Genomic DNA, 70,457 nt, shown 5'->3' with positions numbered 1-70,457 from the left:
CTTCAACTACAGAGAGCATAATACACCATAATGACCAAGCTGCTCACTCTGAAATACATTACCATGTTTGCTCCAAGGTCATGTCCCATGGGCTCATCCCAGCCCATGACTGAGAGCATCAGGGCTACTAAGGCAGGCCTGTTCCTAGGAGACATGGAACTCCTCTGATGGCAGATTTTGGCTCAAGGACTCTTTGCCAAACTTTCCTTAGACTGTATGGCAGCCCAGGACACTTCTCCCCAACCTTGCTTCCCTCTCTCCTTCACTCAGTGTCAGACTTGCATCATTCTGATGGCTCTCCCAGCCTTTTCAGGCTTCCTCCCCATTTTCCCATATAGGCATTTCTCCAAATAAAATCCTTACATGTTTAAACCTGTCTTGGTATCTACTTTTTGGAGGACCTAGATTAACTTTCTCTCAGACTGTCTCTTTCTCTCTCTCTCTCTCTCTCACACACACACACACACACACACATACACTCTACATACATATATCATATGTATTATATGTGTGGTATATGCATTATTATGTATTATATACACATACATATATATTACATATACATATATTTTTTTTTCTGAACCATTTGAAGGGAAATTACATTCAGCACGATACTTCACTCCTAAATACTTGGGCTTTCATCTGAAGTATGTATTGGAATGTTCCATAAATAAAAATTATAAATTTATCATAGACAAGGTATTTATTCAAAATTTCATTCTTCCATTTCATGACCACTGAGAAATTTCATATAGGATTGTGTAGTTCTGAATTAATGGTCCAAGAAGGGAGCACCTGGGCAGTCCTGAGGAGGAAGCATCCCTGGAGGTAGGTCCTGGAGGGTGAGTAAGATGTAAAGGGGAGCAAAAAGGGAAGGATGACACCATGAGTAGAGGCTCAGAGGCTGGTGAGATGGGGGCAGAGAAAGAAGGTAGCCCTGTGAGCAGATGGTCTAAATCACATCCTGGGAAACTTGTTTGGAGGGGAGATGGGGTTGGACTGTCAGGCAGAGGAGGCCACACTGGGTGAGGTGCTGATGGGAGGTTTGGTTTCCTTTTGCTTGAGAAGATTTTGGTAGAGGCATTATTCTGGGGAGCACCATGTTCCATGGCCTGAACTTGGGCAAGTCCCTGCTGCTCCAGTGTTCTGACAGGCATCGGTGGCTATGCTCCTTGCTCCCTGGTCACCCGTGATGTTGAGAAGGAGTGGGAAAGACTGGGAGTGGTTCTTGCCACCAATGGGGAAGTGAGGAGTACAGCCAAGGACTATGGTAGAGGCAGGTGGCCTGAGGTGGGGCAGGTGGCCTTTCACCTGAGCTGTTGAAAGAGGAGTTGGAAGTCAGATTCTTCAACTTGTGTCCTGGAAGGTCAGGTTGGGATGCTGAACCCAAATAGTGGTCCATCAAAGAGGCACAGAAGCCAAATTGAGAGGATGGAGGAATCAGGAAAGATGAGCAGGAGGGGAGCAGGCCAAGGAAGAGTGGGCCCCGGTGCACAGTCCTGATTGAGTGAGCAAGGTCCATTTAAAGAGATGATAATGGGATGGAGCAGATTGGGCTCAAGAAAGCTAATAAAGCCTGAGAAGGGTGAGGGGCTTTGAGGCCATGTTTGCATCAGGAAGAATTGGGTAAGATATGTCCTGAGCAGAGCATGGTAAGAGCAATGGCTTCATAAAGCAGAGGGATGAAGGTAAAAGATCCTCCTTGACTTCCTTCCGTCTTCTCTGTCCAGAAGAAAGGCCTTAATTTGGAATGGATAGAATTGACTTCACAGAGAGACTAGTCCAGAATTCGGATGAGCCAGGAGGTTGTCCCAGGTCTCTGTTCTCTGCTTTAAGTGAGCATGTGGAAGACCAGCTCTATACATTGTCAATAAGGCAAAGCTGGGAAGGAGAATTAATGTGATGATTGATCAAATGTACCCTCAAAGAAGTTATGAGAAGCCAGAGAGAAGGACTAAACTTATTAAGATGATATTTACCAGGGACAGGAGCATGAGAGAGACATAGTTTATCAACAACACACATGAACAAGATTGAGGCAGGTTTAGCTCAACATAAGCCAAGGCATAATTCAGCCAGGGGCAGCATTTAAAGAAAGTTCTCAGCCCAGCACTGTGGTCGCTGTCAGGCTTGACAATCCTGTGAGCTTCTCACTTCTGTCTCCTACCTTCCCTACCCACCCGGTCATTCCCGCCAGGTTGCATGCACAGCACTTAGCTGCCTGGTAAATCAAGCTATTTTGTCCCCTTCATCTCTTCCCTCACTTGCTTGAGACCTAGAGGGACTGGTTTGCCCTCTCATGAAGCTTCTGCCTGTAAGGGCTGTGCTTCCCTTGATTAGGTGTGTCTTCCCCTATCAGTGTGATGTGGGGCAAAGCAGTGTGGGTATAAATGCTCTGCTGATGAGATATGTATGTGTGTGTGACTGGAGATGGCTGGGAGTGACTAAAGGGGGACTTGACATCTCCTGGGTGCTCAGCAGTTGCCTGAAAGGGAAAGGCATCAGGCCCATTAAGATATAGGACAAAATCAGGTCCCCAGGTTGGTGGGCAGCTTCGTAGAAGAATACCAGGCAATGCAAAATGATTGATGAAAACTAGACTCTTCTGAGGAAGCAACTGTGGCTGTGATTCTCAGTGTCCACTTCAGCTTCTAGGGAGAAACAGGTCCCAAGGCTCCAAGTCCCAGAATCTGAGTGAGCTTGAAGGCAAGTGACCTCTGGTGAGCACAGGAAATATCAGGAAGTAGACCCTTTGTGCTCCTCTTCCTCTGTCTCTGTCTTCTCACTCTGCCTACACAATGCATGGGATCTTTCTCATCTCTACAGCTTCAATTGCCACATGATGGCCCCTGAATGAGACATCCTGGCTGTTTCTGACCAGCTTCCCTTCCCCCTTCTTCTGGTTTTCTATATGCATCACTCCTTCTCTGGTTGGATATAATCTTGGTGGAACCATTTGCCAAGATGCCTACCCTCCCCTGGTGAAAGGGTGAGCACATGACTCCAGTTGGGCAAATCTGAATTTTGAGATGTTTCATCTGGGCAACAGTGTCCTGATGAGACTGACCACTAGTTCTTGCTATCTGAATCCCCAGAGCTCCCTTGAGTCTTCTCATTTCTGAACTGATACAGCTTCCAAAACTTTATTGCTGCTCCAGGCTCCCCACCCTGTGTTAAAGCCTTGAGGAATGTACATCTCCATGGGGAGCCCAGAGGTACCTCATATTCATTGGCCAGTTCTGATCATATCATCTCTCATCCCTTTGCTGCTTCCTTGCCCCTCTTCCCCAAACTTACTTCTCTCTCAGCATTTCCATCTACCCAGATGCTCAGGTTAATGATCCGGGAAACATCCCTAATTCTTTCTCTTCATCACCTTCAGCTTCTAATCAGTCATTAAAACCAATGGTTTCTTCTTTCTTAATATTTAGTATGCGCTCTCTCAAAATCCTCTCTCTACCCTCAACTATAAACCTGTGAACATCACACCCATCCGTAGCTCCTCTCCCCCAGTTTCAGAGAGTGAGGGGTCCCTCCTCCTGTTTAAGGTCACCCGTTACACGTGCCATAGACTCCATCCTTCCTACCTCTCCCAGACTCGTTTCATTGGTCATCCCCTCTCTCCTCTATTTTCTCTCTTGTTTCTAGCCTATAAGCTTGCCCAAGTCCCTAAAACACCCTTACCTGACACTACATTGCTTCAAGAAACCATCCAAATCTCTGCTCTTTCCTTCTCTTCCATACGCCTTGAAAGAGTTGTCTGCACTCCCTGACTCCTCTTCCATACCAGCATCCTGTAATCATGCTTCCAGCCCCATTATTCCACTGATATGGTGCTTGCCAAGGTCACCAGTGACTTTCTAAATTCCAAATCTCAAGGCTGCTTGTCATCCTTGTGGATTTCTTGGTGGCTTTGGACTCAGTTCTCTTCATCATTTCCTCTTCCATCCAACTAGTATTTACTAAGTGAGGGGAGATAACAGTGTGAGAAGACAGTCATGGTTTCTCCCTTTGTGGAGTTTAAATTGCACTCAGGAGACAGACATTGAACAGGCAAGTGAAAATATGCTGAGAGTCAGGAGACACAAGTGCAAGGCCCCATGGACATATATAGAACAGCTACACCCAGTTTTGTGCAGAAATTCATAGAATGATTCCTGGGGGAAGTGATGTTTAAGCTGAAAGATGATTAAAACTTAGCAAAGAGAGGGGAAAGAGGATTCCTGGCTAAGGGAAGAGCATGTGTGAACGTCTGAAGGCAAGAGGGAGCAGAGTGCCCTGGCAGACCTAGAGGGAGGTAGGTGGGCGCTACATGGGAAGGGGACGTGGACAGAGGAAGAAGCTAGGTTGCGGGAACAGGAGCTGGATTGGCAGTTCCATGAGGGCTGCGTTCCAGACTTTATCCTTTAGCTTAAGGGCAATGGGAAGCTGTAGAAGAGTTCTCTCTCGAGAACCCTGCCTAATACAGGCTGTACCTCTGCCATCACATCAGGGGAACTAGATAGTGTTGGAGAAAAAGATAAAACCAAGGGTGGGACTTCCCTGGTGGTCTAATGGTTAAGACTCCATGCTTCTGCTGCAGGGGACGTGGGTTCGATCCCCGGTCAGGGAACTAAGATCCCGCGTGTGGCGTGGTGCGGCCATAAAAAAAAAAAAAAAAGCCAAGAGGGTGGCCAGCCACCGTGACCATCTCTGCTGTGACTCGGCCTCCTATCAGCTTGTGGAGTCAGCCATGTGAACTCTTGCTGGCTCAGGCCCTGTCCTCACCTCCCCACTGTCCTCGCCTCCCCATTGCTTTGTAGAAGCTAGAGGCTTGTCTTTTCCCCTTTAGCCTCAGAGGTTGCACCCTCTGGGGAGACTAGAGAATTAGAGAAAATCCTGGAGTTTGTCCCTAGGACCCCTGTCCTCTGGGCCACGGAGCTCAGGACCCTCTGGCTACTCCCGGTTGCCAAGGACTCTACCCAATGAACTCTGTCTCCTGACTGGACTCCATCCCCGACAAGCTCTCCTCCCTTTTCTGGGAATTTACCCTCAGGGCTGTCCAGCTCTGCCAGAGACTTTCAGTCTCAGAGATTGCACAAATCTAGAGATGAAAGTTCTCCTCCCAGGTCTTTCAGTGACTTGCTGGCCAAGTCAATCTCTTCTCTAGGACTTACTTATCCAGAAACTGAAGGACTTATCGTTAAGGTTCCCAGCTCTGAACTCTGTAGTTCTGATGACAGGAAACCGATAAACTGACCAATAGCCAGAGAGCTGGGGGTAAGGATGGGGATGTTTTCTTGTGTTTTTCTGGTGACAGAGCAAATTTGAGGGAGGTATCTGAGATTCTCAAGGAACTTTAGGGGCTTCATGGCGGAGAGAACTGTCTTCATTCCTCAATGCTGTACCTGGTAACTCTAGGCAACAATCCCACCTCACTGCCAAATTGGAACCTTCCATGATGCTGGGGACTGTGGGATGCTGGGCATTTGCTGAGCTGGCAGTAGTGGGTTAGCTGGGAGCCAGGACTCTGAGCTCTACTCCCAGGACCCTCTGGGTCATCTCAGTAAGAGAAAGTGCTTCTTAGCCTGGGGCCCCAAAGCCGAGAATGGGATCCTCTAGCACTTTCCATTCAGAAAGCAAAATGGAAGTGGCACTACTTTCTTTATATTCCCTTTTAATATTCCAGTGAAGTGGCTGGATTTTCCATCTCCCCAGAATCAGAGAATGCCCTTCGCTCCTCCCTGGCATTCTTGCTACTGTGACTATCTCAGGAAATCCCCAGGAGCTTGCTGGAGTAGGAAGACTACTTCTGGTTGTGTTTAGCTCAGACGGGTCCCCGTGGATCCAGGAGGACATCATAACTACCACTGGAAGCTCAAGAGACCACCTCCTCACTGCACTGCCACGCTGCTGCTGACACCCGTCATGGCATCACGTCCCGTCTGCAGCTGCTCCCCACACAACTCTAATCCCTGCCCTGGAGCTAGTGCATGCAGTACCCGTACCAAGGTAATGTTTCAAATTTAACTTTTAAATTATGAGACAAGATTTCAAACACACTGAAAATATAAAAAATGATATAACAGAAACCTATGAATCTAACTCCCAGGTCTAACTGATGTGAATATTTTGCCATATTTGTTTCAGATGCCTCTTTCTCCTTTAAAAACAATTAAATGCTAGATACAGCTAAAATCCTACCCTGATCACCCCTCTTCCCTCCCTCTCTCCACAAAATCTAACCTGAAATAAGCATATTTTCATACATATTTTCTACTTTAAAAAATGTTATGTGTGTAATACATAGTATTGCTTTTTGTGTGCTAAGATTTTACGTAAATGCTTACTTGCTTTTTCAACTTCCTACTCTCCCCCTGGCTTTGTGTTTGAGATTTAGCCATACTCATATATGTAGACCTGGGTTATTCATTTTAACTGCTATACGGTTTTCCATTGTATGGATTATTCAGTTTGCATATCCATTTTCTTACCAAGGGAAAGTTGGAATGTTTCTACTTTTTTTACCATTTTGTAAGCAGAGCTACAAGGAACATGCTTGCATGGTCTCCAGGTACAAGTGTGGAAATTGGGTACATGCCTAAAGAATTGCTGGGTGATGAGGTGTGCACTTCCGCAACTTTGCCAAGCATTATTACATTGCTCTCAAACTTACACTCTTACTAGAAATATATGAAGGTTTCTATTTCTCTACATCCTCACCGATACCTGGTATTTTCAAACTTGAAAATTTTTGCTCATTTGTTGGATGTGAAATGGAATCTCATTGTAAGATTAAATTTTCATTTCCCTGATTTCTAGTGAGGTTGAACATTTTCCCATGCTTTTGGCCATGGAGGTTTTTTCCATGAATTGCCTTTTCATATCTTTTGTCAGTTATCCTTAGGATGTTTGTCTTTCACTTATTATTTGTAGATTTTTAAATATTTGGGAAGCTAATTTGTTGCTAGTTACATGTTTTGTAAATATCTGATTCAGTCTATGACCTGTCTTTTAATTTGCTTATTATATCTTTTGTATGCACAAACTTCAAATTTTAATGTGGTCCAATTTATCAGTTTTTAATGTGGTCAAATTTATCATTTATCAAAGCTTTATGGTTTGATATTCTTCTAAAAGTTTTAAAGTCTTTTTTAAAGACTTAATGTTCAGGTCTTTGATCCATTTGGATTTTTGTGTATGATATGAGATACGGATCTAATTTTCCCATTTCCATGGGGACAGTCAATAGTCACAGCACCATCTACTGAGTGTTTCATTTACCCTTACTGATTTGTGATGCTACTTTTGTCATATATGATGTTTTGATATTCTTAGTTTTTCTGTTCCATTATATGAGTACATTAAAAAACATTACTAGAGCTTTAAAATGTCTTGATATCTTATGGGGGTAAATCTACTCTTATTCTTTTTCAAATTCCTCTGGCTATACTTAGCCCTTTATTCTTCCATAAGAATTTTAGGATCAGCTCATTAAGTGCTATGGAAATTCCTGTTGGGACTGTTAGGAATGGCATTGCTTTAGGAAGAACTGCCATTTTGTAATATTAAGTCTTGCCATCCTTGAATTTGGTATATTTCTCCATGTATTACCTCTGTACCTCAGTGAGTAGTGAGAAAAATACTAGGTTTCCTTCTTTAATGAGCTCACAGAGTTTTGTGAGAATCAGTGGAGATTATGCTCAGGAAAATACTTCCAAATCTGCAATTCTGAACATATTTGTTGCAGCCTTGGCATGTTATTAAGACCAAACAATTTCTGGCCCCTATCTCCCTGAGATGAAAATTCATAGAAATGGGGGACAGGAAGGGAAGCTCCACATTCACAGGCCTGCAAAGAATAGCACACACTGCTGAAAGGAAACTCAGAGAAGGGAATCACAGAGGAAATTGGCCATGGACCAGATCCCAAGCTTTTCCACGGAAACCTGGGTTCTCCTGGCTACCAGCTTGTTGCTTCTCTATCTACATGGGACTTATTCACATGGGTCTTTTAAGAAGCTGAGGATTCCTGGGCCAACACCTCTGCCTTATTTTGGAAATATTCTGGCCCACCATAAGGGTATTTGGGATTTTAACAATAAAAGTTTTAAAAAGTATGGGAAAATGTGAGGGGTTTATGATGGTCGACAGCCTGTGTTGGCTATCACAGATCCAGACATAACCTAAAATTTAAAAAAAAATCATAGAAATGGGCCACCCCTTTTGCTGACAAATTTCCTGTACTTTTTGTTTTTCTCTCTTAATTAAATCCAGTAAGCACTTCTTATCTACCCAACTGTGGAGCAACTGGTGATCAAGCACTGCAGTATGCCCAGGACTTTCTTGATTTTATCACTGAAAGTTCTGTTCGCTGGGAAACCTCTCAGTCCTGGGCACCCTGGGATGGTTGGTCACTGGGTTCTGTGCTGAGCCATGGGCACCCAGAAAGGTGAATTGGATGTACCCCTGCCTTTGACGAGGGGGGAGGGTTGGAGGGTGAGAGGAGGGAGACTTGTGAATATACACACTTAGATACAACACTCTAAGTGCAGGAAGGGATCACTAACAGCCAAACACAGTAGTGCGGGGGTGGGGGTGGGCTCAGGGAGGGCTTCCTGGAGGAAGTACACTGTGTATAGAGTGCCTGGAACTAGGTAGGCAAAGGTTGGGGGTTAGAGGAGAGAAAGAAACAGTCTTACTTTTCTCCCAGCTGCCTCCAGACTCTCAGCCACAATTTTAGGCTAACTCTGCTCTCTTTCCAGGCATCAAACTCTTTCAAATATGATGTCTTAGAGTGAGATGGGACCTTGTCCAACCCTCCCATTGAACAAATGGGCAGATTGAGGACCTGAGAAAGAACCCACTTACCCAGCATCACATAGTGAGGCCATGGTGGAGGTTGGCCCAGAATTCAGCTCCCAGCACAAAAGGCTGCCTGGCACACCCCAAACTCTTTATTCCGGAAACCCGATCCTGGCCCCTTAGCCAAAGACCTTCGAGGCAGAATCCTGGCTTGCCGTATGAGGTTGTGCCTGAAGGGAACATGGCCAGCTTGCAGGCCTCCTGATCCTGCTCTGCCCTGCCCACAAGCCATAGCCCGAGCCATCTCCCTCCACCTTGCACGTACCTAGGCCTGGGCACTAGCCAGGGGCGGCTGGGATTACTCTGAGGCAACTCTATCTCAGTGAGACAAGCTGTCTGGAAGACAGAGAAACCCCAGAATCCAAGCTAAAGGTTGTCTCACCCATTCTCCTTTTATTGATCACCACCCGCCCCCAAACAACTACAAGAATATTAAGCTTAAATGTACTGAGCACTCAGCGTGAGAGGTGGGTGCTATACACATATCCTCTCATTTAATCTTTCAAACAACCTGATGAGGAGGCGACTATAATAACCACTGTGTTACAGATTAGCAACCTGAGATTTAGAGAGGTTAAGGAACTTGCCCAGGGTTGGATGTGCACCTCAGGCCAGTCAGAAACCCAAGCTGGCGCTCTTAACTGGAGCTCTTGGCTGCCCCAGGCAGCTAGTGTGTCTGATGAGGAGGTAGCGGGGGCCAGGCAAGGCTTGGTCGGTGTGTGGCTTGAACACCAGGTGAGGGCTTGCCCTTCTCCTGGCTGCCTCAGCCAGACCCCTGAGGGCAGAAAGTATTGGGAACTTACATCCGGAAAATGCCAAGAGGGGTGGAGCTGGACAGGGCCTGAGGGGAGAGCTATAAGAGTCCACCCTCGTGCGGAAACATGCCCTCCTACCTGGGTTCCTCCAGAGGGGAACAGAAGCCCTGTTTACCTGAGGTCACACTGCCAATGGGTCTAGCTGAGGGAAGGCACTGAGTCATCATCCCTAGTAGGAGAGGGAAGGGAAAAGTAGGAAAGAAGAGAAGGAAGGAGAGAGGGTGAGAGACAAGGAAACTGGTCTTTTTGGAATGTCAGATGGAGTTTTCTCTGATGTGCCAAACACACCCCTCCCCCCATGTGCTCTAAAGCAATTGAGAACTACTCATATCTCTTTTCTTGGTACCTGGGAAACTGGGTATTTACGCAGGGTTCCCAATTTTCCTGACTCCCCAGGACCAGGCTGGTAGAGCTGACCATTGACTCAGGGTCCACTGAACTAATTAGGGCAATAAAATGGGAGTAACACATACATTTATTATTTATTTATTTATTTATTTATTTATTTATTTATTTATTGGCTGTGTTGGGTTTTCGTTGCTGCGCGTGGGCTTTCTCTAGTTGCGGTGAGCAGGGGCTACTCTTCCTTGCTGTGTGTGGGCTTCTCCCTGTGGTGGCTTCTCTTGCTGTGAAGCACAGGCCCTAGGCACGTGGGCATCAGTAGCTGTGGCACACGGGCTTCAGTAGTTGTGGCTTGCAGGCCCTAGAGCACAGGCTCAGTACTTGTGGTGCACGGGCTTAGTTGCTCCACGGCATGTGGGATCTTCCCTGACCAGGGCTCGAACCCGTGTCCCCTGCATTGGCAGGCAGATTCTTTTTTCTTTTTTTTTTTTTTGCGGAGAAGGTAAACTTGTATTTTATTTTGCCCAGAGAGGGGAACAGAAATCACCTTAATATAACATTGCCTTTCCTGTTGTCGCAGTCACAGTCACATCAGCAGGGCAGAAAAGCCATCCCATTCCTGCGGTAGGCACTTGTGAATGGGGAAAGGGGGCCAATCTTGTGGCTGTAGCGTTGAACGGCCTCTCTGATGTGACAGGACTGGATGGCATTGCTGTAAGCCTCAACACCACAGGCCGCGATGCTCTTTTTTCTTTTCCTTTGTTTAGCTGAGTCTTGTCTAGCACTCCCATTCCCTAGGGATCCTGATGTGGTTCTCCCTGAGAGCTGTGATGCAGATGATGGAGCGCTTGGTGTAGGAGGAGGTGTGTTCTCAGGAGAGTCTGGGTAGGACCTCAGGCAAGATCCCTCAGCAGAGCTGTGATACTGAATGAAGGTGGCAGAAATGGCATGGCTGAAGGGGTCTCCTGCCTTGGTTACCACGTCCTGCCTCATGAGAAGAGCCAGATCCACTAACTGTGCCACAGTTTCGTACGCTAAATACGCTAAAATTTCCATAGCGACAACATTGGGCTTTATCTCCATACTGCTGCAGTCCAACCAGTCTCGAAATTTGGAGGCTTTTCTGGAGAAACAATTGTCGACTTTCACAGAATTCTGCATATTGAGCTGAATCCGTAATTCGAGTTTGTCTTTCTGCTCTCTCCATTCTTTCTTGTTTAACTTCATCAATTTCATCATCTTCAAACATTGCCAAGAGTTCTCCTGTTTGGTCAACAGAGTTGAGAAAGTCTTGAGCGATTTTTCGTCTTTTGTTCACATTATTACTGCCACTCAATTTGTCTTCCAGAAGATCATCCTTGTTGATGCCTTTGACAATCTTTGATTTGTAGTCTCGGAAAAACATGTACTTTAGCAGTCTTCTAAGTTTTTTCTTATCTTTGTGCATCAAAAACAGAAGATCTTCAGCAGAGATTACCCTTGCTGCCCGAAGCTGAGAAACTTCAGCAGCTTGCTGTAACAGGTTAATTAACTGAGTGTGTACTACATCTTCTACCAAAACTGCTGTTTCATGAACAGGCCTCCTAGAATCACCTAAAGAAAACCCATATATTTTGGCAAGATGCACTTTCTCCAACCACAGCTAGATTCATCCAAATGCAGTGGCACTGGAGAGCCTCTGTCTCGCATCATACTCTGCAATTCTGCTGCAAAGCTTATAGACTTCCCTGTTCTTCTTCCACTACCTGAAGTGGCAGTAGACATTGGGCTGGCTGCAGTGTTATTCATCTGTGGCTTAAATGGACAGGTCACTTGCTGGCCTTATTCCAGATAGCTCATCTCTGTTCTAGGAACGCTTGTAGACCCGGCTGCGCGTCGCGCGTGGAGAATGTGGGGTTAGAGATGGTTCGGTTTCGGCGGCGGCGGCCGGGGACACGCTTGGAAAGGGGCGGGGGGGGAGGGGAGCTGAGCGTGTCTAATGGGAAAGGGTGGCTGGGCGCGGGCGGGGGGACAAGATGGCGTGAGCCCGACTCTCTCTGTGGGGCGGGGCTGGCGGAGGTGGAGGAGGGAGGGCTACGAACGCCCCCACCGCTCTCCCCGGCAGGAGGATTCTTAACCACTGCGCAACCAGGGATGTAGAATTAACATGTAGGCCCCCCCCCCCGCCTTCCGACCCCTGTCATCTCAGCCCTGCCCATGCACTCAGTTACATAACCAGGAGGCACAGAGCCCTAGGTCTTAGCTTGGGTCTCCCCAGAATGCAGAGAGTGACCAGGGGAGGACGCAAAGCCAATCGGAGGTGTATTATTGAGCTGGTTGCCACTGGGGGCAAAGGGCTCAGCCCTGCCGGGGACCCTCTGAGGGACTGTTTACACCTCAGTATTGCTTGCCTGGGGCATGGGAGGGGAGGGTATTTGTTTATCCACTAGCTCCTGTTCTTCATTGGTCATGTTGGGGTCCAGGGCAGCCCACCCCAGAACATGCCTCAGTGGCATACTGATTATTTTGAATTGAAGTTATTTAAGAAACAGTCTGTATGTAAGGGGGCCACTTTGACTCTCCTCTCTGTCTCCCTGAGAGCAGGAAATAAATCTCCCATGTGAAACTTGCCCTCCCTGTACGAGGAGGTAGAAGGATGCCCTTTTCCCCAGAGATAGAGAATTCAGGGCTGAGAGTTCACCTCTTTACTGATTTGCTACCTAAGCCCAAACTTGGCTTAAATCCTTTGTTAATAAAGCACCCAAACCTAAGTTTCTTTGTCCTGTCAATTCCTCTCAAATTCACTGTCTCTTTGTCTAAAAAGCATAAAAGCTTTGGCTTGCTTTGGCCACTTCTCAGGCCCTATTTCTATGAGACCTCTGTATGCACGCACGAATCATATTTGTTTCTTTTTCTCTTGTTAATCTGTCTTGCATCAATTTTATTATTAGTCTAGCCACAAAAACTCAAGATGGGTAGGGGGGGAAATTCCCCTTCGCCGACAGTCAAACGTTGCCTCAGAGGTGTCAGCTGTCTGGTCCAACCTGGTGTGTGCACCTGTGCTGGCAGGGCTGTGCACACCCCTCCGGGTGTCCCACATGGCAGCTGCAGGGACGTCCTAGGGCAGAAAACTGAGAGATATGAGAGAGGTGAGGTGCCAACAGGCTACACCTGTGTGCAACTGGCTGCTGTAGAAACGGTCAGAGCACAAAGGTGGGCAGAGAGGCAGTGAGATGGGGCATAAATGCTGCTGGAGCCGAGGTACCATCATTTGCCCCCTGGAGAGCACAGAGCATTGCCATGATCTCAGGATCCTCACCAAAGCCCCGTGAACCCCCAGACACCATCTGATTCACTGACAGGGGACAAACGGAGGCACCAAGGGCAGCAGGGTTTCATCTGAGGTCACCCAGTGAACCACAGAATTGAAACCAGAACCCACATTTTCTGACTCTCACCCAAGGGTCTTCAGTCTACTGGGCTTACACAGAAGTGATCTTCCCAGGAACAGGGTCACCTGGCAGGCAGGGGAGTGCCTGAGTTCTGGACCCAGGCTCCTGGGAATACTGGGAGAAATCTTTGGGGGGGGGGGGCAGAACAATGTTAGGATGTGAGCTCCTTGTCTGTCTTGCTTATCGTTTTATTTCAAGTACCCAGTGAAACATCTGGCACATAGTAGGTGCTCAATACATGCATGTTGGTGAATGAATGAATCAGTTTGATGACTGATAGGAGAAAATTGGCACCACTGCTGGCTCCTCTTCTCTTGTACACAGGTCTCCTCTTTGATGTTTATCTTCTCAGGCACTGACAGATCTTTATTCACTTGCTGTATGTAACTTAGGTCTGCTGGGTTTCATCTGTTCTGCTCCCTCACCTCTTTTTCTCCTCCCATTTGCCAAGACTATCCCCATATTTCCCAGGGATGCGTCTCTTACTCATTTCTTTCAGAGTGTTACACAGCTCACTGTTTTACCCAGAACCTAAAGTACCACACCATCCCAGGTGGAAGGGCTGGGGTCTGGCGTCCTTGGAAGATCAGAGATTCTAAGACAAGTCCTCCTCCATTATGCTGCATCCTTAGCTGTCCTTGTGGCAAAGCCATCCTTAGGGTGGATCAGAACACCTTGGAAGAAGGCCCCTCCTCTCTCTGGTCAGAGCCTGCAGAATAACCAACTTCAGTCCAGCCTAGCCCCTTCGCATTCCTCCTGCCCTCCCCATCTACACACTCCATACTTCCCTCCCCTACTTCTCACACTTTCAGGACCAAGGTACTCAGCCAAAGCAGGTTGGGATGGCCCGTGAGCAAATACAGCCCAGGTGGAAGGAGCGGGGCTGACAAAGATCAGGAAGCCCCGGATGCCAGGGTGAGGAGCCATCTCCCCTGCCTCCCCCAACTCACTTTGGGCACTGACTGTAGCCCAAAGTGAGTAGCAGTGAAAACCGGCAACGTGCACAGAGCATTGCCATGCTCTCAGGAACCCTACCACCACCCCATGAAGAGGGCCATGTGAACAGGAGACAGAGGTGGGCAAGCTCAGAGGAAGGGATGCGTCGAGGACATCAGATGTTTCTGAAACTTTCTCAGTGATTCCAGTGTGCAGCCAAGATGGAGAACTATGGTTCTAGAGACAACTTTTCTTCCCATGAACGTAATCTGATCCCTCCTCTCCCCTATCACGAATTCACACTTACCACTCACTCTATTTGCCTGACATCCCCGGGAAACTGAGGTAAGTGTCAGGGTGAGGATGGGGTGAGCTCTGGGCTCCCCACTAGGCAGCGGCCACTGGGACCCAGCCACAAGAGGGGCCAAATTCACTGTCCAGAGGGGCACCTGTATGGTATTTCCAATATAGTTTGCCTTTGGTCAATCAACCTTTTCCCCCTTTCTCTTCCCCACATCCCCTACAATAATAGCCAATCCCTTCAAAGTCCATTCAACAAACAATTATTTATTAAGTGCCTACTGTATGCTGGGTGCTGGGGAAGAGGAGAGAACCCTGATACAGAGCCTCCCTTGAAGATTTACAGAGCTATGGGTAAGAGTGGGGCAGTGAGGTGGGTGCACGTTGCCAATATTCTCCTAACTCCAGCAAAACTCGGTGCCTGCAGAACCCTCCAGGGTATCCATCCTTTCACTCATCCACCTGAGCATGGGTTCACTGAGTGCTTGTGTCTTGTCTGCCTCTGCTCAGCCATGCAAACGAGGGAAAAGACTAGCTCAGTCTCTGGCTTGCAGCAGAATGGGTAGATCTGAGGCTAAGGCAAGCATTCTTGATAAAACAAGACAACTGCTGCAAGGGAAAAAGTGAACAAATCCAAGAAGAGCTGCAGACTCAGTAAGAAGACTGGCTCTCATTTGTGTTTCTGAAGTGGAGGAAGGGTGTGGAGGAAGGCTTTCTGGAGGAGAAGAGCTATTGTAAAACATTTGGATAAAGGCAGAGGCTCAATGTCTCCATCCCCTTAACACACATACTATTGGATAGGGGGTTATCTCCAAGCTTTTCTTTACAGTTGACATTTTCTACTGGGCCCTTGAGGACAGAGCCAGTGGGAGCTCCACGGAGGCACATTTTGTCTTCCAAGAATCACACTGCCAAGGTAGCCCGAGGGGTAGCTGGTAGGAGCAGGGCTTGGGAATTGACTGCTGTCCAGTCTCTGATTCTGGCAACATGGTGACCTCTCTTTGGCTCTAGAAGTGTGGGTGGCTGCCAGATTTCAGCCAGGGAGTGGACAGCAGGGTGTGTGACAAATAGACCATGAGTGCTGGGTCGTGCTTCTAGCAGGAGAAGGTATGCAGCACCTCTAAGGCCATAATCAACATCCACCCTGCTGGTCCTCCCTCTGATTTCCTCCTCCTGATTGCCCACCCGGGCTCCAGGCCCCTTCCATGCCAGGCCGGCTCAGAGCCACTGCACACACATGGAGGGGGAGATCTTCCTGGAACACACCTCCAACCACCCTTTTTCCTCACCCACTCTGTGGCTTGGAGCACAGAACACAAAGTTCAGTCCACTTTCTCCTCTGTCCAAGGCTCCATGTTAACACTTGACATTCCGGTTTCCCAGCATGCTCCTCCTTGTGGTTTCGGCTTCACAATACCCCTGATGTTTTCTTCTCCTCCAAGCCATGCCCTTCACCATAATCAGATTGTTTCTTGTTCCCTCTTATGGAGCTCTGCCCAAGCTAACCTCACTTGTAATTCCTTCATGAGCCCTGGCTTGGGGAATTAAGAGCTGCTGCTGCCTTGCTATGAGCCTTTGGACAATTCCCTGCCCCTCTCTGGGACCAAGTGCCTCACTCCATCAGTCCAGGGGTCATTGAGCTTGATGATCTCTCCTCATCACCCTGAAAATAATGTTCCCAAGTTCAAGTTTGTACTATGATCTTGGGAGTGGATTTGGCATTTTTCTGACACAAGCTCTCCCTTCTGGGGCTAGAATCTTGCCCCTGAAGGTGCCTCACAAAAAAGGACTTAAGCATCATGAGGCTGGCCTAAATGCAAGCTCTCCCAGTGGTCCATGTTGAAGGGGACAGTGGAAACTCTCTTGCAAGAAAGCACAGGCAAGTTGAGCCTCAGTTTCATTATCTGGAAAATGAGTTTAAAGAGTGAGTACCTATGACCTCCTTGTTGGGGTTAAATGAGATAGTGTGTAGAGAGTGCCTGAAACATCCAAGGTAGCTTATATGAAAAGGTGGTCATTATTATGCTGATGATTACACCAAGAATTGCCTTCTGGTTGCTCCTCTAAGGAACCAAATAGGGAAACCCATTGCCTCATTTCTTTGAAGCCCACCGTCTAGTTTTTCTTCAGTTGAGTTTTGGTAGAAATCAGCCAGGCTGTCTCCTCTGTTGTCTGTGAATTTGAGGGCTGTTGTCTCTGCCCTGTGCAGCTCAGACTAGCCTGAGCTGCTGCCGACAGCAGGGCGTGGTTGGAGTGGGAGCTGGCACGGTGCCTGGGTTCATAGCATAAGGGAACTTGAGGGCATCAGGAGGCAGGTGGGAACCTGGGTGGCTGTGACTCAAGCCGCGGTGCCTGTTTTGCTCTCCCCGAGCCTCTCCCAGCTGAGCCTGTGGGCTTTTGGACTGATCTTGGTCTTAGGCTTCCTCAAGCTCATTTGTCTGCTGCTGGGGAGGCAGATGCTGGCCAGGGCTATGGACAGCTTCCCAGGGCCCCCCACCCACTGGCTCTTCGGGCATGCCCTCGACATAAGTGACCAGGAGGAGGAAGGAGGAAGAAAACAGCCTCCTTACCTTCAGGGAAACTGGCCTAAACCCCTGGGGGTCATGGAGGGAGGCCTTATGCTTGGGCAGAACAATGGAGTCCTTGGAGCCGTGGTTCCCATTCATCTTTCCCACTGGGTCTCCCCCTCACGCTTGTATTCCAAGCTGGCATCAGGTGGGGGTGGGGGATGGGGGCACTTGAAAGCTGGGACCCAAGCGGGCCATCATTCTGTCCCATCATTCTGAGGCCCAAGGTTCAGACAGAGCTCTGCTAAGGACTCAGGGATAACATGGGAAAAATACCCCTGGATAGTCTGATACAACTAGGCAATCTTGTTTAGAGCTTAATCAGTGTTCTCTTTGTTCTGTGCAGTATAAAGGTTCCTTTTTTTAGGGCAGAAAATGGAAGTGAAGGCAGGGATGAGTAGTCTCACCTGAGAGACCTACGGACCATTTAAACAGTTGGTGACCCCAGAGGTGGGGTCCTCCCTGCCATGCCTATGGACTGGGTCGGGAGCCAGGCATCTTCCTGGGTTCAGATTCTGACTCATCCTTCCCAGTTATCTCAGGGCAGTGGGGACCACTTTAGCACACATTGTCAGGAACAGCTCTTAGTTTTCTGCCTTCATGGGGATGTAGACCAGAGTTTTCTGAACACAGGGCAAGGGACAGCTGCATTGGAATCAACTGTGAGAAGCAGATTCCTTGGCCCTCAAGCTCTGAAGACCCTAATTAACATATTGGAAGTAGGAGTCTGAATTTAAAAACACCCCCAAGTGTTTTGATCTGCAGCCAGGGTTGGGAACTCAGGTATAACTGCCAGAGATCAAGGCTCAGAGAGAGGAATAATGACTTCTACTACCTCCTGAGTACACTTTTCCCACAAGCAGTCTAGAGAATTGCCTTTCCTCCATGATTGACACTAGTGGTGAGCTTTACCGCTGGGTGAGGACTGCCCAGGCTTATTCTTGCCCATACAAATAACTACCCTCTCAGGATGGCCTAGTAATCTACCTGCATCCTGGAGACACCCGGGAAAGGACAGGATGGGTCTGGGAGATGAATCAGACCCAGGCTCTGCTCTCAAAGAGCTTACTGTCTAGGGGGGAAAACAGACACCAGAGCCTTCCTTGCCCCCAGGCTGCTGGGGTGCCTCACCAGCATTTTTTATCAGCCCCAGGCTTGGTATCTCAGCACTTGTCCCATAGGGTTGTCATCTTCTGTTTACTTGTTCATCTTTCCCACTTGACCATGACCCCTGGAGGATGGAGATCCAGTCTGATTCTTTCCTCTGTCCAGCACAGGGCCTGCCCAGAGTAGGCATCACTGGATGAACAGACAGTGAACGCTAGAGAATAGGGTGGGGTACCGATAGAGGAGACAGTGATGGAGAAGACAAGTGGAGGGGCCAGGAGGTGTTTGGGGCAACTGTGCTAAGTACAGGGAAGTTCCCTTCCTGGGAAGGTTGAGGTCTGACCCTAATGTGGGCATGAGAGGCATTTAGGAGAACTTCAATCCCTTTCCTCTCATGTCCCCTCCACTTCTCCTTGCCCCCATCAAAGTGGGATTTGCCATCAGCCTGTGGGCTTCCCTGGGACAGAGACCTTGCTCCCCCACCCTCATATCAGAGCCAGCTGCCCTCTTCCCCCCAAATGCTCCTGTCCCCACCTCGAGAGTGCGTGGAGGACCTGGAACACAGCTTAGCTCTGGCTTCTTGGCTCTAACACAAGTTAGAGGGCCTTGGCACCAGGAAGGGTGGGCAAGTCCTGGAGGGGTGGTTTCTCTCAGACACTACAAAGGTTTCCTGGGGAACCATGGTGGGCCCAACACCCCTGCGTTCCTCCAGGGATTGGCACGTCTGTTCTCAGCTGTATGGACTTGTGCCGTTTCATTCAGGACGTGATCAGTCCGTACAGAGTAACTGCAAGTTTGATTCTCAGGCCTAGTGGTGATGGAAATAGGAAAGGAAGGGCCCCGGGGGCCAGGAAGAACTGTCTATCAGGATTAACTTCTCCCTTCTTGGCCTCCAGTTACAGTCTGTCCTCTACCTGTCAGTCTCCTCAATTCTTAGAATGTGTCACCTTGAGGCAGGGTCATGTCCTAGTCTTCCAGGGCCCGCATCATTCCACTCTGGGGCCCAGGGAGGACCTTGCACATAGTAGGGGCTTAGCCATACTGTTGGCCAGAAGATGGGGCCCCTGGGAGGGGCCTGTGACTCTGGCCTGTGTTGGAAAGGGGGAAGGGAGAATGCCAACTTCAAGCCCAGGAAAGGTGATCCCCTGAGACTGTAAAGCCCTCTTCCCCGGCCCTGCTCATTGCTGGGACAGTTCCCTTGACCTTGCGCTAGGTAGTGAAGAGCACTGGTCTGGGGTGTGGCTTATTTTCACTCAGCAGACATTGATCATGGGCCTTCACTGTGCTTCCTCTCTGTGTTTCCCTTTCCTTGTCAATAACGTGGAGAAAAGCATTTTTACCTTGCTGGGTTAGAAAAGGATCAAAAGAGATAAAGTTACAGGTACTTTGCAAACTGCTGGGCAGATAGACATCAGGTGCCAGTCACTGTAGAGGGATTCTTGCTGCAAAACACACTGAGGCGTTTGCTTTCTTCATCTTCTTCCTTCCTCCCAAATCAACCTAGTTTTGGGGAGCTAGATAAGGTCTGATCAATTACTCTGGGTCTGGCCCTATGTTGAGGCCAGAGGAGGAAGAAATAAGACTAGAGCGGGCCCTAGAGGCACCCTGTCTGGTAGAGACAGATAGCACAGTGTTCCAGATCCTTGGGCCCAGGGAAGCGTTGCTGAGGTGAGTTCTAGAAGATCTGGATGTAGCAGCCTGCGGAAGTGCAGAAGGAAGGGAGGAAGATGATACCTTTGCAAAGGGAGAGGCTGGAAACAGTGTTGCGTGTTTAAGAAATTAATTTGTTCAACAGATATTTGTTTCTCAAGGTCTAGTATGTGCCTGTGTTAGTAGCTCTGCGCTTCTGGAGGGGTGAGAGGGAGGGCAGAGTGGAGAGGGTAAAGCTGAAGTAGGAGGGGCAGATCACATGGGACCTCGTAGGCAAGGTCAAAGGCTTTACTTTATCCTGAGCACAACAGGGAACCAGGGAAGGGATTCACGCAAGGGAGTGACAAGCTCGGATTTGTGTGGTAGAAAGATCACTTTGACTTTGGGGTGAAGACTAGATTGGCAGAGACTAAATTGGAGGCAGGGAGAGCAGGGTGGAGGCTGAGGCAACGATCTAGGCAGATGCTGATGGAGTGAGCCAGTGAGATGGAGGGAAGTGAGAGGCAGAGCAGGTTGTCTTCGTGTCGTGGGTGTGTGTGGGAGTGGAGGCATTAAGACCTCCATCGTAGTCACATGTGAGGGTATCAGTGAGGCCCCGCTTCATGCACTAGGAAAAGGGGGGCATAGGATTGCTCTGGGAGCTTTGTTAGACTGTGACATCAACATAGCTGGATCAGAACAGAATTTGGCAAAGTCACTTAAAGAGAGAAAAGTACCCCTTGAGTGTCAAGACTGGGTTGTAACCTGGAGGAATCAATTTTTATGTCTAAGGGTAAAAATGTGGGGATCTGAGAGCCAGGAAGAGGAGGCTCTGGGGCTGGCAGCACCTGTCAGTGTCTGGGCACGGGAGCCTTGGATTCTGGATTTGGAGTGTTTCATGGCAGGACCCACACCCCTGGGAACTGCTACATTCGGCTCTCTTTAGTTCCCGTTTGCTGATTCCAATGTAAAAGTCACTTGGTGGATCTGCAGGGGAGAGGGGCAGCTTCCACAGGGCATCCCCCTTAGTATTAGTATAAATCTTGGGGAAATCGTCATTTCATGTTTCTGGCTGGTATCAGTATGGATGGTGTTTCCATCCCCAGGTAGGGGAGGAGGGGCAGATTTGGGGGGCAAACATGCTGTGTTCACGTTCGGAAATGCTGGGTTTGAGGGGCCTCGAGGAAGTCACGCAGAGATGTCCAGGGGGTGGTTGGTCATGTTTCTGGAGCTCAGAGAGAGGTAAGCTGGGATGAGCAGTCCATTTAGGAACCCGTGTCAGGTAGATGGCAAAGGAAGCCCCGGGAGTAGGTGAGAGCCTCCAGGAAGAAGGTGCAGCGTGGGAGGAGGCCAGGGGCTGGATTTGGGGGAGCCTCAGTCTTTGATTAACAAATGATAGGTGAGGAGCTGCTGAGAGGGGGCATCAGGAGAGGTGGGAGGACATCCAGGAGAGAGTTCCAGAAAGAGGGAGGAGTTGACCGTGTCCCAGCAGAGTTGGAGAGGTGGGGGCCGAGGCAGGAGCAAGTGGTAACAGGGAGGCAGCTCTTTTGAAAAGTTAGGTTGTGGAGGGAGGAGGGCAATGGGGTGTTAGCTAGAGGAGGAAGCAGAACCAAAGGAGGTTTTGTTTGGTTTTTGAAGTGTGAGAGACTTGGGCATGTTTTAAATGCAGATCGGAAGGAGCTGGTAGAGAGGGTGGGGTCTGTGTTAGGAGAGAGAGGTGCTAATTGATGGGTGAGGTGCCTGATGGGAGAGTTGGAATCTAAAGGGATTGGCCTTGGACAAGCCCTGGACGCCTCCTCTACTGGAACAGGAGGGAATGTGGGGAGGCTGGGAGGAGGCAGGTGGTTCTTCAGGTCTGGTGGCTGACTTTAAGGGATCTCTTGTCTGATAGCTTCTATTTTCTCTGTGAAGTAGAGCAAGACTAATTTGCCGGGTGCAAGGAGCAGAGGGGTGGAGGGGACAGTTGAGAAAACAGAATTTTTTGAGGAGCAGATAGTGGCCAACGGTATGGGGTTTTCTAGAAGGTGTTTCTGCCAATCTCTGCTCAAATGTCACCTAAGAGAGGGCTTCCCTATATATACTACCAAATGTAAAATAAATGACTAGTGGGAAGCAGCTGCATAGCACAGGGAGATCAGCTCGGTGCTTTGTGACCACCTAGAGGGGTGGGATAGGGAGGGTGGGAGGGAGACGCAAGAGGGAGGAGATATAGGGACATATGTATATGTATAGCTGATTCACTTTGTTATAAAGCAGAAACTAACACACCATTGTAAAGCAATTATACTCCAATAAAGATGTTAAAAAAATAAAATAAAAAATAAAATTCATTGTATAAACAGCAAAAAAAAAAGAGAGAGGGCTTCCCTGATCTCCCAACCTCCTGTCTATAGTAGCAGCCCTGACCCTTATTCTGCTTTATTTTTCTTCCTCGAGTTATCACTACCTGAAATTGTATGACTGATGTATTTGATTCTTGTTTATTTTCTTTCTCCCCACTTGGAATGTAAGTTTGGGGGGGGGCACGGCTTTGTCCTGTTCACACTGTGTCCCCAGGAACAAGCACCATGCCTGGCATTGAGAGTGGGTGCTCCATGCCCATTTGTTGAATGTGTGAATGAATCTCTGGGGGACCCAACTCAGGGCAGTAAAGCCACTCACACAGAGTGAGGACTGATCTCTGCATCCCCCTGGACTCTTGGGCGCTTCTTGGGCCCCTGCCCTTCTGTCTTCCTGGGTGTTTGGATACTTCCCTGTACTCCCCTCCAATCTGGTTATTCCTGGTGCTGGAGTTCATCTTCGGTGCTGAAGACAGGGAGGTGTTGGGGGCAGAGCATACACAGGCTTTGGAACGGAAAAACCTGGACTTGAAAGTTGTGTGACATTGGGCAAGGCCCACCATATTTCCCAGCCAATACATGGTGGCTGGAAGAGTCGCGGTGACCCGTGTCAATCTCACGCGAAGTTTCTAGGGCTCGTTCTGTTGAGCCAGGTGTTGCTTCTGTGAGTTGTGCATTAGCATATGTTCTCATACACGTGTGTAGTGGTACACTTGTCTCTGAACGGGAAGATGGAGGATGAAGTCACCTATTTGTCACTGGAGTTGGGGGGAAATCATTTCTCTGCTTCTTGGGGCATTACTCATAGATCCCCTTCCTCCAGGCTCCCCATGGTTCTCTGCTCAACCTCATAGTTGAATCTCCAAAGAGCTTGTGTGAACTGAGTCCATTTTTTTCCCACTGATTTTTATGGTTATTTCAGAGATGCTGCCTCATCTCAGTTTTTGTTGGTTCTTCTTGGCAGGCACTCCTAACCCTTTAACTTTGATTACACAGATTTGCTGTCCTTGACACTGTCTGGGGCTCATGCATACACTGAATGCCAACCCATCTGGTGTATGTGGAGGCAGTGCCCACGGGGTGGGGGAGACTGAGAGGAGAGCACCCAAGGGCACCTAGAGATGTCCATCCTGGAGGAAATCGGACCCGGGAGGATCTGACCCCCAACTCCCAATGGGCAGTGGGAGCCTATGTGGCCCCAGAAAGCAGACCGGAGACCCATGGGGAAGGTCACAGGCAGGCTGCTTTCAGTTCGGTGACTGTCTTTTTTTTTTAAATTGGAGTATAATTGCTTTACAATGTTGTGTTAGTTTCTGCTGTACAATGAAGTGAATCAGCTATATGTATTTATATCTCCTCCCTCTTGGACCTCCCTCCTACCCCCACGCCCCCAATCCCACCCATCTAGGTCGTCACAGAGCACTGAGCTGAGCTCCCTGTGCTATACAGCAGGTTCCCACTAGCTATCTATTTTACACATGGCAGTGTATTTATGTCAAACCTAATCTTCCAATTCGTCCCACCCGCCTCTTCCCCCCCGTGTCCACATGTCCGTTCTCTACGTCTACATCTCTATTTCTGCCCTGCAAATAAGTTCATCTGTACCATTTTTCTAGATTCCACATGTATGCATTAACACATAATATTTGTTTTTCTCTTTCTGGCTTACTTCACTCTGTATGACTGACTCTAGGTCCATCCACATCTGTACAAATGACCTAATTTCATTCCTTTTTATGGCTGAGTAATATTCCATTGTATATATGTACCACATCTTCTTTGTCCATTCATCTGTCGTTGGACATTTAGGTTGTTTCCATGTCCTGGCTATTGTAAATAGTGCCGCAGTGAACACTGGGGTACATGTTGGTGTCCTTTTGAATTATGGTTTTCTCAGGGTATATGCCCAGTAGTGGGATTGCTGGGTCATATAGTAGTTCTATTTTTAGTTTTTTAAGGAACCTCCATACTGTTCTCCATAGTGGCTGTATTAAGACAGTCCAAAGATGATTAGGCCATTTTGAAAAGTAGTAAGTTTCTTGTCACTAGAGATGTTCGAGCTCTTGGGGCGGGGATTCCCACAGGGTGAAGGAGTTGGGTCCGGCAACTCCAGGTCCTGGGAATCGGAAATCAGCATGACCTGCCTCAAGGGAGCCCCGACATGCTGAGAAAGAGGATAGCTCACCCCCTTCCCTCCCTATCAGTTTGTTTTTCTGAACTGCTATCCCCATTGTGTGGGCAGATTTATTTGTTCCCTGAGGGAGGGAGAGTTGTGGCTGCAGCAGATTGGCTTAGGAGGTATCTTGTTTCTTGAACACTTGCCCACTGAGCTTCAGCTCAACCAGCTGACGGCTTGGGCAGGCTTACTAACAGGAGGGGCAGCAGAAAGGGCCTCAGTCAGGATCCCAGTTGGCCTGACTCATGTGGAACAGTTCTCTTTGTCTTTGGGATGTCCTGTTCCCACCTGTAAAGACGGGGTGAGGTTTGGCAATGTTGAGGTCTCTTTCAGACCTACTCCTCCGAGCAAAACTTCCTCCTGTTCTGGGGAGCAGAGGAGAGTGGGGCCTATGTTTGCTCTTCCCATTCCCTTCTGTTGTTTATTCTTGGCGAGGTCTACAAGGAGTGCAAATGTGAGGATGAGGGCCGTGTGGCTGTGGAGCCAGGGTCAGTGAATTGTCTCCATGACTTGCTCTTTTCCTGCTTCCTTCCTTCTGGAGAAAGACAAGCTGGCCTAAACCTCAGAGCCCTGTAGACGTCCCAGCTTGGGGCATCTGAGGATGGGTCTGAGACATCCAGTTGTGTAACCCAGAGAAGCTACCCAGGCAGCCATATGCCCCTAGAGAGAGGATGCCCCAGTCCTTTTGATGGAGCTGCAGCTCCACTAGTGGGACCAGGTGCCGAGAGCTATCCTCACTCCTGCTAGGTTCCTGGGGCGATCAAGGGCATGGAGGAGAAAGCTGGGCATGAGGAGGCAGGGCTAGCTCAGGCTGGGAATGTGCCAGCCTGAGGTCAGGGTCTCCTGTCCTGGGTGGGGATGCTGCAGGCAGGGGGCACACTCATGGCTGAGGAGGAGGAGAATGAGGCTCGATGAAACCGATCAGCCAAGGGTTCCTTCCAACCCTGAGATCCTGTGAGTCAGGCTGCTTTGTGACTTAAGCCTCTCCTTGTCCCCTGTCAGTTGGGCTCCCTGGACCCGAGAGGGATGGAGAGAAGGGGCACAGCCGTGGTGATCAGAAAGTTGGCAAGGAAAACCCAGGAGGGCAGATGGAAAAATAAGAGAGACACAGGGAGAAGGGGGTACTTCCAGGGACACCAAACAGGAAGGAAACAGGAAAGGGGTTAGGGACACCAGAAGGAAGTTTCCCTTTTACTGATGGGCAGAGATTATATTGATCACTTGTAACCTTTTGGACATTGTGTGCACAAGGGCAATGAAATTCTTACAACACTCCTGGGTTGAACTCAGGATAATGAGTTCAGAGGCAGAGAGGGAAGGGCTCTATGGGGACATTCCACTGGACTCTACAGAACACCTGGAAGGAGAGGAATCCCAGAGAAGCCACAAATGGGTGGCTGGAGACCAAAGTAGCCAAGTCCAGGCCCAGGGACCTTGGGAGAAGTGGCTTAGGCTAGACAAGGATTCCCAGGGCTAAATTTTCAGATGTCCTGTGTCTTTCTTCAAGGTTGTTTCCTGGAAGATAGAATATGGATTAATCGAGTGGGTGAGGCTATGAAAGGGAACTTTACAGGGAGGAAAAGCTGGGCCAGCACTTGCACAGACCTCATCATGAAAGGCACACCCTAGGATTGTGCAGTGCACAGTTTATACAGCTGAACACAGCAACCCTGGCAGGCTTCAATATGCAGAAGAGAATGTGGCCCTCTAACCTGAATTAGAGCACTACTAACCTACAAGCAATGGGCAAGTCAGTTCACATCTCTGAGCCTCAGTTTTCTCATCTGTAAAATGAGAGTAATTGTCTGCTCTGTATTAGGTACATGAAACAATCTATGAATTCACTCACATAGCACCTGACATATAGGAGATACTCAATACACATCTGTCCCCTTCCATTCCCTATGTCAAGAGGAAGAATGTGGAAAGGAGCAGTGATTCTGGACATTAGCCAGAGCAGGCAGGCTAGGGTCATCTGGGAAAAACAAAAAGAAATCTGCAATGCTGTTTATCATACAGGAAGTGCTGGTGGTGGCCTTTATTTGACTCCCCAGATTGAGTGAGACTTTGGGCTGGTTCCTCATGGGACTATCTCTGGCCAATGTTTTTTTAAATTTTTTTATTTTTGGCTGTGTTGGGTCCTCATTACTGTGTGAGGGCTTTCTCTAGTTGCGGCGAGCGGGGCCTACTCTTTGTTGCGGTGCGCGGGCTTCTCATTGCGGTGGCTTCTCTTGTTGCGGAGCACAGGCTCTAGGCACGTGGGCTTCAGTAGTTGTGGCATGTGGGCTCAGTAGTTGTGGCTCACGGGCTCTAGAGCGCAGACTCAGTAGTTGTGGCGCGTGGGCTTAGTTGCTCCACAGCATGTGGGATCTTCCCGGGCCAGGGCTCGATTCCGTGTCCCCTGCATTGGCAGGCAGATTCTTTTTTTTTTTTTTTTTTAACATCTTTATTGGAGTATAATTGCTTTACAATGGTGTGTTAGTTTCTGCTTTATAACAAAGTGAATCAGTTATACATATACCTATACCCCCATATCTCTTCACTCTTGCGTCTCCCTCCGTCCCACCCTCCCTATCCCACCCCTCTGGGTGGTCACAAAGCACGGAGCTGATCTCCCTGTGCTATGTGGCTGCTTCCCACTAGCTTTCTATTTTACATTTGGTAGTGTATATATGTCCATGGGCAGGCAGATTCTTAACCACTGTGCCACCAGGGAAGCCCCACTGAAGGGTTTTAAGTATATCTCTAAAAGGCTCCTTCCACACAGGGAAAAATGGATAAATATATAATGGTACATCCCAGCAGTGGAATACTAGGCAGTTGTTAGAAATACTGAGGGACAGTTAAATGCACTAGTTTGGAAAGAAGGACAAAATATGTTAAATTAAAAAAGGCAGGTTTTGGAAAAGTATTTGTCATATACCCCATTTACATAAAACACCTTTAGGTGAGTAGATGTGGCTAGAAAAACCTCCAAAGAGCACACACCACCCCCTGGACGATCTCTCCAACCACATTACAGGCCACTGTCCCCCTAGTGGCAGCTCCTGGGAGATACCATACTTTTTCCTACTCCAGACTGTGCTTGCTGTTCCCTCTACCTGGAATGCTGTTCCCTTACTCTTCACACGGTCAGCTCCTTATCATCCTTCCGGTTTGACCTTGAATGTCCTCTCCAACAAGAGCCCGTCCTGGGTCACCCTACCTAAGCAGGGCCTCCTGGTTAGTCTCTCTCCCAGCGCTGTGTTTATTTCCTTCTTAGTACTCGCTACTTCCTGCAGTCATTTTACATCGTTGTTTACTTGTTTATTATCAGTCTTTCCCCCATAGAAGGAAAGGGCAGGATCATGTTTAACTCATTTCCCTGAGACAGTGCTCTGCCCATAGCAGGTCCTCAGTAAAAAATGTGTTGCATAACTTAACAGGGGTGGAATCGAGGTGGTTTCTGTATTGAACAACAAGCTGGAATTCTCTTTCTAATGAAAAACTTTGATGCTGAAAAGAAATCTCCTTCTGGCTGCAGTGGAGATAGGGGGTTGGTGGCAGGCACCAGATGGAAGTAGGTTGGCCGAGCTCACCCAGGGGCAATAAGAGGGTAGCTTGGACTTAGAGCAGTGGTTATGGGGCTGGAGAGGGGACTGAGCCCAAAGATGTGTAGGACAGGGTGACTGGCTAGGAGAGGGGGTGCAGGAGGAGGGAGTGGGCGCTCCCTGGGCCTTCCTGGGCAGCTTCCTCTCTTCCCCGCTGGCCTGGCTGTTGACGCTGGGTTCCCGAGTGGCCTGGCCTTCTGTTGCCATTTCAGATCTGGCAGATGGGAAGTCTGGACAAGGTGGTGTCCCTACGCCCACCCAGTCTGGTTGGGACAGTTCCTTGAACTGTTCAGTTCCTGAACATCTATGACCCTGACTACACCAAAGCTGTGTACAGTCGAGGAGGTAAGGGCTCCTGGGAGAAGGTGGAGCTTCCTGAGAGCAAAGGAACCATGTGGGGAGGGGTCCTGGGCCTGTACGCTAAGTCTAGGTAGCTGAGGTCCCCACCCTATTTATCACCAAGCATCCTCTGGAAAACCCCAGTCCCCGCTTGACCCAAGCTTCTCTTTGTCCTGCAGACCCTAAGGCCCCAGATGTGTTTGACTTCTTCCTCCAGTGGATTGGTGAGTGGGCACCTGCCTTTCCTGCCCTTGGTGCTGGGTGAGCAGGCGCCTTCCCTGTCCGGACCTCCCTGCCCAGTGCCCACTCTGGTAGTTATTCCATCCACTGGACCATCCGGCCCCCAACTGCCTATGCTAAGCTCAGCTGCTCAGTAGGAAATGCAGGAGGAAGCAGGAGAGCTCCAGGCTGCCAGGGAGGTGGGTCTCAGGCACCTTCTCCTGCCAGAGTGTCTCTTTCCTAGAGAGGCAGGGCAAAGGCTCTGGACAATGCGTCCCTGTGAGGAACAGCTTCCTGGAGGAGGTGGCACTAGAGGTGATCCAGGAGATTTTATTGGTGGCGCTGGCTGGGGCCAGGGCCTGAGGAAAGGAGTGGTGGCAGGACCCAGGCTGGTGTTACCAGAGGCTGCAAGGCTGGGTGGCTGGAAGGCAGAGCTGGGTTGGGATGCGAGGCTGGGCAGGGAGGACGGGGGTGGGGTTGGGTGGGTTGGCTGTGCTTGGCCCCGGGGCTGCCAGGGGTGTGGCAGGATTGTGTGACCTGACTGGCCCGCCCTCTCCCATCCCTCCCCCAGGGAAAGGCTTGCTGGTCCTCCAGGGGCCCAAGTGGTTTCAGCATCACAAGCTGCTCACACCTGGCTTCCCTTATGACCTGCTGAAGCCCTACCTGGCCGTGTTCACAGAGTTCACACATGCCATGCTGTGATCTCCCTGTGCCAGGCTCCTGGAGGCTGTGCTGCAGGGCCAGTTTTCCCTGGGGGAGGGCAGTGAGGAGAATTGCTGAGGCCCCGAGGCCCGTTTCTGTGTGCAGTAGCTGTGCGAGCCTTGCCCTGCCTGACACCTGCTGCGGGCTGGGTGCTGACCAGGTGCTGAGGCTCCAAGTGGCCAGGCAGCCCCGGCCCTTGTCTCCACAAGGAGACCCAGTCCTCCCTCTTCCCAGATCAAAGGGCCTCTGTGAGACCCCAGTAAAGCTCCTACTGTAGCAGAATTGAGGGCTGCCTGTACTTGAGAATATTAGGAAGACCTTCCATATCTAAAAAGTGTGTCCTCATTCTCGGCCTAGCACAACTGCCTGAAATAACGTCAAGTGCAACTCACCTCTAAAATGGATGCCGGGGGACGTCCCTGGCGGGCCAGTGGTTATGACTCCGTGCTCCCAGTGCAGGGGGCACGGGTTTGATCCCTGGTCGGGGAACTAAGATCTCGCATGCCACATGGCGTGGCCTAAAACATAAATAAAATTTAAAAAATAAAATAATAAAATAAAATAAATTAAAATAATAAAATAATAAAATAAAATAAAATAAAATAAAATAAAATAAAACAAAATGGATGCCGGGCATCAGGGATCCAGCTCAGAGTCTTAGGCCTGGATAATCCCCAGACGTTACCCAGGCTGGTCTTTCCCTTTGCAGGAGGCTCCTCCCCAGTATCACTGCAGGCCTGACTTACACACAGACTGTGCTGGGGAGCTCACCACCCCTCGGCCCTCCTCTCCCCTTACACACAGCTGCCTGGCTGGGAAGAAGTGTCTGTGTGCGCTGGGCGAGGCTGCCTCCTGGTTCTGCCCTCTGAGCCTGAAGCCTCTTCCCTCCACCACCCCCATAACAGCAGGATGGAGGCCAGGCCAGGGACAGGGGGTGTGTGGGGGGAGGACAGCAGCGGGTCCTGGAGGGCAGGTGTCGGGCACCCAGCCTGGCTGGCCTCTCTCCCTCATCACCTTCCATCTCTGGGTTCTAGGACAAGTGGGAGGAAAAGTCTCGTGAGCATAAGAGCTTTGACATCTTCTGCGATGTGGGCCACGTGGCGCTGGACTCGCTCATGAAGTGCACCTTTGGCAGAGGAAAGAGCGGCCCGGGCCACAGGTCAGGGGGCCCTCAGGGCTGACCGCAGTCTCCACCCAGGCTGGCTTGGCGGGGCGAGCTGGCAGGACTCCCGGGCCCCGGTCTGAGAGGAGATAGGGTCCTGCCCTAGGGAGCCCAGCTCAGGTGGAGCCGGGCCTTTCCCATGGCTTTGGTGGGAGGCTAATGGCAGGGAGAGGACGGGCAGAGAGCGCAGCGGCTGGGGCTGGATTGTGGAATGGAGCCGCTCGGGGGCTCTGCTGGGGGTCAGTGTCTGAGTATCCCTCCCTCCCTCCGCTGTGCAGCGACAGGAGCTACTGCCTGGCGGTCAGCGATCTCTCGCTGCTGATGCAGCAGCGCTTCGAGTCCTTCCAGTACCACAAGGACTCCATCTACTGGCTCACCCCGCAGGGCCGCCACTTCCTGCAGGCCTGCCAGGTGGCCCACGACCACACAGGTGGGACCCTCCTGCACGGCCCACCCACGGGAAGCCCAGGGTCTAGCCTAGCTCCTCCCGGCCCCTGGGGGACCCGTCCCAGTGCAGGACATCCGTTCCCCCTTCGGGCAGAGGGCGGGTCCCCAGTCAGTGACACCCTGTGCTCCCGGCCCAGACCAGGTCATCAGGGAACGGAAGGCAGCCCTGCAGGACAAGAAAGAGTGGGAGAAGATCCAGAGCCGGAGGCACCTGGACTTCCTGGATGTTCTCCTGGGGGCCCGGGTGAGTGCACAGTCGCCCGCCCCGACCTGAGAACTTGTCCCACACGGGTCTTCAGACTGTCCTCCTGGGACAGGGCTCACTGGACAGCAGCAGGGGCTAAGCATTTTCTTCCTCTTTCCCCAGCACCTACGACCTGCTTCTTGCCCCATGATCCATATCAGCAAAGGCTCAGAGGTGGGAAGGGGCTGGCTGTGGCTGGCCGTGGCAATGGGGAGAGATGTAGTGGCAGGGATGCTGGGTCACATGCCTGAAGTCCCATTCCAGACTTCTAAGACTCTGAAGAATCTTAGCACCCGCGAATCTTACAAGCTTAGGCTTTATACATTACTTATTCATTCATTCACTCATTCAGTTGGTCCTTTATTCACTCACTCCACAAACTCACTGAGCCCTACCCTGGCTTAGTGTCCGTGCTAGGGATGGAGATGCTGAGAAAGCCCTGGCCTTGGCCTCCAGACGCTGACGGTCTAGTGCAGGAGACAGGAGGTGGACATTGACAGACCTCTTCCTCCTCCGGGTGGTATTCTGTGTGTCAAGTGAGCCAAGATGACAGGGCTGGTGAAGTCACAGGTCACTTGGCCAGAGGGGTCAAAGAAGGCTTCCTGGAGTAGGAGGCATCCAAGCTGTGCTTGGGAGAACAGATAGGAATCTAGGGGGAGGTCCTCACTCCCAGTCTGAAAAGGAGCTTTCCCTCCCTTCCCCAGACCTTCATTTGACAGCTACTGTTATGAGGCCTTGTTGGAACCTACCTCAGATGCCTTGGGTGGTCGCATTGTGCCTTTCTGACGCAGGATGAAGATGGGATCGAGCTGTCAGATGCAGACCTCTGGGCCGAGGTGGACACGTTCATGTCTGAAGACCATGACACCACCACCAGTGGCATGTCCTGGTTTCTCTACTGCATGGCCCTATACCCCGAGCGCCAGCATCATTGTCGGCAGGAGGTGCGAGAGATTCTTGGGGACCGGGACTCCATCCAGTGGTGAGTGAGGCTGTGGGTGAGCCCCGTCTGTCCTGCTTCCCGGTCCCAGGGAAGAGCTGTGCTTACAGGGCCACCCTGGAAACCAGGTGACGGCAGGTAGCCCTTGTCTTTTTCCCCTTCAGTGCTGTGGCTTTTGGGGGGAGCTATGCGTGGACACAGCCCTGAGCCCTTTCTCTCACGAGGGACCTTTTCAGATGGGAGTCGTGGAGAGAAGGTGGTCAGCAGGAGGCTGACCTCTGCTGGCAGAAGCTGAGTACCCTTCTGGGTTCCTGGATAGAGCAGGGAGCACGGGGAGAGAAAGGTTTGGAAACGGAGGATGCACACAGCTGGGGTAGCCGGGGGAGCGGATTCCCTCCCACCTGCCTTTGGAGGGCCGTGTGCAGCCTCTAGACTCCTCTGATGAAGGAGAAAAGACTGTTTCCCAAACTCCATCACTTAAAAACTTGCAACTGTTTTCCGTTTCTTGGTTCAAGCTTGAGCTCACTGACACGACACTGGTTGACGCTGACCTCCCTATGCAGAACGAGCTTTGGCGATCTCCCACGGGCCCCTCTCCCGTCTGTGCCCTCCACCCCCTCTCCCTTCCTCCCCTCAGGCCTTCGAGTCCTGTCACCTTTCTCTCTTACTCACAGGGCTAGGCACACAGCAGGGGCTCCGAAAACGCTCAGTGGAGGGGAGACACTTTAGATTCACTGAGGGAGACTGACTGAGAACTCCAGGATCCGGGTGAAGGATGTGTGGTTTCATTGGTCGGACGCTGGAAACCTCCCAGGGTGTCCGGCCGTGTGCCAGGCGCTCTCCCGGGTGTGGGTGAGGAGGGGGAGGAGCCAAGATACTGCCCTCGGGGAGTTTTTAGAAAGACAGACTCACAGAACCAAAAAGCTAGAGAAAAACCACAGAATGGGGTAAGACTGAGTGGCCCCGTGTTGAGAGCGGAGGAATCAAAAGGGGTGGGCCTGAGTTGGCTTCCTAAGGAGGCGTGAAACTCAGATAGTCAAAGGGGGAGAGCTGGGCCCTCCAGGTCGGGGAACAATGTGAACACAGCCTGGGGGCAGGGAGTTGAAACATTTATTTAATTTTCATTTCATTCCATTTCAAACTTGAAGCAACTTAAAGGACACCTATTCAATGAAATGTAGAACACACATGAACAACGAAGACCAGGGGGAATAAACGCTAGAGCTGGGGCTCTGTAATAAGGTGTTGCACAGTAGTTATAGTTGGACCACATTTGGGTCTGAGCTTCCCAGTGTCAATCTATTCCTATATATAGAAAATTACTCACCCCCCTCTGAGCTTGTCACTGTTTATGCATTTCTTGCTTCATTTGACCAGTGTATATCAGCCCCTGTTCCTCTCCATTCCAGCTCCCCAGAGAAACCAAGCAGAACCTAAAGAACTGTCCCTTGTGGGGTTTCTGTGGCGCCCTGAGAGACACAGGAGTGACCTTTTCTTTGATGGCCAGGAGCACATACACCCCTAGGGTCCTGTGCTTTCCCTTCCTAGCAGTGCAGGTGAGGGAGGGATGGAGAAAAGTGAAGCTAGACCCCTGGGTCTGAGTGGCCAGCCTATGTCCAGCCTGGCCTGGACACTTGGAGCACTCGTGTCCCTCTGACTCTCGGGTGTGTGATGGTGGTGAAGGGAGGAGCTGGGGCTGGGCCCACCTTCCCGCAGGACCGTGTTGCTCGCAGCCCGGAAAGGCCTGGCTGTGTTGCTGGCAGGGGTGATCTGAGGAAGATGACCTACCTGACCATGTGCCTCAAGGAGAGCTTCCGCCTCTACCCCCCCGTGCCCCAGGTGTACCGCCAGCTCAGCAAGCCCGTCACTTTGTAGATGCTCGCTCTCTACCTGCAGGTGGGATGGGGTGGATTCGGGGTGGAACCGGAGTCCTTGCGGGTGCTCTCTGTACCCTCGCACCAGTGGGGAAGAACCCAGGCTTTGTGTTTGGCCTGCGTTCAAGTCCTAGCTCCATAAGGTAGGGGTAAATCCCTCTACCTCTAAGCCTCTGCTCTCTCTTCTGTAACTGGGGATGAGAAGGGTCCCTGCCTTACTGGGTTGTTGTCAGGAGTCAAGAGACAATATTCGTCAGGGCTGTCATGTACCACTATGCAGGTTGGGCCCTGAACAACTTCAGGAGGCATCATTCACTTAGGGTATGATGCTGTGCAATGTACAACCTGTATAACCGTGTGTGGTAGCTTTGTAAGGAGTGTTTAATGCTGGATCTGACACATAGTAAACACCAGTGAATGGTAGCTGTTACTGCTGATAGCATAATATCATGGACGAGTACCTCCCTTGAGAGTCAGTTAACGGAAAGCAGAAAGTGTGTGATAGTCCTTGCCTGTCCTACCTCGTGGTGGGGTGCATCAGTCCTTTTTTCCTTTTCCATTCTACAAATGTCTGTGGCAAGTGTTGTGCTCAGTGAGGGGGCTACAGGAAGTAGGTGTGATGATGATCAGAAGCACTTTGATGTGTTGAGGGTGGTCACGGACTCTCTGTCACTGGCAGTGCTCAGGGAGGGGCTGGTACCCAGTTAGGGGGACGCTAGGGGATTCTGGCCCTGTGAGGAGGTGGGCCTGGCTGCCTCAGGACCAGCTGGTCACCAGGCCTCTGCTCTGCCCACAGGTAGCCTGATTTCTCTGCACATCTATGCCCACCATAGAAATAGTGCAGTGTGGCTCGACCCTGAGGTACGCCATCCCAGGGCCCAGAGGTCAGATGGGGTGGGTGGCTATGGGGTCAGCCTGCCCTAGGACCTGGCAGGTATTTAAGCAAGGCCTGTCCCCTCAGGTCTTCGACCCCCTGCCCTTTTCCCCTGAGAATGTGGTTGGATTTTTGCCTTCATTCTCTTCTCGGCTGGGCCCAGGTAAGGAGAGCCTAACATTCCTGGTCCTCTGGACCAGGGAGGTGAGGATGGAGGATGTCGTTGGGGAGGCATCCTTTGGGGGAACTCTGGGATGAGGGGGGCCATGCTGGGTGTGCGGTGACCCTGATGCAGGGGAAGTTCCAGAGACCTTCCTCCTACCATTAGCATAGTCTTGTCCTTGGCAGGTGGGGTGGGTGAGTCGTTCCAAAAGAGACCCCCTAAGCCACAACCCACAATGTGAACCTGCCTGGTCTGGGACCCTCACCATACTCCCAGGATCTGTTTCTTAAGCCCAGGTCAATCAATCAATCAGCCAGTTATTCATCCAAAAAGAGTTACTGATTTCTGCTGGTCGCTTGGAGCACTGGTCTCCATCACTCAGGACACCCCGCAGCCTGCTGTCATTTTGTGCTGCTCATCGCAGGAACTGCCTCGCACAGCAGTTTGCCATGAACAAGATGAATGTGGTCACAGCCCTCTGCTTGCTCTGTTTTGAGTTTGCCCTGGACCCCTCAAGGCCACCCATCCAGATACCCTGCGCTCCAAGAATGGCATCCACCTCCACCTGAAGCCACTGGGCCCTGGCTCTGGGAAGTAGATCTGCTGAGAGTAGGGCCCCAGCCAGCCCAGGTTGTGGCCTCTCCCTGGGTGCTGCCGTCTCCAAGCTGGGTTGTAGAGTAGCTGTGTTCCCTTGTCTTCCGCAAGCTTGTGGATTAGAGGGGAATAGGCACCTGCGTATATAGTCACCTCGAGGGCAGTGCCATGTAAACGTGTGTCTATAAATGCTTACTATGCATGTGTTCCAGAGCCCACACATTCATTCAACAAACATATAGTGAACACCTACTTGCCCCTAGACTCTCCATTCATGTCCCGTAATTGTCCATCTTTCTAAAGTTTACACAGCATTCGCAGCGGAAGCTGTGCCTTGGGATTGGTGGTTATGACCAGGCACTCACCCATTCCACCTGATAGATGGATGGCTTTCGGGCCTGCCCCTTCACTGAGATCTGTGTCTTTGTTTAACTTTGTGTGTATGTGTTTGGAATATAACAGACATAAGGAAAAATTGCTTAAACCAAAAATACACAAGACAATGAATTTTTAAAGAAACTCCCTGGTAACCACTGCTGAGGTCAAGGAATATGGACAATGGTTTCATGGGTGTATCTTCTGCCCCTCCTGAGACAGGTCTGTGTGGCACTCCTGCCATCATCAGTGTCTGTGTCACAGTCATCTGGTGCACTGGGCATGCGGGTTTTTGCTGGGGAAGGTGGCAGAGTGGCATCAGAGGGCGGCTTCTCGGAAGAGATGGTGCCTGAATCAGGCCTTGAGGCAGGGTGAGGTATGAAGGTGAAAAGGAGGACTTTTGGAGAGGGACTCAGGCTGGGGCCGCATGGGGAATTAGCACTCCTATCCCAGTAGTCCCTGCAGCAGCTGCCTGATGGCTGGGGGCACGTACACCTCTAGAGGTCAAGTCTAAGGCCATTAGTGCACTCCAATCCAGGAACTAGACAGGTGTGGAAGGGAGGGCACTGGACACTGGGGGGAGGGGCAAGAGAGGGGACTTCTGGCCCTGGGACTTGGGGATGTCTTTATGTTGCCCTGGGGATTGACCATCTGGAGACACATCCTTCCTGCTATTGATGCTTCCCCTCTGGGAAGAAGCTCACAGCCTTGGAAGTTGGGCCATGGGCCACATGTTCACTCCTGCAAAGCCCTGTCAAGACTCAGACCTCCTTGCTCACCTGAGGCTGGGATGCCGAGGCCTCAGCCAGAGTGTCCCCCATGCCACCCACTTTCCCCTCTGTCCTGGCCCTGGACAGACCTTTCTCTGCACAGTTGAAGAAATGGTTTCAATAGGCATCATCAGGGAGCAGAGCCCAGTGTCCCAACCATGTCTGGCCGACGGGTGGCACTCGAGTCTAAGATGTGTCTCTGCCCTGATCTCTGGATCCTCAGGAGGCCAGTGAGGCAGGACTGAGGTGGCTGTTATCCCGCTTAAATACTAAGGGAAGGAACCTGCCGAGATGCTCATCAGGGAGGAGCTTGAGCGGAGGCCTTCTGACTCTGGCCTCTTTTGACTAAGCCTCCATGGGTAGAATTGCTTTTCTCTCTGAGGACACGTGTCTGTGGCAGCTCTGGAGCCAGAGGGAAGGAGGAGGCTCCATGTGAGAGGGGAGCTGGGACCAGCGGGCACCAAAGATGAATTCCACGTAATCCTACCCGCTCGCAAAACAAACCCTGCTGCCTCCTAGGATCCAGGGATTGTGTGCATGTGTGTGAGCAGAGCGTGGAGTGTACGAGGGGCACATATAGGTGAGGCTGCACAGGGGTGACTGTCTATGTGTCCTGGGGGGTGTGCATAGGAGTGTGGACACAGCTGGGGTCCTTCCTACTGCGTGGAGCAAGCAGGGTCTCTTCTTAGTCACTCCCTTCAGCTCCTGTAAAATCCTGTGGTTAGAGCTCACGTCCATGGCTGGCACCCAGAAGACAAAGTTCCCATCGTCCCACGCTCTGAGAGTGACCAGCCCGAGCCCTTCTGCACCACCCGACGCCAGGGGACCTGCCAAGCTTCCTGTCCAGGACGCTCCCAGCTAACTCTCCTGCCCCGCCCCTGGTCAGGCACAGAGTGTCCTCCTGGCCCCTTCTTGGAGCAGAGTGAACTAGCCCTGTGACCTAGGAACGGGGAGGGGACTGGGCCGAAGGTCCCGGCTGCAGGCAGTGGCTGGGAGAGATGTCCCCTTCAGGAGGCACATGGCGGCATCACAGCACAGCACAGGGCTGCAGGGGGGTCTCCTCTGGCATCCGGGGCCCTGGGTTAGGAAGGGCAGGGGTGGGACGGGAGGAGGACCTGTGTGCAGAAGCAGCAAGAGAGCAGGGCTGGTGCAGAGAGGCTGGCGGAGGAGTGCAAGCGTCCTGGCGCTGGTCAGGGCCCAGGGTCAGGAGGACCGGTCCCCGCGAGGTCTCCAGGAGTGCCAAGGTTGAAGAAGCCCGTCCTTGATCAGGGGCTGGGCAGAAATGCCGGGGACTGCAAGGGGCTGTCCTGTGGGGGAGGTGCATGGGCTGCTCCTCTGCTTCGGGTCTGACATCCTCTCCCAGCAGCCAAGCCTTGTGCCCAGCTGGTCCTCCCAGACCCTCCTGCACAGCCGCCCGTTCGGGCCTCTGAGGAGCCTGCAGGCCCTGAGTGTGAGGAAGGGCTGCCGGGGGCTGGTGACATGGCCAGGCTGGGCTCTTCTCAAATCTCATTTGGGGTGAAGGATTGGGTTCCTGAGGCCCTTGTGCTGGGCCAAGTCTGTGGGGCTTCTTTGCTCAGGGCAGGATGGGCTCTGGCTGGGCCCCTCTAAGGATATAGCGAGGAAGCTACCACACAACAGCAGGGAGGCTCCTTCCCTGACAGGTGCCCAGGGTGAGCTTCTTCCCTCTGAGCTTTTGGAGACGAGCCCTTTCTCCTGACTCAGCTGCCGTGGGAGCCTCAGGTGACAGGCGGGTTGTGGGCCGTGAGGGACAACAGAGTGTGAGGCTGCAGGGGCGCTGGGACATGCTTGTCCTGCTGGGGTTCTGGGCCCACAGACCAGGGGTTCTGTCCTCTCCTCGTCTCCTCTGCCATCCCTCCCCTTCTCTCGCGCTTCCATTCCATCCAGCTCCTTTCGAGAGAAGACACACACACTCCATGTGACACTGTGAATTTATCCAGGGAGTGGGAAAGAGGGGAAGCCAGGTGAGTGACAAACGGGCAGACCCATAACACACGGGAGTGATCGGGGGCCCAAGGCGATGGTAGTCACACAGGACTTAGCAGCTACAGTAACGGCTGCCCAGGGTGTCCGTGTCCTAATCCCCGGAACTCAGAGCAAGCCTGTTTTATCTGAGTGGGCCCGTGTAATCACAAAGGGCCTTATGAAAGAGAAGGCGATGTGAAGACAGAAGCAGGGGAACATTTGAAGAAGCTGCTGGATTTGAATATGGAGGAGGGCCCAGGAGCCAAGGAATGCAAGGATTGCAGCTCTAGATGTGGGAAAAGGCAAAGAGAGGGATCCTCTCCTAGATCCCTGCACAGGGGACCTTGCCAACATCTTGGCTGTGCCCAGGGAAACCCACTTCTGGCTTCTGACTCCAGAGCTGTCAGAGAATAACTGTGTTGTTCGAAGTCCCTAAGGCTGTGGTCAATTGTTTTAGCAGCAAAAGGAAGTGAATTCAGGGACAGACAGGCAGGCAGAAGGGCCGAAAGACAAGGAGAGAGTAGACAGACTGGAGGAGGGCAGGCGATCAGGGTTTAGGTGGACAGTCAGAGACACAGGTGGGTCAGAGACAGATGGAGAGATAAGCAGATAGGGAGCCTGGAGAAAGGTGAGAGGAGAAGGGCAGAACGTCTGATGGGCAGGAGGCAGGAGATGAGGTAGGCCGGCAGGTGGGCAGATAGAAGCAGGAAGTGGGCACAGAGGCAAGGACAGGAGAGAGTGACAGCGAGACAGGATGGTAGGCAGGGGCCCTCAGAGCTCGTCCTTGTCCCCAACAAGGATTATAGGAGCTTCCTGAGCTGCAAGTGGATCCCATTCTTGGGCTTCAACACAACTTTTGGAATGGGAACAGGGACCCTGGAGGGATCGGGTGCCAGCTCAAAGCGAAGCAAGGTCAGGGCCACGGCCACCTTCATCTCATTCATGGCAAACTGCTTCCCGATGCAGTTCCTGGGTCAGGGAGGGAGAAGGAAGTGAGCAGAGGCTTCTAACCCCTGCCGGGCACAGGGCATTCAGGGCTCTCCTCCACGTGGCCCAGCCCCGATCCCTTCCTTACGGGTCACACTGAACGTGCCGCCCAAGCCTCGGTCCACCCTCTCCCCCTGACCTTTACAAAGCCCACCTCTCTCCAGGACTAGCTCCTAACTCCTACTTCTGCTCTCAGCAGGAGCAAGTCCTGCTGGGGAGGGTCGGCGCTCTAAGCCGCAGGGTCAAGTCACGTGAATCAGTACATGTGAATTAGTACTCTGTTCACTCGTCCACAGGCAGTTTCTGGTTTCAGGCCAGGCCAGGGCACTGTAGGGGGGTGTGGGCATACTCTCGGGCCCTCACCACCCATGGCAGACAAGCAGGGGCCCCAGTCGCCAGACAGGACAGGACAGAGTTGTGTAAGGAAGTCAGGATGGCAACAGGGAGGCTTCCTGGAGGGGCCACGGGTTAGCGACCCTCAACCTGCTGGACCACTTGCTTCCCAGTTAATGCTCCGGCCTCCTGTCTCCCCTCAGCCCCTCAGTCAACCCGCCCCTGGAGCCTTCCTATTCCACTCCAGCAAGGCCCCTCCTCCCATCCCGTGGGCTCCTCACTGGCCTTTTCAGTCTCCTTGCCTCCCCTCTCTCTACTGAAGCCCCGGCAGCTCGGGGCCTGCTGTGCCCTCCATCACAGGGAGGACACGTCGCAGGGCCGCAGCTGGCGTCACAGCCCTCTCTGGGCTGCTCCTCACTCACCTCACACCTGTCCGGCTCCTCTTCCTCACTCAGCTCCTGTTGAGGTCCCCTCCCCCCGCCTCTGCCGGCCACCTGCTCAAGACTCAGTCTAGTGACCGCCTGGCCTCCCGCCTCTGCCGCCTGCATCTCTTTCTCCCACATCCCCAAGCAGCTTTAGTGTTAACTCAAGGACACATCACCGTTCCGTGACCAGGAGAGTGCCAGAAACATGGAACATTCCACAATCTGCTCAGTGAATGAATGAATGAGTGAAAGAGTGGATGAATGCATGATGTCTGTCTTGTAAGGCAAACGTACTGACCACTACACTATGAAAACATTGCATGTCTGTCTTGAATAGCGGTAGTTGTTTCTTGACTGTCAACTCTTGGAGCAAGGAAAGTTCCTTTCTTCTCTGTGTTCCCATCTTGTAATATATGACTTGGCACACAGAGGCCGGCTTAATAAATAGCTTTCTATTTGAACAAAGTTAATTGAATTGAAAAAAAAAGGGCTGGAGTAAAATTAAATATTAATTCTGACCTAGGAATTGAGTTGCCAGGTACCCCCTGTCCTCTAGTGGCAGCCGCATGACCTGCAGCCAATGTCTACAAGGAAGAACAGGACCCTGGCACAGTCCAAATCCTAGAGCAAATTCTGGGAACGTGTTGCGTCAAGCCTGTTCTGTGTAGGTTGATTCACCAACTGAAAATTTCACAGAATTATAGACTCAGAAAAAACTTGGATTACTAAGTAGTTCCAAAGTTATGGAAGTTACTATTTCGAGGGGGATCTGTAGCCGTAGAAATTTTCATAGCAGTCATTTTGGAGTGTATCATCCAGCTTAACAGCTATTTCATGTGTGCTTTATATTTTACACGGCAGGAACTTCTCAAATGCATATGTCAAACACAAAATAGTGAGTTTTCTCTCAAAAGCACTTGATTGCCTTCAATTTCATCCTTTTTTGCCAAAGTTAAACTCTGTAGATTCTGGGATTATGGTATATAGTCCCCGCTACCTATATAGAATTTTGGCAACCAGAAAAGGTGTCATGTTTATATGAATATGCAGTCACAACTGTTGGGTTTGACTACAGAAATAGAGAAGACACACATGGCTATGTAACTTTCTTCAAACGGCAACTGTAAGCGATCACATACATGGTTTGAAGCCTCAGGACAAGAAAAGCAGCTGGAAATCTAAATCCATGCAAACACGACTGCTGATACAGTGAGAGGTGGATTGGTGAATTAAGTAGAAAAGGCAGTGGGCTGGACTAGGAATGTGTGAAGAGAGAAAACCATCTTTAAAGATGACTAATAATTGTGGAAAGCAAACATCTGAAGTTTACCTTTCATGGAAAATTCTAAAGCTGAAAATTCATACTCCTAAAGTGAGGAAAACCCTGGAATACTTTGGAGTGGCCACAGCCATGGAAATGTGGCTGGTCGTTGTGGAAGTCAGGAGGTCAAGGTCTCTGTGGCGTGCCCTGAAGGCCTTCATGTATATGGGGACACACGCCTCCTTCCCAAAATGCCAACATACAGGGACATAACTGCATACACCACACATGAATGTAGACAGTCACACACATCAGGTAGCACCATGACACCCAGATGCCCCAGGTACAGAAGGCCTCACCTGGATCCTCCTGAGAAGGGCAGGAAAGCATGGCTGTGTTGAGAAGAACCTGGTGCAAACCGGGATGGGTCAAACACCTGCAGAGAGAGCACCAGGGCCAGGGCAGGTGGGGTCAAACTCCTTGCACCAATCCACCAGGGGACAAGAATCCCCGAGGGGGAGCAGGGGAGGTGTTGGTCTGGAGAGAGCGTCCCATCCCCTCCTCCCATGGCCATCATACCTCTGGGTTCGGCCACACCTTCGGGTTGTGGTGAAGCCCATAAAAGGAGAGGGAGAGTGGGATTCCTGTGGGGCAGGGAGGAGAGAAGGAAGACTGATGGTACCCGTGGCAACAGGGGCAATGTGCTGGCACAAAAGGTCTGGGAGCCACCATGAGAGCCACCTTCCATCACTCTGAATGAAATGATGCTATTGCAAGAGAGGTGGGCTGGAGGTGACGAAGCACAGGAGCACAGATTAGGAGTAGGTAACCATGCCCAGAACTGAGAAGGAAAAGAATTGGAGGCTTACATTTAGGGGCAACTCAAGTGACAACTCTCATTTATCAAGTGCCATCATGAGCCCTTGGGGAATGTGCATTAACTCATTTAATCCTCATGGCAGGCCTCAAGGAAGGCACTCCTATCCCCATGTGCAGATGACTCACCTAAGCTTCTGAGAGATTAAGGGATGTGACCATAATCCCACAGTTAGGAGGTGGCAGGGCTGGGATTCAGACCCACTGGGAGGTGAGCCAGTGGGTGGCCTCTAACAATGGCAGGGCTCTCAGACCTGTTCATCAGCTGCTTTCTACCATCCACCTGAGGGCTCCTCAGAGACTGGACCATCTGACCCATGACAATGGATTCCCTGAGCTCCCTCATTTACACAGACCCCTTATGGAAAGAACCACATCTCCACCTGCTTCTCTCTTAAGCCTTGATGTCTCAAGGAATTAGAATTTTCAGGCTCTATTACAAGACCACCTTCAGGGGCTAGCATTTGTTTATTGAGCTTTTGCTGTGTTCAAGTTCTATGTCAAGCATTTTACAAAACTTGTCCAAACTACAGAGCAAACCTTAATTATCTTAAGGTAGAAATGAGTCAGAGCATCCCAGAGCTGGGAAAGCACATGTGTATTTCTGATCTCCCATGTGGTCTTGCAGAGTGCTTAGTTTAGTGGGTGTGGTGAAGCTCATACCTGCAGGTAAGGAGCGTCCATCAGGGAAGGTGATGGGCTTGCTCAGATCTCTGAAAATGAATGGCACTGGTGGATAGAGTCGTAGTGCCTCCTTGATGCACATGGTGGTGTAGGGCATCTGTTCCAGGTGGTCCCTGAAAGGAAGCCCATTTGAGAGCGGCAGAGCCAGACAATCAGGGGTTCTCCACTAGCTGAGGGACAAGGTTCCCCCATCTGCTGGGCACTCACCAGGTGATGGAGGCGCCATCCCCCAGGAGGCTCTGGATCTCTTCCCGGCACCTCTGCTGATGCTCAGGGTGGGAGGCCAGAGCATAGAGGGTCCAGGAGATGCCAGTGGCTGTGGTGTCGTGACCCTCGAACATGAACGTGTCCACTTCGGCACGGAGGTCCACGTCAGACAAGCTGCTCCCATTCTCCATCTGCGGAGGCAGGGAGAGTGCAGGGTTTGCCCTTCCTCTGTGCTTCTGGGCAAAGCCTCAGGCCTCTCCTGCCCACACTCACTCTGGCAAAGAGGAGGATGTCCAGGAAATCCAAGTGCCTCTTGCTCCTCACCTTCTCCAGCTCTCCCTCCTTCTGCAGGTGAGCTTTCCTCAGCTTGATCACTGCATCTGTCCCAGAACAGTGGTTCCCAAACAGAGCTGAGGGCTCCTGGGGGCTCAGATGCACCACCCACCGTACCCCTATCTGCCCCTCAGGCCCAATCTGGGTACCAGGTGGATGAGGACGAGGGTGGGAATGGGTGCACATGTCAGGGCAGAGAGCTCTAGCATCGTCTGATCCAGGTCGGGAATCCCCTCAATAGCACAGCCTGTGGAGGCTCTGCCTGAATGCTGCTGGGAGGGGGTCTCATTCCACCGTCACCAACGTGGTGACACACGTATCTCCCTGCACCTCACCTGACACCCTGACGTCTCGGTTCCCACCCCCTGCACCAGGGAAGTACCCAGCGTGGGTGTGTGCCAGCTCCTGAAAGGGAAGCAGGAGTCTGGGCTCTGTCTGAGGGGTCAAGGCCAGGCCCTTTCACATGTGCATGATGGGGGTGGGTGGGCGGGAGCAGCCCAGAAGAATCAGAAGAACCTGTGTGTTGATGGGTGAGCTGGCAGGCCCGGTGGCTCCAGCGGCCTTCAGGGGTCAGCCTGTAGATGATGTCGTTCTGGTAGAAGAGATTCCTCACCCGGGAAAAACTCAGATTGCTGAGGTCCCTGATGGCCTGGATGTAGGACTGGATTTTCCTGAAGGGAGAGGATGCAGAGGAGACTGGAGTGGAGGGAGCCTCTGACCTGGAGACGGAGTGGGGCTCCGGGTAGGGATTCCTCAGTCAGTGGGGACAGGCAGCACTGAGGCTTTGTCATTTCTGCCTTACAGGCCGGGAGACCCTCAGTCCTTTACAAGTGGCCTGAGCAGCCAGGCTTCTCCCTGTGTAGGAATCAGGGACCTGTGACTGAGTCAAGGTTGGTCTGGGTGGAATTTGACGCTGGTCCATGGCTCTGTGCAGAATGTTGCTTTTTGTGCTGATAAGCATCCACGCTGCCCTAACTGCCTCTCAGGTAAGTCCTCCCCAGCTGGTGAGAACAAGGATCCTGCCATTGAAAGGTTGTCACTGACCTGTCTGTCTGGATGCTGCCCTGGTGGCTGAAGGCGCACTTCATGATGGTGTCCAGGGCCATCAAGGAGACGTGTCCAAGGACCTCCAGATGTGAGTCCAGGCTGACGAGCTCCTCCCACTTGTCCTGTGGTGGGAGGGGGACATTGACCCTGCTCTGCTCCCCCAGAAGGCCTGTGCTGACAAGGCCAGGCTCTCTCTCCTTCTCTCTAAATCTTTGGATGAGATTTCCTCACTTTCTAAGCAGATGTGTTTTAGCAATCACACACGTGTAATGTATCACACACGTGTAATGTATCACACACGTGTAATGTGACGCCTATTTTCTCAGAATCTTTTATTATATAATTAATCATGTTCTCTCATAATATTCTGTATTACTTCCAAATTTTAGGAAAAATTTTTGATGATAACCACCTTGTGGGAGGCCAGAAAGCATAGTTTCTCAGGGAACAAACGTGGTGTCTTTTGTGTCCTGAGATTGGAACCGGACAGGTGATGTCCAACACTAGTATGCAAATATTTCAAGGCAAGGAAAAGCTTATGGGGCTCTATTGGGGCTCCTAGGAAGGGGCATGAGGTACTTCAATTCCTTTTATTCATTCAATGTTAGCTGAGACCGGGTGGTACCCAGTCCGGATAGGCGGTGATGCTTGTGAAGACCCAGCTCTCTGAGTGTAGACCTGGCCTCATTTCCTCCCATGAGCGGCTCAATTCCATGCAGAGGCCCTGGACTCCATGCCAAAGCCTATCTGAGTGACATCCTGCGATGTCCACTCTGCCACTGATGCTGCCATTGTCCAGGGCAGCCAGGGGCAGTTTGCACTGCTGCCCAGGGGAATGACCCTTGCTCTTTCCTTTGTGTTGAAGATGTGGAGATGAGAGGAGAGTGGACCCTGAATACACCATGGCCCTGCTTTCCTTTGCCTCAGATACAAGCTGGTGCTGGGGTACCCCTCTGTCCCATCCAGTTTGGGTGAGCACTGTCTCAGAGTACTTTCTGAATGCATCATTCTGAGGGCTGTGTCTGATGGACATCTGAGGGACACAAGGGTCTGAGAATGGACTTTGTCAGCTGTGCTGGATATGAGTGGGTCCAGGCGATGAGGGATGGACTCACCAGCATCACTCGGACAGAGTCGGCCATGAGACCTACGTAGGGCTTCAGGATGTCATAGTGGAAGGCTGGGGTCAGCATCCGCCGGTGCTGGAACCACGTCTGCCCCTCCAACACGAGCAAACCATTCCCTGGGCCACAGATGGGTGTGTGTGTGGGTCGGAGAGACTGGACCAGAGGGATGACTGGGCACAACTTGGGAAGAACCAAGGGTGTCAGGAAAAGACATATCATGGGCAAAGGTAGGAAAGGCCAGTACAGTTCAGGAATGTGAATTTCCAAAATGGATGGTCCATAGGATGTGATTATGACAGCTGTGAGACAGAGGCTGAAAAAGAGTAGGGGTGCAGTTGATAGAAGAATTAATAGGCTGAGAATATCGCAGAGGACTGAGAAGTGATGAAGAAGAGGCTGAGCTTCAGGAGGGCTGTCAGCACCATTACAAAGGGTGAGAGTTTTACTGGAAGGAGAGAAATGAGGCTTGACTGAGAGACGAGGTGGTGACAGGGTGCCTGGCACCTGTTGTTCTCCATTAACCAAAGAGGTAACTCTTGGTAAACCTAACTGGTGGGTGGACTGCAGTTGTATTTAAATGTACTTACCAATCCAGGGAATCAGCAATCTGTAGGAATCATGAGACTTTGGGTCTGAAAGGTAAGGAAGGAAAGTGGAGGACACCAAACAAGACAGGCAGCCCCCAGAGCAGCTGTGGTACCTTCCATTCCTGATGCTTGTCAGCTGGCAGTCTGTCTCAAGCCACCTCCCTCTCGCTTCCCATCCCTGACTCTCTCTGTCCTGATGGTCACTGTGGGCCCAGGAAGGCAGACTCCGTGTCCCAGCAGCAGAACACCCACAGGACTAAGATGGTGAATCGGCAAGAAAGATAGGCTCTGCTCAGTGCCACAGAGTAAGACAGAAGCCTGTGGTTTTCCTACAGTTTGTGGTGGTTTGGCCATTTCATGACCCAGGACAGGCAACAGTGAGAGGTGCCTAACCTAAATCAGTGTGGACAGGGAATTGTCTTCCGGACGTGGGATCATCTCAATTGGGTTAAAACAAGAAAGAAAGTAAGACAGAAAAGAGAAGTCAGCCCCACCCAGGTGTTTATGCATTCACTATAAGTGAATAATGTTGGCCTTAGTCTGGTTTGTGGGCTGCAAGGATGGCTGGTAGGGAGTCAGGTGTTGATGGCTGAAGTGCCAGTTTCTTCTGGAATTTCACAGATCCAGGGGCATGTACCCAAGAGGGAAGATTTTCTCCTGCTGGGATGTGGGTTTCCCTCTCACCTGATCTCCCCAGGACCACCTTCATGTAGTCAGGGTCATAGACCAACACTAGGGCTTTCGTCCCCCACAGCCAACGAGCACAGGCACTTGGGTATTTCTCTACCCTTTTCAGTAGGGGTCGCAGCTCGGTCTCCTCTTGGAACTGTCACCAAGGGAAAGATAAATCAATAAAACCCTTGTCTGTGTTCCAGTGCTGGAGTGGGGGTGAAGGGCAGGATGGGTACAGGGAGATCGTTCTTAATCGATCAGCAGAACTAGGAGTTTGGAACTATTTCTTATGACCTGGGCTCTGATCCAGACCTTGCTGGCTGTCCAGCTTTGTCCTAAGACCAGATTCTGTCCCCTTGTCAGGTAGAGCCCTGGACCACCACTACAAGCTATCTACAGAAACTTCTATCAGGGATTGGCTCCCTGGTGTACAAAACTTTTGAAGTCATTCGTGCAACATTTGCATGAGCAATTTATGCTAATTCGTATCACTTGGTAAGTAGTTTTGTCATATAATTTTGTTTATTTAGAGAATAAAATAGATTATATTATAAAAATTAAATTTATATATTAATTTCATTTTGCCATACTGGTTGTTATATATTTTCAATAGTATCCCAGCATACATATAAATATTTGTTAATTTGAAAGAGTGTCGGATGTATATGGATAAGTGAGAAAAATTATATACTAAATTGTATGTGTATCATATTATTTTACATATTGAGTGTGTACACAGATTCTGGATGGCTATATGAAAATGGTATTGAACTAAGGTTTTGATATGTGGATTATTTTATCTAATTTTCATTTACCAGTGTCCAGAAACTTGTGTGCACTTTCCACCGCCTAGAGGAATCTCTTGAAACTCCTCAGTGTGGACCACAAAGGCCCTTGCTTTCTGGCTTTACCCTCTCTATTCTTGCCTCCTGCCGGGCTGGCGAGTCCACAGGACCCATTGCTCTGCCTCCAAAGATGCTGCTGCCAGTGGTCCTTGCACTGGCCCCACCTGCTCACACTTCTAGGCCTCTGCCCAGGTTCTTTCCTCTACCTGGTGTGCCCCTCTTCTTTGCCACAGAGCAACTGCCTCTACTCAACTTTGGAGATTCAGCTTCGTTTTATCACCTCTGGATTTCTCGTCGACATTTGGTCCTAGGCATGTTCCATGCAGTCACCTTGTCTTTAATTCAATGGCTTCTGTGTAACTCAAAGCAACCCTCCGCCACTTTGGTATCCAATCTCTGCCTGCATCCTTCTACCATCAGGACTCACCAGCTCTGAGGCAACTTGCCTACTGGAGGACGGGTTCCTTTACTGAGCCCGTATCTACTGAGCACTTACTATGTGCCAGGCACTGGTTTAAGGCACTGAATTAGGATGCGGCTGTAGATGCTTGTCTGTTTGGAGCCTCCAGGAGGAGACAGCGAGATTGAGGACATGACAACCGTAGGGGCTCATGAATGTGTGATGGAGGGAAGACCAAGCCTCTGGGGAAGCTTTGGGGAAGGGGCCCTAACTCAGACCTGGACGTTAGAAAGCTCTTCGTCATGCACGTGCTCATTCATCGAGTCATCATTTACCAAGATGCTTTCAGGTTACAAAGATGAACCAGAGACGAGCTCTCCCGGAAGGAGCTCACAACTATGAGACTGCAACAAAACTAGCTGAATCCGGTTAGCACTGCCTTATGAGAAGGACAGCCAAGGGAAAAAGGGTTGCCCCTCTGCTCCTGGGAGACCCGGAAAGACATCTTGGAGGAGGTGGCTTGGGGTTGGGCCTTGGTAGACAGACATATGAGGGACAAGATCATTCCAGGTAGAGGGCACATGGGAGCAGAGTCCCAGAGGCCAGAATGCCCAGGCAGGCGGGGAGGACGCTGAGTAACCTGGGGTGCAGGAGGTTAGGAAGGAGAGGGGAGAGAGGTACTGGGCCAGCCCACGTGGGGCTCGGGCTGTTTCCGGGTCCCGTCTTTGGCTCCACTCTACTCTAATCACGCTGCAGAGAGAGGGAGGCCTCAGCTCTCCGCAACCCCTGATTTTCTCCCAACGTTTGTTCAGTCCACAAACCCTTGATGAGCCCCTCTCCACGTGGCCCCTGACTTTGCTCTGAGCCCCCCGCCGCACAGGCTAGCGCTGCCAGGGCTGGGTGGGCCGGTGCTGCCCCTCCCCAGCCTGCGAGCTGCTCCTGCCCTCCTTCCTGTCCCTCCACACATTGGGCTGACATCCCTCCGCGCAGGCTCCGTGCAGGGCGCTGGGGGTGAGGGGGATGTCACGCTCGGTCCCAAGAGCTCATAGTCCAGTGAGGGAGGACACCAGGCGGGCGACGTCACCCTGTGGATGGTGCAACTCAAACATCAGTTCTCCTTACCTGGCACCATCCTGGGAACCTCGCTCATGCATGCCAGCAACTTGTCAGGGTTTAAGCACTGAAATCAGGAGACTGGAAAATTCCTCAGTCTTAACAAACCGAGCCACTTTGTCCCTACAGCTGACGTAACCCCCCACCCAGCAGGTGGGTCTCTTTTCCTGTCACCTGACACCTTCCTAGATTCCTGTCTATCATCTCCACGGAAGTGAGCCCACAGGGCAGCATCCATCAGACTGATGTCTGTGCTCCCAGGCAAGCTCAGGGCCAGGCAGAGAGGATGGGATTGAGGGATGGGGCAGGGAAGCATCTAGAAGACTGTTCTGTGAGAACAGCTGAAGCTGCTCAGCCTGGAGACGGGGGAGACTCAGGAAGGAACAGCCACTGTCCTCAAAGTGCAGGGCTGCTAGGACAGCCTGCAGATCCAACTAAGGAAGGAGTGTCTGACAGACCTGAGGACACCAGCACAGGGTCCTGGGAGGGAGGGAGCTCCCCGGACTGGGATGAGGAGCCAAGACCTGAGAGGTAAGCTGGGTCCTTTTGTGAGGCCACGTGCTCGTCCCACAACAAGGCTTTGTCCCATGGGCTTGCTGACCAGGACCATGGTCTGAGAGCCCCGGCCCTCCCTGCCCTCCCACTCCCCCGTCCCACTCCATCCTACCTCCTGCATGTGCCCATAGAGCCAGTGGGAAGGAGGAGACGGGAACTGCTGGAGGGCTTTGAGCAGCCACTGTCTGTGCAGGTAGAGCTGTGCTGCCTTGAGTAGAAGCAGAACCAGGGCGAGCAGGGAGACCACCTGCAGGAGCCCAGAGACACCGCCCAGGGCTCTGGTGGGGCTCAGCACAGAGACACTCATGGTGCAGCAGCTTCTGGATTGCTGACTGTCCCTGAAGGTGGTTGACCTCCCCTGAGCACCCACCTGGTCAGGGAGGCTTGCCCCGCCCACCTGGGGGAGGGTGAAGGTGAGGGCAGAGCTCAGACCTGGGCCTCCAGAGTTGTTTTTTGTTTTTTTTAAAAAATTTAAACCAATATCTCTTTTGTTACAAAATGTAAGTAATATAAAGAGACGATAATATTTATAAATAGAAATGGGAGTTTGGGTTGTAGCAGGATCCTGCAAACTATCACATGCTTACATTTTTAAAAACTTATACAAATGGAAATAAAACAGAAAAATGAATGTTTTTTAAAACTTCCTTGAATAACGTATCACTGTGATATCTTGTTTAACACTGTGATATTGTACAGAACCAGAGTTTAAGTCTGTAGTATCATCTAGCCGTGGACTACCTTGCATGACCACATGAATCATTTTCGTTTGTCCAATGCAACTGAAAATTCCATCTCCCCCGCTATTTTTTTAACTAACCAGTAAGTTAATGAACACTGAGGGTATGGATGCTTAATATTTTCTTAAGTTTGCAGTGATATGTCTGTGTCAATACCCCTGCCTTCCTTCTTAAGAAATGAGAGAATACAAATTTGAAATGTAGTAAAAGATGGCTACTACTGAAATATGATAGTCTTAGTTTTAAAAAAGGTTTAGGATTATGTACTTAATATTTAAATAAATTTTATTCAGATCTCTTGCTTTAGTCATCTTTTGAGGCTTAAAGATTCTTAAAGCAAGATTCCTTTCAGAGTCATTATTTTCACCTTGCTATTTATTAATTATTGACTTAATCTGTGTTTTTCTGCATCTCCCATTCTTTCTCTCTGTACGATCATGCCTTCATCTCTCAGCAAATGTTTATGGAGGTTCTACCTCGTACCAGACACTTTACTAGAAGCTGGAGATACAGTCACAGATAAACAGATACAGTCACTGTCCTTGTGCAGCTGGGTCCAGGCGATGCAGGAGGGAACGTCTACCCTTCTGGGGTTGGCACCTCACCATTCTGCCACCAACATGTCTGAGTGGCACTGCTGAATCCTATTCCAAGAATCTGATTCTAATCTCACAACCAAGGCGTCCACCTGCTACAGTCAGCTGTGGTTGGTGGTGAATAGGGCTTTCGAAGGCCCACCCTTTTTGAGGGAAGAGATCTCAGAGCAGACATCCAACATGTTTCCACTACAGTGAATGTCAAATACAAGAACAAGTAGATGGGTAGAAGGACTCATTTGTTTATCTGGTAACTATGTGTTGAGTACTTACTTTGGGTCAATTGCCATCCTAGGAGCTAGAGATTCAGCAGTGAACAACAAAACTCCCTGCTATTGTGGAGCTCCTGGTCTAGTGGGGGTGTGGGCGGGGCTGACAATCCTGCCCTGAACTGAGACATGTCCTGCTTGAATTCATTCTGGGGGCTGCTCTGTGTTCCCAGGTCACGTCCATCACTGGGACTGCCCTGCTCTGTTGATGCAGTGCAGGGACTGACTGGTGGGAACCTCTTACCTCCCCAGCTGTGTTACCTAGTTTTCTTGGATCGCCTCTTGTTGGCCCAGAGGACCTGGGGGTCTCTGTTTCCGCACAGGAGCATGCCTCCTTTCTGATTGCTTGGTGCCCAAGCCAGCCAGCTGCCTGCAAATCCTTCTTCATTGGCACTGCCTCTGTTCTACCCAATTATGTATGGCATTCTAATTCCTGACTCTGCCAATATTAGAGGTGTTGAAAGAAATCTCAGTATTATAAGAGCTAGAAATATTTGGTTGTGATTGCTATATTAAGCCAGTAGAAATTGAGAGGTGATTAAGCACCACGAGTAATATAATTTACATAAGAGAAATTATCTACTTATTGAATCTATATATTATCTGATGGCCATCAGTATAATGGGAACATCACTGGAGGTGTTTTAGTGGTTCCATCGGTCAACTCTTAACTCAGAAAAGTGGCAACTGCATCAAAAAAAGACCACAATTTCTCAAAATCAAAATAATCTGGAAATCGAATACAACAATTTTCATGAACAATCTGGGCTTTGGCTGACTCTCGGTGGCTGATTCCAATAGGAGCCATCTTAGCTCCACCCTGCTGATAATTGCTCGGCCTCCTTCTCTTGAGAAAAGACTGGATCTCACTGTGTGCCCTCACCCCCTGCATCCCCCCAGGGCTGAGTGCTGGCTCACTCAGTGGGTAGGCACTGCCCTTCCCCAGCCTGCAAGCTGTTCCTTTCTCTCCGTCCTCTCTCACTCCACACACTGGGTGGAGCATCTCTCCAGGTCAGGCTCTGTGCTGGGTACTGGGATACAGGAAGGGGATGATATCTCAGCCCCAGGAAGCTTGCAGTATGGGGTTTGAGGGAAGAGAGCCCAGAGATGAACAGACCCTATTTAATGGCACAGTCAAGTGTCAATACCCTTTGCCTAGAGGCCATCCTTGAGGCCTGATTGATCAGTTTGCCTGGGAATATCACAGTTTTAAGCACTCAGAGTCCTGCATTCCACCAAACCGAGCCAGTTGGCCCCCCTCTGGCTGACATAACCCCCCACCCAGCAGGTGGGCCTCTTCTCCTGTCACCTGACATCTTCTTAGATTCCTGTCCATCATCTCCACGGACTGTGAACCCACAGGGCAGCATCCATCAGACTGATGTCTGTGCTCCCAGGCAAGCTCAGGGTCAGGCAGAGAGGATGGGATTGAGGGATGGGGCAGGGAAGCATCTAGAAACCTGTTCTGTGAGAACAGCTGAAGCTGCTCAGCTTAGAGACGGGGGAGACTCAGGAAGGAACAGCCACTGTCCTCAAAGTGCAGGGCTGCTAGGACAGCCTGCAGATCCACCTAAGGGAGGAGCGTCTGACAGAACTGAGGACACCAGGAACACAGGTTCCTGGGAGGGAGTGAGCTCACCGAACTAGGATGAAGAGCCAAGACCTGAGAGGTAAGCTGGGTTTTCCCCAGGATCCATGTGCTTGTTACACAGCAAGACTTTGTCCTGTGGACTTGCTGACCATGACCATGATCTGAGAGCCCTGGCCCTCCCTACCCTCCCACTCCCCCCGTCCCACCCCTTCCTACCTCCTGGTCGTGCCCATGGCTAATTAGAAGCCCTTCAAGAACATTTTTATAATCACATTGGAGAGATCGGTTTTGCAATATCAATAGCAAACTCATTTCTCCATTCAAATACATGAGAATTTCAAGATTAAGTTTTATCCTTAATCTAAATTATGATATTTTCCTACTAATAAGTTTACTTTGAATTGAAACCAGAAAATGTGTTCAACTGGGACTACATCCCTCACTTCCATCATCCATAGAGGGTCCACCAGTTTCAGTCCTACTTCACTGAAATACTACAGTTGTAGCAGGAGTAGTTTTACTAATTCCCTTTTATCCTATGTTAGAATGGATATTTATTGCGTTGAGGTAGGTTCCCTCTATGCCCACTATCTGGAGAGTTTTTATCATAAATGGGTGTTGAATTTTGTCAAAAGCTTTTTCTGCATCTACTGAGATGATCACATGGTTTTTATTCTTCAGTTTGTTAATATGGTGTATCACATTGATTGTTTTGCGTATATTGAAGAATCTTTGCATCCCTGGGATAAAGCTCACTTGACCATGTTGTATGATCTTTTTAATGTGTTGTTGGTTTCTGTTTGCTACTATTTTGTTGAGGATTTTTGTGTCTATAATCCAGGAGCATGGTATATTTCTCCATCTGTTTATGTTTATGAAGATATTGGTCTGTAATTTTCTTTTTTTGTGATATGCTTGTCTGGTTTTGGTATCAGGGTTATGGTGGCCTTGTAGAACGAATTTGGGAGTGTTTCTCCTCTGCAGTTTTTTTGGAAAAGTTTGAGAAGGATAGTTGTTAACTCTTCTCTAAATATTTGATAGAATTCACCTGTGAAGCCATCTGGTCCTGGGCTTTTGTTTGTTGGAAGATTTTTAATTACAGTTTCAATTTCATTACCTGTGATTGGTCTGTTTATATTTTCTAATTCCTGGTTCAATCTTGGAAAGTTGTACCTTTCCAAGAATTTTTCCCTTTCTTCCAGGTTGTCCATTTTATTGGCATATAGTTGCTTATAGTAGTCCCTTACGATGCTTTGTGTTTCTGCAGTGTCAGTTGTAATCTCTGTATTTTCATTTATAATTTTATTGATTTGAGTCCTCTCCCTTTTTTCTTGATGAGTCTGGCTAAAGGTTTATCAATTTTGTTTATCTTCTCAAAGAACCAACTTTTAATTTTATTGATCTTTGCTATTGTTTTCTTCATTTCTATTTCATTTATTTCTGCTCTGATCTTTATGATTTCTTTCCTTCTACTAGGGTTTTCTTTGTTCTTTCTTTTTCTAGTTGCTTTAGGTGTAAGGTTAGATTGTTTTGACATTTTTCTTGTTTCTTGTGGTGAGCTTGAATTGCTATAAACTTTCCTCTTAGAACTGCTTTTGCTGCATCCCATATGTTGTGGCTTGTCGTGTTTTCATTGTCATTTGTTTCTAGGTTTTTAAAAAAAATTTCTTCTTTGATTTCTTCAGTGATCTCCTGGTTATTTAGCAGTGCACTGTTTAGCCTCCATGTGTTTGTGTTTTTTACAGTTTTTTTCCTGTAATTACCTTCTAATCTCATATGAGATTAGAAGAAAAGATGCTTGCTACAATCTTAATTTTCTTAAATTTTCCAAGGCTTGATTTGTGACCCAAGATGTGATCTATTCTGGAGAATGTTCCATGTGCACTTGAGAAGAAAGTGTATTCTTCTGCTTCCAGCTGGAATGTCCTAAAAATATCAATTAAGTCTATCTGGTCTATTGTGTCATTTAAAGCTTGTGTTTCCTTATTAATTTTCTGTCTGGATGATCTGTTCATTGGTGTAAGTGAGGTGTTAAAGTCCCCCACTATTATTGTGTTACTGTCGATTTCTCCTTTTATGGCTGTTAGCATTTGCCTTATGTATTGAGGTGTGCCTATGTTGGGTGCATAAATATTTACAATTGTTATGTTTTCTTCTTGGATTGATCCCTTGATCATTATGTAGTGTCCTTCCTTATCTCTTGTAACAGACTTTATTTTGAAGTCTATTCTATCTAATATGAGTATTGCTACTCTAGCTTTCTTCAGATTTCCATTTGCATGGAATATCTTTTTCCATCCTCTCACTTTCAGTCTGTATGTGTCCCTAGGTCTGAAGTGGGTTTCTTGTAGACAGCATATATAAGGGTCTTGTTTTTGTATCCATTCAGCCAGTCTGTGTCTTTTGGTTGGAGCATTTAATCCATTTACATTTAAGGTAATTATCAATATGTATGTTTCTATTACCATTTTCTTAATTGATTTGGGTTTGTTTTTGTGGGTCTTTTTCTTGAGTTTCCCACTTAGAGAAGTTCCTTTAGCATTTGTTGTAGAGCTGGTTTGGTGGTGCTGAATTCTCGTAGCTTTTGCTTGTCTGTAAACTTTTGATCTCTCCATTGAATCTGAATGAGGTCTTTGCTGGGTAGAGTAATCTTGGTTGTAGGTTTTTCCCTTTCATCACTTTAAATATGTCCTGCCACTCCCTTCTGGCCTGTAGAGTTTCTGCTGAGAAATCAGCTGATAACCTTATGGGGATTCCCTTGGATGTTATTTTTTGCTTTTCCCTTGCTGCTTTTAATATATTTTTCTTTGAATTTAATTTTTGTTAGTTTGATTAATATGTGTCTTGGAGTGTTTCTCCTAGGGTTTATCCTGTATGGGACTCTCTGTGCTTCCTGGACTTGAGTGGTTATTTTCTTTCCCATGTTAGGGAAGTTTTCATCTATAATCTCTTCACATATTTTCTCAGACCCTTTCTCTTTCTATTCTTCTTCTGGGACCCCTATAATTCAAATGTTGGTGCGTTTAATGTTGTCCCAGAGAATTCTGAGACCGTCCTCAATTCTTTTCATTCTTTTTTCTTTATTTTGCTCCACAGCAGTTATATCCACCATTTTATCTTCCAGCTCACTTATCTGTTCTTCTGCCTCAGTTATTCTGCTATTGATTCCTTCTAGAGTATTTTTAATTTCAGTTATTGTGTTGTTCATCACTGTTTGTTTGCTCTTCAGTTCTTCTAGGTCCTTGTTAAACATTTCTTGTATTTTCTCCATTCTGTTTCTGAAATTTTGGATCATCTTTAGAATCATTACTCTGAACTCTTTTTCAGGTAGTTTACCTATTTCATCTTCATTTATTTGGTCTTGTAGGTTTTTACCTTGCTCCTTCGTCTGTAACATAATTTTTTGTCATTTCATTGGTTTTTTTTTTTTTTTTTGATGGGTGGGGTTGTATTCCTGTCTTACTGGTTGTTTGGCCTGAGGCGTGTAGCACTGGAGTTTGCAGGTGGTTGGTTAGAGCCGGGTCTTGGTGCTGAGATGAGGACCTCCAGGAGGCCTCACTCTAATATTCCCTGAGGTCTGAGGTTCTGTGTTAGTCCAGTGGTTTGGACTCAGCGCTCCCACCACAGGAGCTCAGGCCTGACCTCCGGCCTGGGAACCAAGATCCTACAAGCCATGCAGTACAGCAAAAAAAAAAAAAAAGAAAAAAAAGGAGCTGTACAATAACAAAGAATAAAAAATAAAATAAAATTAGAAAGATAAAAAATACATTAAGAAAAATAAAAATATGATTGAAACGACTGCAACAAGGTAAAACAAAACCACAACAGAAAAAAGAAAAAAAAAGTGTGGGGGCGGGGGGGACAAGCCAAAAGGAGAGAAAAAAAACAAAGAATAAAATTAGAAAAATAAAAGATTTATTAGAAAAATAAAAATATAAATGAATCAACAACAGGGTAAGACAGAACCCCAACCTAAAAGAAGAATAAAAAAGAAAGAAGAAGAAAAAAAAAAGGCCCTGGCTATCGGGGGTGGAGCTTATGCAGGGGTGGGACTTAGGCAGGGGTGGGGTTTAGGTGAGGTGGGGCCTAGGCATGGTGGGGGTGGTTACTTTTAAGCATGGGGCAGGGCCTAGTCTTAGGGCCTGTGTGGAAGGGGAGAGGCAGCACGTCCACAGGGTGGCCTCCGGAGTGTGGCGTTCCAGAGTTTGGAGGTAAGGCCCTCGGTGAGGGTATGTGTGTGAGGTTTAGGCCCAGAGCAGTTGGAGGGGGTCTCAGAGGGGGTCTCCGAGTGTAGAGGTAGGGCCCTGGGTGGGGGTGTAGGTGCGGACCTTGGGCTCTTTGTGGCAAGAGGGAGGTTCTGAGGGCAGAGGATTATGCCTGGGAACCCAACAGCCTCCCCAGTGCCCACGTGGGCAGGGAAAGCACTGGCCACATTCCCTTCCGTTCCTCTGCCTGCCCTGAGGGTCTCCCCCATCGCTGCTGGACCCCTAACCGTGGGTGGGTCCTGCTGGGTGTAGGAACTCCTCCTCTTCCCCAGCCACCCCTCAGGGGTGCTGGTCCCATAGCTCCGGCCTTTACTTTTGCTCCCCCTGCCCTCCCTCCCACTCCCTCAGGACCCACGCAGCTGGAGGGGGGCTCTGTGGGCAGAGAATCAGGCCCGGCATCTCAGCAGGCTCCCCGGGGCCAAGTGGGCAGGGGAAACCCTGGCCACACTCCCTTTTGATCCTGTGGCCTCCCAATTGTGCCCCCCTTTCCCCCGCCAGGCGTGGGATCCCTTCCCCTCCCCCACCCACCCCTAAGGGGCATGGGTCCCGTCCCACCTCCACTTCTCCTCCCCCCTCACTTCCCCCAAAACCTCATGTCCTACGGGTCGCTGGGGTTCCTCCCATCCCCTTAGGTGTCCGTGGTCCCCTTAGGTGTCCGTGGTCCCCTACCGGTGCCTGGTAGGTGTCCTAGTTGTACAGAGACACGAATTGCGCGTCTTCCTAGTCCGCCATTTTGACTCTGCCCAGCAGGCGGATTCTTAACCACTGCGCCACCGGGGAAGTCCTGCAACTCTTCTTCTTAACAATACATTCATTATTAATCACTTGTTACAAGCTATTCCTATTTAATTAGCCATAGCATTCCTAATGTTAATTGTACAAAATGTTTTAGGGTATACACAACTTCAAAAAGGACCTAGTATTATTGTCTTCTATGGGCTACTATAACTAATTGCCAAAGCTGTAAAATTATTAAAGAATCATTATAACCATGAACTTCCTCTATGTTAATATTTATCATTATATCAGTTCTGTTGCTTGCCTTAATGTTAACAAATTGAATGCCCTTACCCATACCATATCCTTTAATTAATATAAAATTAGGGATATGATTTATTATACCAATAGCAAGTTAGCTGTGTACTCCATCCTAAGATCAGGATAGGCTTCAAATTCAAGATATGCCTAAAATTGGTACATAGGAGCAGTTGCACAATTTCATATAAGGTAATTTCAGCAATCATTTTATTATCAGTTATATTAATAAGTGGGTCATGTATACTATGTACTCTTATGATTACTCAAGAATATTTATGATTAAATTTCCCCTCATGGCCACTTACCATAATAGGATTTATTTCAACTTTAAAAGAAATGACTTGAGCTCCATTTGACTCAACTGAGGGAGAATCAGAACCTGTACCTGGCTTTCATGTTAAATATGCAGTTGGACCATTTCCCTATTCTTCTTAGCTGAGTATTAGCTGATTATGCTAATACCATCATGATCAATACTCCTATAAAAATTCAGTTTTTAAAGTTGAAGTATAGTTGATCTACTATGTTGTGTTAGTTTCAGGTGTACAGCAACATGATTTAGTTATACATACATATATATATACATGTATATATATTATTTTTTAGATTCTTTTCCATTATAGGTTATTTAAAGATGTTGAATATAGTTCCCTGTGCTATACAGTAGGATCTTGTTGTTTATCTATTTTCTATATAGTAGTGTGTGTCTGTTAAACCCAAACTCCTAATTTATCCCTCCCCCTCAAAATTCAATTTTTAGGAGCATTTCATAACCTCTGTATTCCAGAAATCTACACATTCAATTTTATTTTTAAGACTTTAACAATTTTATTTCTAAGACTTTAACAATTTTATTTCTCTGAGTGCAAGCATCTTACCCACTATTTTGTTATGGCCAACTATTCATTTCCTATGAAAGAATTTCCTGCCACTAACCTTAGCCCTATTCATGTGACATGTTTCAATCTCCATTATATTATCACTATTCCACCACAAACATAAAAAAAAAAAGAGAGAGAGATACTGTAGTTTTAAGCCAATGATATTTGAAGAGATTTTGGACTGGAGTTACTGTTGTAATGGGTTGAGGCTTTTGGAATGTTAGGATGGGGTGAATGTATTTTGCAAAGGGGATGAACAAGAATGTTTGAGAGCCAGAGGGCAGACTGCAGTAGGCTGAAAAATGACCCCCAAAGATATCAGGTTCTCATCCTGAGAACCTGTGGATGTTATATGATTTGGGAAAAGAGTCTTTGTAGATGTGATAACTTAAGAATCTCAAGCTGTGGAAATTATCATGGGTTATCAAGGTGGGCCCTGAATGCAGGGAGAGATTTGGCACACACAGAGGAGAAGATCATGCATGCCAAGATGCAGAAGAGAAAGACTTGAAGATGTTGGCCTTGGAGAGTGGGGTGATGCAGCCACAGCCAAGGAATGCTGGCAGCATCAGGGAACGGATTCTCCACTAGAGCCTTCGGAGGAAGCACAGCCCTGCTGACACTTTGGCTTTGGTCCAGGATGCTGATTTTGGACTTCAGGCCTCCAGAACTGTGAGAGATTAAATTTCTGTTGTTTTCAGTGACCATGGTTGTGGTAATTTGTTACAGCAGCCCTAGGGTTTTTGTACCAGAGGTGGGGGTGTTGTAACAAATACCTAAAACTGAAAGTGGCTTTGGAATTGAGTAATAGGTAGAGGCTGGAAGAATTTTGAAGCGCATGATAGAAAAAACCTAGACTGCCTTAAACAGATTATTAGTAGACATATGGACATGAAAGAAGCTTTGGTGAAAATTCAGAATGAAGTGGAAGCATGGAAGGAAATGCTTATAGTCTTAGAGAATACACATTTCATCATAACAGACTGTTGGGAGAAATATAAACATTAAAGGCGCTTCTGATGATGGCTCAGAAGGAAATGAGGAACACGTTATTGGAAACTAGAGAAAAGCAAATCTTGTTATATAGTGGCAGGAAATTTAGCCGAATTATATCCTACAGTTGTGTGGAAAGCAGGACTTCTAAGAAATGACCTTGGATATTTAGCTGACAAGATTTCCAAGCAAAATATTGAAAATATAGCCTGGTTTCTTCTTGCTGCTTATAATAAGAAGTGAGAATAAAGAAATAAATTGAGGGAAGAACTGTTAAACAAAAAGAAACCAGTTCTTTATGATTTGGGAAATTGCCAGCCTATCCAGATTGCAAAAATTATGCTAAAATGAAGAGAATCCCTCTTAGGAAATCATGCTGTGCAGAGAAGTTCAAGGGTGTCCTTTGTCGGTTCTGAAGAGGTCAAATGTGTGACACATAGATTCTCTCAAGAAACTCAGAAGGCAGGAATAGAGGTGGGATTATTCAGGAAAGACCTTTGGAGGATCTTCCTGTCTAATGGTGTGAAGCCCTGTGACATACAGGGGAGAGCCACAAGATTTATGATAATGTTTTATTAGCTGAGCTAGCTTGTACTGAAAGGGGTCAAGAGAGGACAAAATGAAGGAAGGCTGCTGGACTCCAAATTCTACAGGAAAGAAACAAGCTAACAAAACTACTCAGCTGCAAATATGTGCTATCCTTCAAGAGAAAGGGAGAATGACTCCAAGACAAAACCTTAGTGTCAGAGGGTACAGTCATGAGCCCAGAGGATGGAACCTCAAGCCACAAAGGATTATTCCCAGGCCTGAAATATAATGACATTTGCCCTGCTGAATTTTGAAATTGCTACAAACCAGAGACTCCTTTCTTCTCTTGTCTTCCTTATGGAATAGACATGTCTATAACTCTTATACTGGGCTTTGTCCCCAATTTACTTTGGGAACAGATAATTGTTTTTTACTTTCACAGGGCCAGATATTTAGGGGAATTTTGTTCAAGGATGGCTTATACCCAGGGTCTCACCCATACCAAAGTGAGATGATTTAGGTAATTAGACTGAGACTTTTGAGCCCATGATATTTCCATGAGACTTTGGACTTGAGTTGATGCTATAAAGGATTGAGGTTTTGGGGATTATAGGATGGAGTAAATGTATTTTGCAAGTGGAATGGACATGAATCTTTGGGAGACAGAGGGCAGACATTCGTAGGCTGAATAATGACTCCCAAATATATCAGATTCTATTGATAATTCTAGGACCGTGTAAATATTACCTTATTAGAAAAAATGCTCTGGGAAGATGTGATTACATTCAGAATTTTGAGACTGGGCGATTATCCTGGATTATAAAGGTGGCTCCCAGATAATATCATTTGTATCCTGGTAAGAGGGAGGCAGAGGTAGATGTAACACACATGGGAGATGATCATGTGAAGACAGAGTGAAAAGAGATTTGAAGATGCTGACTTTGAAGAATGGAGATATGTGGTCATAAGCCAAGGAATTCCAGCAGCCACCAGAAGCTGGAAAAGAAAGAGAATGAATTCACCCTAGAGATTCCAGAGAGAGTGTGGCCCTGCCAATGTCTTGATTTTACCCCAGGGATACTGATTTCACACTATGGCCCCGAGAATGATGACATATTAAATTTATATTGTTTTAAGCCACCAAGTTTCTGGTAAATTGCTACAGTTGCCCCAGGAGACTAATATAGGTAGGATAGTAATCCTTTCCCTGAATACCTCACAGAATTATTCATTCATTCAGTCATTCATTCACTCAAAAATTACTATCATTTGAGTTCACAGTTTAGTGCCTAAAGGCAGAAAAAAAATTAGTACGATAAATTATGATAAAGGATGTCCTGAAGGAACGAATAGTAGGCATAGACCACCTAGAGAAAGAGAAAATTAAAAAATAAAGAGATCTTGGAGGATGGATAGGAGAATACCAGGTGGCAATGCTAGAAAAGATTTTAAAGTATTAGCAAATCCATGGATATCATACATAAAAAAGCCAGGAATGAGGACACTATCTTCAACCCAACACTTCTCTCACTTTTCTCATGATTATCTCCTTCGAGGTCATATCCAAGACCCAAAACACAGAGAGTAAAAAAATATGCATTTCAGGAAGAATTCCTTGGAAGGCTTCCTCCAAGGGGCCCCATTTCCTACAGACCTGCTCTTCCACCTATTTACCTCTTACTCCCAGCACCCTCCTCCTTTGCCCGTCCTCGTGACAGCTGATTCATTACACAACCCATGAGGCCAGAGTTCTTTTCTTTCTCCCCTAAATCCTGGGCTGGGTCCAAACTCCAGGGCATGTAACCACTTACATTTATTCCTCTCCACTTTCCCCCAGCTCTGTGGTTGCCTGATGCTCTGTGGCCCATCCCCCTCTGGGCCCCCCTCTCCCCCACTCAGGGGCTCTTGGACTCCGACTCTTTCCCTTACTTGGCTCAGCACCAGCTTTTCGCCCACAGCATAGGGGCAGTAAGGCAAAGACCTTTGAAGTGGGAGAGCCTGGGTTTGAATTCTGGTTGTACCTCTTTCTTTCCCTCCCTCAGTCCTCGGCTTCTTCTATATAGTTGGGCTCACAATGCTCGGTAATAGTGAACACTGGTGAGCACTTCCTATGTTCTAGGCACTGAGCAAAGCCCAGTATATGGTTTCTCCCACAACAACCCTACAAAACTGATTTTTTTAAAAAAAATCCCCATACTCTGGAGGAGAAAACTAAGGCACAAAGAGGTTAGCTGCTTGCTCAGGGTCACTCTGTTGATAAGAAGTAGAGCCAGGATTCAAACCCAGAGGCTAGCTCCAGAGACTTTGCTGTTAACCATGAACGTGGAGAGATGACTAGAGGGTTGAGCCTCTGTTCCATACATGACAGCCCCCTAATTTTCCACGGGCGTTTCATGTTTGATCTGTTTTCCAGTGTTTCCAAGTAGCAGGAGAGTGTTTCAGGTTATCAACTCCATGTACTGGTATAAATGCAAGCCTCACTATCCAGGGCTGCTTTTGTGAGAAAGGGTTAGGCAAACCATGTGCTTAGATGGAGCAGTCATGAAAAATGATGTTTATGGAGACTTTTCAATGAGCTTATAACAAAGTGATCAAAGCAGACTGTACGACTCTCTGTAGCATATGAGCTGAACTCAAAAAAACTGTGTCATCTGTGGTCAATATTTATTAACCAGTAAATATTTTTCCCATTCATTTGGTACCCACACAACCCAACCAAGGACTCCTTGAAGGTTGTCACTAGGCGTTCTATGTCCTTATACTTTCTATAGCCTGGACCAGAAGGCTGTGCCTGCTGATGATGCCCAATAAGTACTTACTGATTTGATGAACAGATGAAGGAGAGACAAGCACAGCTTTGCACTAGTTAGATCATCATCTTCAACAGACTAGGGTCAGTTTTGGGTGTCATATTTTAAAAAGGAAATTAATATTTTTATTCCAGGATGCTTCCTGATTCAGTTTATAGGCAACAGAAAGGCAGAAGAGGGGATGTAGTCATTTCCCAAGGCAGCAGCTTGAAGTGATTACTGCTGTGGGGAGATCACTCCAGGCACTTCTTGTTTTCTGTGTTTGAAAAAGTTGGGTTTGATGCTGATGCAATTTACCATATCTTGATTACTTTTACTCTCCTACAAAGACTGCAACTTCCAGGCAAAAGTTTTTTAAACCTAAATATTTGCTTGCTTTCCCCATCCAGTGCAAGGCACAGAACTATTCTGTTTATTTTCACCTGGGTCAATCAATATCATCACTTTTTACCTGGAATGAGATACAGAAGTGATTCTGAGAAAGTGAGGTATCTTACTCTGTACCCTGCACGACGCAGGCAATATAAGCAGGAAAGGTTTAAAACTATCATCTCCTTAATGTTTGCATAGTGCTTATACTTCCCAAAGCACAATCACAATGACTCTTCAATTTACCAGGTGTTATTAACCTTGGTTTATGGACAAGAAAACAGGGCCAGAGATGTCAGTTGACTTTTCAAGGCACAAAGCAAGTAAGTGTCAGAGTTAAGACCATCACCTCAAATTTCTAACTCCAGGTTTGCTAATACATGACTCTCACTCATTTTGTAGCTACTTGCTATGTGCTGGCATGGTGCTAAGTGCTTTCTCTATGATGCCTCTTCATCCTTTCAATACTCTGTCCTAGAGCACACACCACCCTCCGGACAATCTCTCCAACCTTATCTCAGGCCACTGTCCCTCCTAGTGACAGCTCCTGGGAGACACCATACTTTTTCCTACTCCAGTTCTGTGCTTGCTGTTCCCTCTACCTGGAATGCTCTTCCCTTACTCTTCACACAGTCAGCTCCTTATCATCCTTCCGGTTTGACCTTGAATGTCCTTTCCAGCAAGAGCCCGTCCTGGGTCACTCTATCTAAGCAAGGCCTCCCGTTAGTCTCTCTCCCAGTGCTGTGTTTATTTCCTTCTTATTACTCACTACTTTCTGCAATCTTTTTACTTCATTGTTTACTTGTTTATTATCAGTCTTTCCCCCATAGAAGGAAAGGGCAGGATCATGTTTCTCTCATTCCCCTGAGACAGGGCTCTGCACATAGCAGGTCCTCAATAAAAATGTGTTGCATGACATAACAGGGCTGGAATCAAGGTGATTTCTGTATTGAACAAGAAGCTAGAATTCTCTTTCTAATGAAAAACTTTGATGCTGAAAAGAAATCTCTTTCTGGCTACAGTGGAGATAGGGGGTTGGTGGCAGGCACCAGATGGAAGTAGGTTGGCCAGTTTGGGGTTGCTGTGCTCACGCAGGGGCAATAAGAGGGTGGCTTGGACTTAGAGCAGTGGCTATGGGGCTGGAGAGGGGACTGAGCCCAGAGATGTGTAGGATGGGGTGACTGGCTGGGAGAGGGGGTGCAGGAGGAGGGAGGGGCGCTCCCTGGGCCTTCCTGGGTAGCCTCCTCTCTTCCCTGCTGGCCTGGCTGGTGACGCTGGGATCCTGAGTGGCCTGGCCTTCTGTTGCCATTTCAGATCCAGCAGATGGGGAGTCTGGACAAGGTGGTGTCCTGGGCCCACCAGTTCCCCTATGCCCACCCACTGTGGTTGGGACAGTTCCTTGGCTTCTTGACCATCTATGACACTGACTCTGCCAAAGCTGTGTACAGTCGAGGAGGTGAGGGTTCCTGGGAGAAGGTGGAGCTTCCTGAGAGCAACGGGCTCAGGGCACCATGTGTGGAGGGGTCCTGGGCCTGTGCCCTAAGTCTGGGCAGGTGAGGTCCCCATCCTATTTATCACCAGGCCTCATCTGGGAACCCCTCAGTCCCTGCCTGACTCAATCTTCTCTTTCTCCTGCAGATCCTAAGGCCCCATTTGTGTCTAACTGCTTCCTCCAGTGGATTGGTGAGTGGGCACCTGCCTTTCCTGCCCTTCCCACTCCACTTCGGTGCTGGGGGAGCAGCATGCTTCCCTGGCCTGTCTCTCCCTGCCCTGTTCCCACTCAGTCAGTTATCCCATCCAGCAGACTGCCTGGGCCCCATGTTCCCCTCTTAAGCTCAGCTGCTCAGTGGGATTACAGGGAAGGAGGCAGGAGAGCTCCGGGCTGGCCAGGGAAGTAGCCTTCAGGTACCTTCTCCTGCAGGGTTTGTCTCTTTCCCTGCATGGACATCTATTCTACTAGTTCTATTTCTCTGTTGGAACTCTGACTAATACAGATTTTGGTACCCAGAATGGTTGTAGAGGAACAGAATCTTTGGATGAGTTTCCTGAATTGGCTTCTGGGTTTTCCAGAACTGGTTCTCTAATAGAAGTAGTTGGAAAGATACTAATGACTCTGTGGTCAATGGTAAAGAGGACACAGGCAGTCCAGGGCATGAGGTAGCAATAGAGATACACAAAACATCATCACTGGATGCTACTAACCAAATTTTTATAAAAGGCAAGGTTCTGATGACCATATATTTGATATCTTATGACATTTTAGTCAAACTAAAGGTTATAATAAGATTCGCTGGTTGCTCCTGGCTGCACTGGAGAATGTGTGGAAAGAAACGGATGAGACGGGGGATTCGAATTCCCAGCCCAAACTACAGGTAAACGATCAGAAAGCTTCTTTGTCTGACCTGAAAGAAACCTTTGTTTCCTGTAGCCAAAGACCTCAGCTAGGGCTGAGATTTGTGAAAACTAAACCCAGGATCTCATCCTGTCAGTGTCTGAATTATGATGCAGATTGATTTCCCAATCTTCTGCCAAAGTGTGAGCATTTATTGGGATGTAATGGGAAGCAGAAATTGGAATGGGGACATACGGGAAGATCCCAGTGAAGCCGGAGACATCAAACCCCTAAATTCAGCTGAGTCTTCTTTGCCAATTGCTGAATATATGTATTCCAATTATGCATTCCAGAACCAGAAAAATAACCTTAGAATAGGTTTGGGTATATAGCACCAGCTAGGTGGCTATAACTTTCATGTCTGAGGTAAGGTTCTCCAGGAGGTTGTGTATGTTATAAATCAATGCCCAATATATGGTGCTGTTTCTTTTTTTTATTGAGTTACAGTTGATTTACAATATTGTGTTAGTTTCAGATGTACAGCAAAGTGATTCAGATATATGCCTATATATAATCTTTTTCAGATTCTTTTCCATTATAGGTTACTACAAGATACTGAACATAGTTCCCTGTGCTATACAATAAATTCTTGTTGTTTACCAGTTTTATATATAGTAGTGTGTATCTGTTAATCCCATACTCCTAATTTATTCCACCCCCACCTTCTCCTTGGTAACCATAAGTTTGTTTCTATGTCTGTGAGTCTGTTTCTGTTTTGTAAATAAGTTCATTTGTATTATATTTTTAGATTCCACATATAAGTGATATCATATAATATTTACTTTCTCTGTCTGACTTACTTCACTTAGTATGATAATCTCTAGGTCCATCCATGTTGCTGCAAATGGCATTCTTTCATTCTTTTTTATGGCTGAGTAGTATTCCATTGTATATATACCACATCTTTATCCATTCATCTGTTGATGGACATAGGTTGCTTCCATGTCTTGGCTATTGTAAACAGTGCTGCTATAAACATGGTGCTGTTTCTTCCACTGCCAAGATTGACATGTCCAGGAATCAAGGGATGGAAATATGAGTGGCACCACTCATTATTATTATAACACCAAGTGATCCTATTAGCAAAATGTTTGCTTCTTGTCCCTGCAACCTTATGCTCTGTTAGCCTAGAGCTCCCTTAGTTCCAAAGGGAGGCAGGCTTCCACCCAGAAACACAACAATGATGACACTGAACTGAAAGTTAAGGCTGCCACCTGGCCACTTTTGGCTCCTCATGCCTTTGTATCAAAGGCAGTTTCTGTACCGGAATAATCCTGAATACTGAAGTGAAATTGGTAGGTTCCTTACCAATGAAGGTCAGGAGGAGTATGCCCAGAATAGAGGAGATACTTTGGGTGACTCTTAGAACTACCACGCCCAGTCATTAAAATAAATGGAAAAATGCCACAGTGCAGTTCAGGCAGGCTAGTAATGGCCCAGATCCTTCAAGAATGAAGTTTTGAATCATCCCACCTGGCAAAGAACCATGACCAGATGAGGTGCTTTCTGAGGGCAAAGAGAACATAGAGTGGGTGATGGGAGAAGGTAGTTATCATAGCTAGTTATGACCATGTGATCAGTTGCAGAAACAAGGACAGTAATTATTATGAGTATTTCTTCCTTATTTTGTTATGAATATGACAGTGTGTGCATGTTTGTGTGTATCAGAGTTTTTTCTTCCTTCTCTCATTCCCTTCACATATAACATAAGGTATATTAATAATAGTTAACTTAACCTCACAGCATTAAAATTCCAGGATATCAGGGAGAAGAGTGACCACCATCCAATGACTTTATGTTGTCTTGAGGCGAAAGGGTTAGAGTCTTTCAATTATACGTCAGATAGTTGGCAGAGTATGACTTTATAAAGTCTTTATTTGCAGATTAAGTATGGTTTAAGGGGATTTGTAGGGAGGCCAAGTTGAAGGGGTGGGCTGTAATGTTTAGTTTTTTGTGTAAACTTGGATAAGCTGTAGATGCAGTTAATCAATTAAACAGAAGTCTAGCTGTTGCTCTGAAGATTTTGTAGATATGGTTAACATCTACAATCCACTGAATTTAAGAAAAGATTTCCTTGATAATCTGGAAGGGCCTAATCCACTCACTGAAAAGCATTGCAAAGTCCTAGAAGCTGGGAATGCAAGAAAAGAGATTCTCCCTTAGAGCTTCTGCAACACCTTGGTTGTGGCCCAGTTAAATCAATTTCAGATTTGTGATCTCCTAAACTGTAAAAATTTTGTGTTGTTGTACATAACTAAATTCCTGGTAATTTTTTGTAGCGGGAAGAGGAAACTAATACAGGACAGACAAGCAGGCAGAAAGGGAAAAAAGCAGGGAGAGGGCAGACAGGCTAGAGTAGGGCAGGTGATGAGGAGTTTGGTGGACAGAGATACAGGTGGGTAGGAGAAAGGTAACAGAAAAATAAGTAGGAAGCCTGAGAAAGGGTGAGAGAGTCTGATGGGCAGGAGGCAGGAGATGAGGTAGGCCGGCAGGTGGGCAGATAGAAGCAGGAAGTGGGCACAGAGGCAAGGACAGGAGAGAGTGACAGCGAGACAGGATGGCAGGCAGGGGCCCTCAGAGCTCGTCCTTGTCCCCAACAAGGATTACAGGAGCTTCCTGAGCTGCAAGTGGATCCCATTCTTGGACTTCAGCACAACTCTTGGAATGGGAACAGGGACCCTGGAGGGATCCGGTGCCAGCTCAAAGCGAAGCAAGGTCAGGGCCACGGCCACCTTCATCTCATTCATGGCAAACTGCTTCCCGATGCAGTTCCTGGGTCAGGGAGGGAGAAGGAAGTGAGCAGAGGCTTCTAACCCCTGCTGGGCACAGGGCATTCCGGGCTCTCCTCCACGTGTCCCAGCCCCGATCCCTTCCTTACAGGTCACACTGAACGTGCCGCCCAAGCCTCGGTCCACCCTCTCCCCCTGACCTTTACAAAGCCCACCTCTCTCCAGGACTAGCTCCTAACTCCTACTTCTGCTCTCAGCAGGAGCAGGTCCTGCCGGGGAGGGTCGGCGCTCTAAGCCGCAGGGTCAAGTCACGTGAATCAGTACATGTGAATTAGTACTCTGTTCACTCGTCCACAGGCAGTTTCTGGTTTCAGGCCAGGCCAGGGCACTGTAGGGGGGTGTGGGCAACTCTCGGGCCCTCACCACCCATGGCAGACAAGCAGGGGCCCCAGTCCCCAGACAGGACAGGACAGAGTTGTGTGAGGAAGTCAGGATGGCAACAGGGAGGCTTCCTGGAGGGGCCACGGGTTAGCGACTCTCAACCTGCTGGACCACTTGCCTCCCAGTTAATGCTCTGGCCTCTTGTCTCCCCTCAGCCCCTCAGTCAACCTGCCCCTGGAGCCTTCCCATTCTACTCCAGCAAGGCCCCTCCTCCCATCCCATGGGCTCCTCACTGGCCTTTTCAGTCTCCTTGCCTCCCCTCTCTCTACTGAAGCCCCGGCAGCTCGGGGCCTGCTGTGCCCGCCATCACAGGGAGGACACGTCGCAGGGCCGCAGCTGGCATCACAGCCCTCTCTGGGTTGCTCCTCACTCACCTCACACCTGTCCGGCTCCTCTTCCTCACTCCGCTCCTGTTGAGGTCCCCTCCCCCCACTGCCGGCTACACCTCTTCCTCCCTGGACCCCCAAGACACCATTAGTGTTAACTCAAGGACACATCAGCGTCCCGTGACCAGGACAGTGCCAGAAACATGGAACATTCCACAACCTGCTCAATGAATGAATGAGTGAGTGAAAGAAAGAAGGAATGATGTCTGTCTTGA

General features: G+C 48.9%; 2 protein-coding genes across 3 annotated transcripts; both read right to left on the bottom strand.

Annotated features, from left to right (window-relative positions):
• Positions 1 to 10,550: 10,550 nt before the first annotated feature.
• Positions 10,551 to 11,872, bottom strand: LOC133088611 (transcription initiation protein SPT3 homolog). Its single transcript, XM_061186624.1, is given in 4 exon segments — positions 10,551 to 10,743; positions 10,894 to 11,133; positions 11,135 to 11,605; positions 11,689 to 11,872. Coding segments are annotated over 4 exon segments (963 nt in total). The 5' UTR covers positions 11,790 to 11,872; the 3' UTR covers positions 10,551 to 10,592.
• A 26,849-nt stretch (positions 11,873 to 38,721) lies between these two features.
• LOC133088610 (taurochenodeoxycholic 6 alpha-hydroxylase-like) lies at positions 38,722 to 50,542 on the bottom strand. 2 transcript variants are annotated; one of them, XM_061186622.1, is made up of 12 exons: positions 50,327 to 50,542; positions 47,314 to 47,455; positions 46,630 to 46,674; positions 46,031 to 46,158; positions 44,913 to 45,037; positions 44,385 to 44,539; positions 43,809 to 43,915; positions 43,536 to 43,726; positions 43,308 to 43,441; positions 42,348 to 42,412; positions 42,128 to 42,204; positions 38,722 to 39,731 (listed from the first exon to the last, which is right to left on the bottom strand). In XM_061186622.1, the coding sequence occupies exons 1-12, from the start codon at positions 50,519 to 50,521 to the stop codon at positions 39,563 to 39,565; spliced, it is 1,533 nt and encodes a 510-aa protein (XP_061042605.1). In that variant the 5' UTR covers positions 50,522 to 50,542; the 3' UTR covers positions 38,722 to 39,562. The 2 variants fall into 2 exon arrangements, with proteins under 2 accessions (XP_061042605.1, XP_061042606.1); XM_061186623.1 differs by lacking the exons at positions 38,722 to 39,731; positions 42,348 to 42,412 and having other exon boundaries at positions 42,145 to 42,204.
• Between the last annotated feature and the right edge of the window lie 19,915 nt (positions 50,543 to 70,457).

This window comes from Eubalaena glacialis, chromosome 3 (genome assembly GCF_028564815.1).
Source record: "Eubalaena glacialis isolate mEubGla1 chromosome 3, mEubGla1.1.hap2.+ XY, whole genome shotgun sequence".
Taxonomy (NCBI): domain Eukaryota; kingdom Metazoa; phylum Chordata; class Mammalia; order Artiodactyla; family Balaenidae; genus Eubalaena; species Eubalaena glacialis.
This window is presented reverse-complemented; position numbering and strand designations above follow the sequence as displayed.

Coding starts and splice junctions, on each gene's coding strand:
- LOC133088610 (XM_061186622.1), bottom strand. CDS start 50,521: ATGAGTGTCTCTGTGCTGAGCCCCACCAGAGCCCTGGGCGGTGTCTCT. Junction 43,916..44,384: donor GCTCACCCATCAACACACAG/GTTCTTCTGATT, acceptor GTTCTGGGACAG/ATGCAGTGATCAAGCTGAGG. Junction 43,442..43,535: donor GATGGCGCCTCCATCACCTG/GTGAGTGCCCAG, acceptor GCTTCCTTTCAG/GGACCACCTGGAACAGATGC.